A 72,089-nucleotide genomic window follows, 5' to 3' on the forward strand; every position below is an offset into this window, starting at 1 on the left:
GAAAAGTTTTGCTCCTATCTTTCTTGCTCTCTAAATATTTTGAGTAGCACATAATTTTCTTTTACACATAGGGTTTATATGAACCGAACTATTGTGTTTAAGACTACTCACTTCTTCATGAAATTCCTAACATCTTTGGATCTCATAACTTTTTCTTCAGTTTCCTGCTATCTTTTTGAGCATCCTCAAACCTATTAGCAGAAATTTCTTTCTTCTCTCATCCTTTAAAAATTAGCATTCCTCATGCTTCTGTAAAATGTCACTGCTCATCTGACTTTTCAGATATGCTCTCCAAATAATCTCATCCACTTTCAAAATTTTACCAGTCACTTTATGATGATGTCTCCCTTATTTATCTCTAAAATTGGCTTACCTCATGGGTTTTAGACACAAAACCCCAGCAGGCATCTTTATTGCAGTAAGAGAAAGATGAGAATAAGGCTGAATAGAAGGAAGAGTAAAGAAAAATAGCTGAACTTTATTAACATATAAAGTTTTATTTAATGGTTAGTGTAACATGCATTACCATATTTAGTCCTCACAAAACCCTTGATTCAAGTGCATATATATATCAAATCTCACATATGAGGGTACTAAGGCCTAGAGAGGTTAAATAATATTCCCATGGTCTTACAGCCAACAAAGAACAGAGAAAAGGGTGAGAACTCATGTATGTATAACAAAGTTAGTGTTCTAAATTCCGTTTAATAGTTGCTTCTACAAGTATGTTATACTCATCGTGTCCAAATTGTTCCTACCTTCTATTACTGTATTGTCTCTTCCTATGTATGTTGATTAGATTGATGCATTTGATCTACTCAAGCCATAAAACTTGGCATTCTTCCAGATCTATCATGACCAGGCTCTTTCAATCTCCTCTACTTCAGCTCTCACTGCTCCCTAATATGTGCTCCAAGCTGTAATAATGTGAAACAGCTTGTACATCCTCAGCATTGCATGGTATTTTAATTCTCTGTGACCTTGCTCATTTTGTATCCTTTGCTACAATACACTCCACTCCCTTTTTATATAATCCCCAGATATCCCTTATGACTCTGTTCAAGCTTTCTACACTCCACATATATTTTCCTGAAGCCAAAGCCACCATAATTCCGAAAGGTACCATTCACTTGTAGTTAGAGTACATTTGTTGTTAGCAGATGGTCATAAAGTACAATTAAGTTTAAATAAGAAAGATAACTTTTCCCCTAATTTGTAAAAAATCTTACAAATTGGCCTACTTAAACTTTAAAATTTGGGTAAACTTCCCAAATTATGTAAGTCCTCTAACTTATATAAATGATTAGTTGCCAACCCAACTGCAAAGTCTAGCCTCTTTCTTTTTGTCAAAAAAGACCCCAATGTCACTTTCTATGGGCCCTAATACCAAATGTGTACATATGCAGTCTCTTTTGCTACATCTAGGCAATAGGCATGTGACTCAGTATTAGCTATAAGGACCTGAGAGAATGTCTGTTGAGAGTAACTGGAAAAGATTTTACTTCTCAGTAAAAAGAGAAACATAAGAATGCTCACTTTCTCCAAATGCTCTCGTATTAGTTTACTAGTCCTGCTACAACAATATGCAGAGACTTGCTGTCATTTCACATGATTGTCCCTCTGTGCATGGATACTGTCATGTCTGTGTGCCCAAATTCCATCTTTTTCTAAGGAGACCAGTCAGGTTGAATTAGGACCCACTCTAATAATCTCATGCTAATGACCCATCTCTAAAATATAGTCACATTCTAAAGTACTGAAGTTCAGGGCTTCAACATATAAATTTGGATGTGGGGAGACATAATTCAGCCCATAATATTCCTTAACCACTTACTTTCTTGTACCTTACCATGTAATGTGGTATTTTATACAGTGACAGCCATCTGTGGGGAAAGACAAAACTACCCAAGAGAAGACAACCCAGAGGCCTAATATCACTGATCCTCTGTATTAACCAGCCTTGGAAACCTTTGGATTCCAAACTTTTCAGATTAATAAATGCACGTATTTTTAAAAATAATTTCAGTTTTATATATTTCAACTTGAACCTTAAAATATTTAACTGATATATTAATATAGCATATATATAATAATCAATAACATTGATTCTAACTCCAGTACTACTGCATCTGTTATCAACTTTCTGCTACACATCACAATGCCTAATACTTAATAAAAATTTATGGAACTGAATGAACTCTTTGCTCCTACTCCCACATTTGTCCACAAATGCATGTACCCACAATCACACACAAAATTCCTTCTCCTAAACCTTGAATCTCTCTGGGAAAGTCTTCATTGAGCCACTTTTCCCTGTAGCCACTAGAAAAATTCCTTTTATACTTCTTCTCCATCTCTACTGGTATCTCTGTCTTCTACAATTTTACCGGTTTATCTTACTTCACTTTCCTTTGCTACCTAATTATTTGTACCCCCCAACAGTCCTGAATAAATAGTGATTTTATATTTTAAAAAATAATATTTATTAGTTGTGACTTTATTATTTAAAACATATGATACAGTTGATAGTTCTATGTTAACTATATTTTCATTCATTTAAAAGTTTAAAGTTGAACTAAAATACAAGAATTTAAGAGACACAACCTAATACAAATATCATATGTGGACTTTCATGGATCCTGATTCACATAAACAAATGGTATATTTTTTTGACATCAGAAAAATTTGATTATTGATTCAGTATTAGTTCATTTCAAGGAAACACTTGATAATTTTGTTTGAAATAATACTGGTTTTGCTGTTGTATAAGAATATACACTTTTTTTCAGATTCAGTTGTAAAATGATGTGTGGAATTTGTTTAAATGCTTTAGAGGGAAAAAGGTATATATAAATTGCTTATAACAAAATCTTGAAAATTTGGGCTATAAGGGGGTACACTGTAATTACTTAACTGTTTTAAATATATTTTTTAAAATGCATAATAATCTTAAGCATGATGTTTTCAATGACAGAAACAAAATGAAAAAGCTTGTTTGGAGGAAAATAACAAATAGTAATTTAAACATGATTTGACCTAACTTATTCTTCCTCTTCAACTACTTTTTTTGTAATTAAATTAACAGACAATATAATGGAAGTCTGAATAACAAATATGTTATTTGTTGATTAAATACTAGTATTGTACCCAATAATGAAATATTTTTTTCATAAAAATAGTTCAAAGTTGAAAAAAATAATAATTTCTTGAATTCAATAGAAACCTGTAGTGCATTCATCTGTATTCTGACACAGGCTTAGTCTTCATTTAATTAAATTTGATTTGTTCAATAATTTTTATCAGATCAACTGCTATATTCATTCTAATATTAACTTTTATGGCTTTCAAATCTGAGTTAGAGTTGCACTAACTATTGCACATATGTAATACATCATAACTTATGACAATGATCTATAATTTGAACCTTAAATTTTTAAAATAGACTCAATTTTTAAAAAAGGAAATACAGAAATATGGGTAGCTTCATGTAATGAAAACTAATATTCCTTATTCCTTTAGTTTCACAGGAAAAAAAAAATCCTTGAGTTTGACAATATTTCATGCTTCTCTGATTCATTCCTATGGGACCTGAAGCTCCCTGAGTATCCATAGAAGCTCTGAATTGATGTATATTTCTGGTGAAACTATGTCTTTTGCTACTTCCTTTTTGACAGGTGTGGTAATGACTAGTCTCGGTTATCCACAGCCAAAGCGAAACAGAACTAAAGTCGTTCACTGATACTAAACAAAACTGCTTACTCTCACTCTTGCTTTGTCCTATTATTTGAAAACTCCAACTTTTCCAACTCATTTGAGGACTTGGATTAAATGGAAATTAAAAAAAAAATCTGTCAAGATGGCTCCATGTAAAATACAAGGGTCTTATATATATATCTGTTGCTATAGTGAAATAGAACTATCAGCATTAAACTCCTTCATGGGCTACCAATTTGCACATGGTGCTATTTTGGTCAGTTAAAGCACAGGTTCATTATGATCCCTATCTTCTAGAGGTACAAGAACCCAAGATAACAGTAAGAGAGCTATTAAGACTACATGAATAACCAAACAAATAAGGAGCTAGGGGAGTTGTTGCTGGAAAGAAATGAATAACTTTCTTCTAATTAGTCATTATGTTAACTAGGAAATGTGGAAATCAGGGTGTTAAAATCATATTTTCAGAACGTTTTCAATGATTTTTTAAAGAGAGTTCTTAAAATGCTCTTCTGATGATAAGTAATTTTTCTCTAAGGTAATGACGGCTATTCCCAAAAAGTTCTAATATATTTTATAAGTTTCTCCATAGGCCTGTTTTTGGATTCTGTATTACATCGTTGTGTAAATGGACCTGTTCTTTATCATATTTATTTATGGCTTACTGCATATGACTAAGCAGTAGGATCAATTTTTTTAATAAATCAAGGCACATAAAATATCATCCTTAATGTAGGGTTTTTCCAACTTATTTCACTGAATTGAACTCAGAGAGATAATATGTATGATGTTCTCCATGAAAGATTTTATATACTTTTAGTTAGATTCTAAGGCTATATGTGGTTGGCAGACATGCTAAGTAGAAGAAAAAATACTCAGTTTAAAGGTAAGAACTTTGATACAATTTATGTTTACCAACAACTATCTCAAAGAAAAGAAAACGTTTTGGTTCTAAACATAAGAAAGTGAACAATCATTACAATACCTTCCCAAGGAGCTGGGTCCATCTATTTTCAGAAGTCAAGAATAAATAGATGCTGGAGATCACTGCCAGTGGAATCTAGAGGGTGATATATGGTACTGTTGAAAATATGAGACTCTTTGTGGGGTGACATCATAGTTTGTGAAGTATCTCATACAGACTTTAAGATAGTAAAAATACATATAACTTGAAATAAAAATCCAAAAAGGTTATTGTGTTTTGAAAAAATATTTCTCATTTGGGAAAATATTGGTCAGTGTTTGATTCTAGAGGCCATTTATTTCTCAGTTCCTGGCGTCTAGAGGATTGTAAAAATAGCTACTGACCCTACTTATTTGCCTTGACAAAGCAATCTACAGTGTATAGTTAACAGCAGCCTCGTCGTATTTTATAAAAGTATAATAAGTGATTAACAGATATGCAGAATGTGTCATTTAAAACAAGGAGGATGATTCAGGACAGGGAAGATGACTGGCATAACAGTAGCTACATTTGCCATACTGAGCATAAGCAGGAGCAAAATGAAAGGGAAAAAGGAGAGGAAGAAAATGAATTCTTAACTGTCATTTATTGTACATAGTAGTCAATACAGATGATTAAGCAGTCATATGACTGTAAAAGGGAAACGAATAGGTCCTATTTGTAGGGTTTACTAAATCCAAATGCTCTTTTTTCCCCACATGCAACATTTTCCTTCAAGGTCATATCTACCCAGCCCCCTAAAGTATCTTTAATGAAAACCACCCAGGTTTTATGAAATTTTGATACTTCTGAGATTGGTCTTCTTTTTTAAAGGGAAACTAAAAATGTGTTTAATTTTGTTCTTGGGAGACTTTTGAAATATGATAGACATAACACTTAAATGCCTAACAGTTAAACTATATCTCTAAATAAAAAGAAAAACAGGTGCAATTTTTTATCAGACATGCATCTAATAATAATATATACACAATAATAAAAGATACATTCTATGTATACTTTGAATGAAAGGAGACTCACTGATTCTTTTAGGCAGGTAATCATGATGGCTTCCTCCATGAAATATGTGGCTAAACATTAGGATACAATAAAGGTGGGGGGACTAAAATGGTAGAGTAATATGAGGACCCAAGACTTGCTTTATCCCTTGACACAGCTAAATAAATATCAAATCATTCTTAACACTCAAGAAATTGATCTGAGGACTGACAGAGCAAACCCCACAACTAAAGGGAGAGAAGAGGCCACAATATGGAAGGTAGGAGGTGCAGAGATGTGATTTGGGGGACAAAAGGAACACAGATGCTGTGGAGGTGAGGGAGCCCTGATCACAAGAGAGGTAGGGAGGGGGGAGAATGAGAGAGAGAGAGAGAGAGAGAGAGAGAGAGAGAGAGAGGAGCACACAGAGGATAGCACAAGGAAAACACAACACAGTCATTGCTGGGAAAATGAAAAGGGCTAATTATCATGAGTTTTTACAACCTGTGGAGCTAAAAGACTGGAGTTTTAGAGGTCCATGCAGTGCCAGGTGTGGAGCCTGGTGGGCACTGCAATGCTCTTGTAGAGAAGGAGGACAGAAGCTGGGGACAGACAGCATGATTTGAGGGTCCTATAGGATGCACTGATAGAGTCAGTTTTCCCTTCTTAGAGCACATTGGGGAGTGGAGGCATTGCCTCTCTAGAGAAAAAAGAGCCAGTGGGCACCATTATGCTCTTCTGCCCCTAAGCATAGTTGCAGAGACACTGCTAAGGGCAGCTAACCTGGGCACTGGCTTTTTGCTACACTTTACTCCAAGTTCCTGTGCATTGGTGCAACTGTCCCCCTGGGACAAACCTGCACTAGCTCAAGAATGGCAAGACCCTCCCCCAGAGGACAAGTGCAGGTGTGCACCATGCCAGGGCCCTACAGTTTAGAGTTTTAAAACTCAGCCAACCTGCCTGAGATAAAACACAGGTGCACTGCATTGCCAGGTGGGAAGACAGCCAAGACACAGACAGGGTGAAGGCAGGAATCTGAGGGATGCTTGGAACACATGAGGGAAGATTGTTTGCTCTTCTATGAGGGCTTCCCAGACAACAGAAGGTGGGAACTCCCCTCTCCAGGATGAGGGACAGGGCTGATGCCATTTGCCTCCCTCACCCCTCAGCATAAACTAACTTCAGTAAGCAGCACAGTGCCAACAGTGGCAGCATAAACCACTTACACCAAGCCTCCTATCCACCCCCCAGTAGTGCTCTGCAGATGCCTTTTCACCAGGATAAGTGTGCCAGAGAACCAGATCATCAGGTCCCTCCCACAGAAGACCAGCACAACACCCCTGCACACACCTAGTCTATTGATCACAGACTGCTGCAAAACATCAGCTCTAGTGGAGATACCATCAGGTCTCTTATCAGACGGAGCACACCTAGTTAGAACTTGCCATACTCTGGCCAAGGTCCAAACACTCCTCACTGCAGGTAAGGAGAAACTTCACAGAGGACTGATCTGAGGGAAAGAACAACCAAAACACAGTAGCAGAATACACACAGCCTACACAAGAAACATTTCCTGAAGCACCAGGCCTTGGACAGTATATGACCACCTCTTAATAAAGCCATTACTCTCAGGAGCAGGAAAAAAACAGTCTTTCCTAACACAGAGAAGAAGATAGAGACCTGGACAAAATACTGAAATAGAGAAATTTATCCCAAAAGAAAGAACAAGAAAAGGTCATAGTGAGGAATCTAACCAAAACAGGCATAAGTACCAGAATTAGTAAGTACCTGAACCAGAATTTAAAACAATAATCATAAAGATACTAGTTAGGCTTTAGAAAAATATAGAAGACACCAGGAAGTCCCTTATTACAGAGATAAAAGACCTAAAAACTAGTCAGGCTGAAATAAAAAATGGTATAACCAAGAAGCATAATCAACTGGATGTAATGACCTCAAGAATAGAAGAAGTAGATGAATGAATAAGCAGTATAGAGGATAAAATTATGGAAAATAATGAAGCTTAAAATAAAAGGGAAAGAAAAATATTGGCTCATGAAAATAGACTAAGGGAACTCAGCAACCTCATAAAGTGTAATGACATTTGTATCATAGGAGTTCCAAAAGAAGGAGAGAGGGAAGAAGGAGGAGAAGGTTTATCTGAGGAAATTATGGCTGAAAATGTCCCTAATCTGAGGAAGGAAACAGACATACAAATCCAGGAGGCACAGAGAACTCCCATCAAAATCAACAAAAGCAGGCCAATACCAACATATATATCATGGTAAAATTATCAAAATATAGAGATAAGGAAAACATCCCAAAAGCAGCAAGAGGAAAGAAGTCCCTAACTTACAGGGTAAGACAAATGACTTTAGCAGCAGATCTCTTCACAGAAACTTGGACCAGTAGAAAATGTCATGATATATATATGCTAAATGTGAAAAATATGCATCCAAGAATACTGTGTCCCGCAAGTCTATCATTCAGAATAGAAGGAAAGGTAAAGAGTTTCCTAGACAAAAACTGAAGGAGTTCATGACCACTAAACCAGCTCTGCAAGAAATATTAAAGGGGACTCTTTGAGTGGGAAAGAAAGACCGAAAGTGACAAAGACCACAATGTTCATAGCAGCATTGTCCACAATAGCTAAATTGTGGAAGGAACTGAGATGCCCTTCAACAGATGACTGGATTAAGAAGTTGTGGTCCATATATACAATGGAATATTACTCAGCTATCAGAAAGAACAAGTTCCCAACATTTGCTGCAACATGGACGGCACTGGAGGAGATAATGCTAAGTGAAATAAGTCAAGCAGAGAAAGACAATTATCTCTCATCTATGGAACATAAGAACTAGGAGGATCGGTAGGGGAAGAAAGGGATAAAGAAAGGGGGGTAATCAGAAGGGGGAATGAAGCATGAGAGACTATGGACTCTGAGAAACAAACTGAGGGCTTCAGGGGGGGGGTGGGGAATGGGATAGGCTGGTGATGGGTATTAAGGAGGGCATGTATTGCATGGTGCACTGGGTGTTATACGCAACTAATGAATCATGGAACTTTACATAAAAAACCAGGGATGTACTGTATGGTGACTAACATAATATAATAAAAAAACATTAAAAATAAAAAAAAAATTTTTTAAAGTGACGAAGACTAAAAAGGAACAGAGAAAATCTCCAGAAACACTGACACTGACTTTACAGGTAATACAATGGCACTAAATTCATGTCTTCTATCAAATCAACAAGGGAACAATGGGTTTGAGTGACATACCGGATCAGACGGACTTAACAGATATATTCAGAACATTTCATCCTAAAGTAGCACTCTTTTCAAGTGCACATGGAACATTCTCCAGAATAGATCACATACTGGGTCACAAATCAGGTCTCAACGAATACAAGAAGACTGAGATCATACCATGCATATTTTCAGAACACAACACTATGAAACTTGAAGTCAACCACAAGAAAAAATTTGGGAAGACCACACAGACATGGAGGTTAAAGAACATCCTACTAAAGAATGACTGGCCTAATGAAGAAATTAAAAAAAAAATACATGAAATCAAATGAAAATGAAAACATGATGGTCCAAAACCTTTGGGATGCAGCAAAAGTGGTCATAAGAGGGAAGTATATAGCAATGCGGGCCTACCTCAAGAAGCAAGAAAAATCTCAAATACACAACCTAACCTTACACTTAAAGGAGCTGGAAAAAGAACAACATATAAAGCCTAAAGCCAGAAGAATAAGGGAAATAATAAAGATTGGAGCTGAAATAAATGATATAGAAACAACAAACTAAAACACAGTAGAACAGATGAATGAAACTAGGAGCTGGTTCTTTGAAAGAATTAATAATTGATAAACCCCTAGCCTGACTTATCAAAAACAAAAGAGAAAGGACCCAAATAAAAAACACAAATGAGGGAGGAGAGATAATAATCAACACCACAAAAATAGAAATAATTATAAGAGAATATTATGAAAAATTATATGGCAACAAATTGGGCAATCTAGAAGAAATGCATAAATTCCTAGAAATGCATAAACTACCAAAACTGAAACAGGATGAAATCGAAAACTGGAACAAACCCATAACCAGCAAAGAAATTGAATCAGTAATCAAAAATCTTCCAGCAAACAAAAGTCCAGGGACAGATGGCTTCCCAGGGAAATTCTACCAAATATTGATTGATTGATTGATTGATTGATTGATTTAAAGATTTTATTTATTTGAGAGAGAGAGAGAGAGTGAGCATGAGCAGGCAAGAAAGGCAGAGCGAGAGGGAGAAGCAGACTCCCCACTAAGCAGGGAGCCTGATGTGGGACTCAATTCCAGGACCCTGGGATCATGACCTGAGCTGAAGGCAGACACTCACCTGACTGAGCCACCCAGGCTCCCCTCTACCAAACATTTAAAGAAGAGTTAATACCTATTCTTCAGAAACTGTTCCAAAAGATAGAAATGGAAGGAAAACTTCAAAACACATTCTAGGAGGCCAGCATTACCTTGATTCCAAAACCAGACAAAGATCCCACTAAAAAAGAGAATTACAGGCCAATATCCCGGATGAACATAGATGGAAAAATTTTCAACAAGTACTAGCAAATTGAATCCAACAGTACATTAAAAGAATTATTCACCATGATCAAGTGGGATTTATTCCTGGGCTGCAGGGGTCATTCAATATTCACAAATCAACCAACATGATACATCACATTAATAAAAGAAAGGATAAGAACCACACGATCCTCTCGATAGATGCAGAAAAAGCATTTCCCAAAGTACAGCATCTATTCTTGATAAAAACCCTCAACAAAATAAGGATAGAGAGAACATACCTCAACATCATAAAGACAATATATGAGAGACCCACAGCTAATATCCTCAATGGGGAAAAACAGTTTTTCCTCTATGGTCAGGAAGAACACAGGATGTTCACTCTCACCATTGTTATTTAACATATTAGTAGAAGTCCTAGGCTCAGCAGAGAACAAAGAGAAAAGACAACCAAATCCTCAAGGAAGAAGTCAAACTTTCGTGATTTGCAGAAGACATGGTAGATATAGATATAGAAAACCTGAAAGACTCCACTAAAAAATTGCTGGAATTGATACACGAATTCAGTAAAGTCACAAGATACAAGATCAACGTACAGAAATCTGTTGCATTTCTATACACCAATAATGAAGTGGCAAAAGGAGAAATCAAGGAATTGATCCCATTTACAATTGTACCCAAAAGCATAAGCTATCTAAAGAATAAACCTCATCAATGAGGTAAAAGATCTATACTCTGAGAACTATAGAACACTGATGAATTGAGGAAAACACAAAGAAATGGAAAACCATTCCATGCTCATGGATTGGAGAACAAGTATTGTTAAAATGTCTATACTAACCCAAAGCAACCTGCACATTTAATGCAATCTCTATCAAATTACCACCAACATTTTTCATAGAGCTAGAACACACAATCCTAAAATTTGCATGGAACCTCAAATAACATCAATGTATTGAGCATTTCCCAATTTTTATCTGCATCTTAGGCTTCTTATTTCAATTCCAGTCTCATATATCCAAAAGCCTATCCAATATCTCCATTTGGACAACAAATACATTTCAAACTTCACATGGCAAATATCAAAAGCCTACTCCTCCTTCGAAAGTCTTTTTATCTCAGTCTTCCTCAGTTTAGTCAACTAGATTGTATCCTTCCAGGGGCTCAAGCTTCAGTCATTCCTGACTCCTCTTTTCTGCATGCTCTTTGTAAAATCCATCAGAAAAGACTCAATGAACATACTCTTAAAATACTTCTGACAGCTCACATTTTTTTTAAATCACTTACTGCTACTACACTGTACTAATATACCATCAAGCAACCTGCATTATTGCAATAATTTCCCTGCTTCGACTATTGCATCTGTAAAACCTTTTCTCATCAGCAATCAGAATGATTGTTTTATGATGTAATTCAAATCTTGGCATTCTTTGGTTCGACTCGGTCCAGCAGCTTTCTCTTTCACTTAGTAAATGCCAAACTCATACTACTGCATGGAAGCCTACATGATATGGACCTGCTACCTCTCAAATTTCTTTTACTATTCTCCTTATCACTCACTCCATGTTAGCCACACTGGCTAACTTTTTTCTCAAATATGTGAGTCTTGTATATGCTAGCTTTTTCTCGAATACATAGGTCACAATTGAGGCCTTTGTTTTGGCACTTACTCTTAAATAAAAATCTCCTCCATCAATGTTCACATGCCTTGCCTCCTCACTTACTTCATCTCCAGTTGGGCTTCTTTGAACACATTATATAAAATAACACCTCTTCCCCATTTCCAGCACTCGTCATAGTCCTCCATTATACTTACCACCATTTCACATAATCTGTAGCCCTTTCCCCCTTAATTATTTGTCTCCACCACTAGACTGAACATAAGGATTTGAAACTCATTTGTTCACTGTTATCATTAGCACATGGTACAATACTTAAGTAAGTACTTGAGAAAAATGATTGAATGAAGTTGCTGAGTTTGAAATGTTTTTGTTCAGAGGGAACATGTTATTAAATAAGCATGAACTTACAGAAAAGAGAGGTGAAAATTTTGAGAAATCAAATAGAAAGTTCTCAATTGATTGACACTTATCCTCAGAGCTTTGTTTTACCCACATAACACCGTGTTCAAATTCTTAGAACATTTATCTCACACTTAGGTAATTTCACATCCTGGTTTACTGTATTATTCAGTGTTGGTTAATTAACAATAATATGATTATTTTTATATTGTACAGTCCATAGCATATCTAACATGTGTCAGGAATTGTACTGAACATTCCTTACTCACCACTTCAAAATCCTCCCCTCCCAAGGTCTTACTCCAGCCATGGCTGCAGCAGCCGGTTCCAGGCAGGAACTAGTTTTGCCTGGGGTGTCCTTAGAAAATTATATGCATTCATGCATGTATAAAGTGAGGGGAGGGAGTGAACACTGGAGGGAAAGCCTAGGATCAGTAAGGAATTAGAACTGATGGATATCGGATTTCATCATTTTGTCTTCCGGGTAATCAGTTCTAAAATGCATTTAATAAGGCTTTTCAGAATGTACAGGTGCAAGCAAACACCAGTGATCCATAGCAGTAGTCAACTCAGAAATACACTCTTGTTTTGGTGATCTCCCTTGTTTCACATCTCTGTCTTGCATTTCTGCTTCATTCATGCAAGAGTTCATTTCAGTTTCTGCCCTGGAGGGAGCTCATGTTTGGAACTGTATTAAAGAATTTTAAATACTTTAAGTCTATTCCTTTGGAAACTTACAATTAGGTATTATTACAACCTCCATTTTTCAAAAGAAGGAAATGAGGCTCATCTAATTAGCATAGCTTGCAAGGGTAAAAGAGTCAGAATTGAAGTGATTTTTGTCTGACTTCAAATCCATGTTCTCTCTATGGAGTAGAAAGACCTACACTAGTGAGCTAATAGGACTCTGAACTCATGATGCTTTTTAAGTTAAAAAATTAAAATTAAAAAGTAAAATGGATAGGATACAAAGTTTATAATGTGCAAAAGCTAATATTACAGGACAATTCATCAGAAAAAAAGTTCAGATGAAAATATATAGTGGGCCTGTATTTTAATGTGCCATAAAAAAATGTAAGGTCTTACCTGTGTTACCTTGTGAACATGTGATATTTTGTTTGCTTCTCTGCCTTGAAATGTATTTCTGGGAGGTTCATCTTATGAACTAGACAAGCAAACTTTTTGCCCTCTGGTTACAGTTTCAGCTAGTGGGAGGAATTAGCAGAACATATGGTGGGCTAGAGTATGGCCAAGGTATCTACTACCTAGGTTCCTTCACTGCTTCTAGGGAATATCACAACTGTCGTACATAGTTCTCTTTGACTTGTGGGAAGCTCTCCTATTCCTTGCTCATTCAGGATCCCTACCCCTGGGGTACTACACCTCTAATGGTTCTCTTAACTTCACCCAAACTTTATAATTAGCTGCTTTAATAGACTCTTCTTAATTACTCCATTTTTTAGCATGCCATCTGCTTCCTCCTAGGATTCTGGATCAAACAAGAGATAACAAAAAAAATCATAAAAATATAATAATCTTAAGCAGAAGTGGTGGAAAGTAATTAGGGACAGGTTGTCCATCAGGGAGGGGGAAAGGATACAGTAATTATTAAGGGAGATTGGTAGTTAGATATTAAAGAGGAAGAAAGAAAAGATATGCATTTTTAAAAAAGATTTTATTTATTTATTCGACAGAGAGAGAGACAGCCAGTGAGAGAGGGAACACAAGCAGGGGGAGTGGGAGAGGAAGAAGCAGGCTCCCAGCGGAGGAGCCTGATGTGGGGCTAGATCCCAGGACTCTGGGATCATGCCCTGAGCAGAAGGCAGAGGCTTAACGACTGAGCCACCCAGGCGCCCCATGAGATATGCATTATTTATGGGCCAGAGGAGAGTTTTGCAGTATAATGTCAGAAACGGAAAGAATTGTAAACTAATTAACTAACTTACTATAAGCCTTTGTTATGTATATCTTGTAAAATAAATATTTATCCAACTTCCAATAGTGTTGGTTATCAGTTCACAAGAATGTTCACTATAGTGGCTATCATACTCAAGATAATGTCAACCATGACCTGAGATTATATTGATTATATCCTTGATGTAAACTGGCATAGGCAATGACCTCAGAGATGTTTACTGTGAGTTGTATGGTTTAGAATTTGAAATCACTGTTACAGAAAAAGCATTCTTCATACTACATAGAGGTTTGCATTAAATAGATTTCATTCTACATAGACTTCCCATAAAATTGGAATCTAAAGTTAAATTTTATGGATATAAAGCCATGAAATCTAATAAAGAAAATTTCAGGAACTGCTTCAAGACTAGAGATGTATATAGCTGTAGAATAGAAGATTAATGGAGTAGAAAGTCTGAAGTACACTTACTGCAATTCCTTCTCTTTTTAGACTTGGTATTCAGCCTATTATCTGGCAATTTTTTAATATCTCTCTTCAAATTCTTCTCCTACTTATATGATTTCCACTTTAAAAATGGTAACTGTTTTAGCCTTTATTTTTCTTTAGTAATAAATAAGTCTCTCAATAACATTTAAAACTGGTGTAAGTTTCAAACATGAGACTTTCTGATTGTGGTCTCTCCCAATTCTTATTAGGAAGAGCCCTTGCTCACAAGAAGATAGGAAAGTCTCAACTTTGGCATTTTAGACAAGCATTTTTCATATTACTTTATTTTAATATGGGTCCAGCATGTATTCTTGTAAGTATAACCAGAGCAACGCAATAAATTAAACAGTAGGTCTACTGCTCCTGTTATCTGAATTTCCTTAACATTTTATTATTACCTTGATGAGCTCTCTTTTTTTGCACTATGCCGCTCAATTTTTATACTTTGGAAAGAAATTTTAATACAGAATTTTCCTTTAGATATTATAGTTTTAAATGTTTCTATACTGAAAACTATAATATACCTGAAGAAAAATATACAGAATCATTTATCTCAGAGTGAATACCCATATTACTTCCTCTGAGGGTAAGAAATAGAATGTTTCAAGTATCCCCCCCAAACCCTTTATTCCTCCTTCCACTTGCTACTTCCTCTCTCCCTTACTAAAATATAGAGTCATTATGATTTTTGGACCAATCATGCTTTCCTCGCCTTTTAAATTCTACTCCCTAAACTTGCATCACTATTCATATTGTTATGTTTCATCCATCTTTGTTTTGGGAGGAACATATATAGATGGAATCACACAGGATATATTCTCAGTTCATGGCTTTTTTGCTCAATATTATTTTATTAGATTCATGTATGGCACTGAACATAGATATAGTGTGTTCATTTCCACAGCTGTATGACATTTCAAGTCTGAATTTATTTTACTTTTTAGTATATAATGCCAACATTTTCCCCCCCAAATGATGGCTTAAATATTCACCTCTCACCAGCAGTCTAGGAAAGCATCTCCTTCACAGTATGGTCCTGGGGTAGAATTTGTAAATGAGATGAACTTATGTATGCATTAGCAGGTAGAAGTAAAGCAGAAATCACTATTTTTGGAAAATTATGGCAGTTCTTCCAATCATCCAGCATAGCCTTTCAGCCCTTTACTGTCCAGCTCCTCATACATTTGGGTAAGCCATCATTCCTATATTGGCTACCTGAATCATTTTATACAGCTTATTTAGCATTGATTCCAAACCTGAAAAATAAGCTAATATATTCCATGTACTGACAAGGATGGTAGATATGAAAAAGGAAAGAAAAGAGCACTTGTAAAATAGCAACGAGAAAAATGCAGGAGTTGATGGCTAATTAGGCATGATGAACTAAAGAAAGGGAATGTTTGTTACCAGTAATTCTGGGTCATCAGACCTAAGTAACTGAGAATGTGATGCCATAGTAATCATAGAAGTTAAGAGGGAGTGTCTGCTGTGGAGGATAACATATTCAGAATGAACATTTTCAAGAATGTTAAAGGACAGTAGGACATTGGGAGAAAATGAACAATAAACTTTGAAAATATGGAACTGGTTGACATCACAAATGAAGAAGTGAATTTGGGACCACTCTGAAGATTGTAAAACTTCTCACAGTGATCACTACCTCATAGTTAAATCGAAATAGCAAAAAGTAATCCTTTATATCCCGAATACGTACATAGATTTGCATAAACCAACATCAAATATTATAGCTGTTATTATTTTTTGCAATTCTTATATCAGGCAAATTCATAAATGATTTGTTGTACTCTATGACATCAGTACATATCACAGAACTGTGCTGTGTTAAATCTTAGATTGCTAATTTCTTGAATGTGGACATGATAACTTAATATACGGTTAGCTTCCTAACAGTATCTAGGACATAGTTAACATTTCTCAAATATCTGTTCAGTTAAAGAAGCAAACAACAGATGAATAAGTGAGAGGCAGATAAATAAATGTGGTAGCATCATTTTTCTGTGTGTAACTGAATAAACAAATCTTTCCAACTTATATAAAATAAACGTAAATGAGTTGTCAAAGAAGATTGTTGCCCTTTAGAGATTTAGGTCCAAAGTATTGTTTAGGGAGACTGGTCAACTGAAATGTCCTGGGGATCTGGAGATGACAGTCATCAGAGACTGCCAATGTGAGATGGAGCAAATACTGTCACATAAAACCAGACCACATTGTGCAACTCTTTCTTAACCAGGATCTTGTAATACTGCCAAGACAAGAACTTTATTCTTTTTGTCTTCTCCTTAATTTTTTTTTTTTTGCCATCTCCTGTCTCAATCTGAATCTAATCAAATAGTTCTTACAGCTTTTTTCCCCCTTAATTTACCATCAGTCTTGCTATATTAATTCTCAAAGTATGTCATATTCTGGGGCAAATTAACATTATAATAAAAATAGTTACAACTTTCCTTTTTACAGTACATTATAATCACAAATAGTCTTATTGGTGTTATTTTTTTTAAATGTTATTTTTTTTAAAAATTCTATGACCCAGACATTATTATCTGTCTTTGACATATAGGAATTTGAAGAAGACAAAAATAATTGCTGATAAATTACAGAATGGAGACTCAATTGCAGGGCTTAAATTCCAGACATAACACTCTTTCACTAGGTTATGACACTGCTCAAGGATGAAGCTGGGTGTCAGAAACAGAAACAAACACAGACAGGGTCTATTATAGTGCAGGCTGATCATTTTTCCTCACTTTTGTCTGTGGTTTCTTGAATTTTTGCCTCTTTTTTCCTTTCAAAACAGTCTGTTCTGTTCTTCAGTTTAATGATACAACACAACCACCACCAGCTTCTAAACCTTACTTTTATGACAGAGATTCCTACCCACTGATCTAATACTATCTTTTTGCAACTATATTCATAACAGAAGCATGAGTTATAGATGATTACCCTGACTCAAAGAATAAAGACCACATTCCCTAGCCTCCTTTCCTATAGCAGTGGCCAAGAAATATAAGCAGAATCTGTTAGGAAAGAAACCTTAAGTAAGCATTTGAGGTGTTTCTTCATTCCACCTTCCTATTGGCTGAAATACAAATGCAACAGNAGGAATGCTGGCAGCCATCCTGGATGATGACATCAACAGGAAAATGGAAATTAGGCTTAAGGATGACAGACTAGAAACATAGAAGGAACCCAGCTCCCTGGTGATTATGCAGTTGTCAGACCAACAGAGGAATAGTTACTTCTTCGATAGGAAAGATCAATAAGGTTTTACTCACTTAAGTTACCATAATCATTATTTAATTAATAATCAAACTCAACACTGACACTATAAATACCATGTTATAGCCAAATACCCAAAGATTGATCAGCATTTCATGTCCTAATATGCAAAATCTACAGAACATAGGTCAGATTACTGCCATTTTACCAGTCAATTTTATAAAGGGAAGACCTATTTTACAAAATTATTCTTTTGATGCTAATCATATAGCATGGAGATGGCAAAAATTCTCTGAAAATTTGGGGACAAGGCAGGCAGCAGCAGATGACCAAGACAACTTTTCCAAAGTATCTTCTTTCTGTGAGTGACCTTTAATATTGTAAATCTTCAACTCTATTTCCTTGTATTACCTTTTCAAGTGAGTCATGTTAATAAGTAAAAATTGTGTGAGAAATATTGTAGGCCTGTAAACAATAAAATTTATTCAGATTAAGATACAAAGAATTACATCATGTTGTCTGATCTTTTCTATGTGCAGTGTGAAATGAAGTATGGTGGGTTGTTTTAATTTCACTAATAAATATGATACACTGGATTTAAAAACTGTGTATAATATGAATGATAAATATTTATTGAGAAATGACTGGACCTAGATATTATAGTCTAAGTAGAACCATGTGACTCATTAACTTTTCTTTATAAATTCATACAATTGTCTTGACAAGACATCTATTTCTAAATGCAACATACACTTGTTAATAAAATGTTTACAACCATCATTTTGTCATAAAATCAAAGAAAAAGGATATTTCCTTGGCAGATGGTGCAATCAGCATTTCCTTGGTTTATAATACCAAAGTCTTAATTTACATTGTCAACTTTTTTATCACTTTGTGAATAAATTAAAAATTATTTATATGTGAAATTGAAGAATATTTACCCAAAACTGTAGATTAAGCTAATCTAAAATATGTAGGACATATTTCAGTTTCTCCATATGATAGCTCCCTTAAAAGATTACATATTAAGATAGGTAGAGCAAGATTAACATGATTTCTTACACAGTCTGTTTTTTTGTTTTTGTTTTTGACATGGGATCTATTCTATGAACTAGAATTTGTTAGAAAATGTATGCAGAAATGTTCTACTTCATGCCAAGGAAGAAGAGAATCCGTATTCACATCTTGAGAAACAAGATGCTAGGCAGTGTGATATAGAGAGAAGTTCTCAGGGTGAATGTAGAAAAATACATTCTAGTCACATTTCTGTATTCAATAGCTATGACCTTGGGCAAATCACTCAATCTTAGTATATGTCAGTTTTCTCCTGCATAAACAAAAGTTAATTTTATCTGACTTCATATGAATAGTGTGAAGACAAAAGTGTACTAATGGGCAGTACATTAAAGAAATTTAGAAATTTCCAAGGATAGGAATAATCCAATAAGTAGAAAGTAACCACACTTTGTCAAACTTAGCTGTGTAATATTTCAAATATTTTCAGTGCAATTCAGGGAATCTGACACAAGACAAAAAGGATGAATTAATGTTACTGAAGTTTGAGGAATATCTATTTTAAATTTTTATATGCTATTCTACCCAATCAACCCATACTATGGTTAGCGTGGAGTTTTTATTTTGTTTTCCTTTTTAGTTTGAAAATCCTGGAGTAATATTAATGTATATTTCTAATATATACAGGGTTATAGAAATATGCAATACAATTATAATTAGAAATAATTTAAGAACAGATTAAATTAGATATCTATTTGAAACCACAGAAGAAAATATGTATGATTTTTCTATCATCAAATTAAAGACTTCGCTCTTCAAAATACTCTATTAAGGAAATGAAATATTCTTTTAAGGAAAAGCTACAGACTGGGAGAAAATATTTACATATCACATACCTAAAAAAGTATTTGTATCTAAAATACACAAAAAATTCCCAAAACTCTATAATCATAAAACAATACCTCCCCAGTGAGAAAAAAATTGGAATAGCCATTTCACCAAAGAAGATAAATGGATGTCAAGTAAACACATAAAAATATGTTTAACCTCATTGTTTATCAGATAAATGAAATTAAAACCATAATTAGAAATCCCAAAATAAAAGAAAAAATATGACAATACCAAGTGTTGATCAAGATGCAGTGTGAACTCTATAAAGTACTGATGGTAATTTAAAGTGATACGAACATTTTGGAAAATAGTTTAGCAGTTTCTTATAAAGTTAATCATACATTTACCGTATGACCCAGCAATCCCACCCCTATGTATTTCCCATACAGACACCTGAGCATGAATGTTCATAAAAATTTTATTATTTTTTTTTAAGATTTTATTTATTTATTTGACACAGAGAGAGAGAGAGAGCACTAGCGGGGGAGCAGGAGAAGGAGAAGCAGGCTCCCCGCTGAGCAGGGAGCCCAATGAGGAGCTTAATGCCAAGACCCTGGGATCGTGACCTGAGCTGAAGGCAGTTGCTTAACAAACTGAGCCACCCAGATGCCCCTAAAAATTTGATTTTTAATACTCCAACACTAGAAGAACAAAAATATCTTTTAGAAATGAATGACTAAACAGACTCTAGTACACGGGTATAATGATATTCTATCCAGCAATAAGAAGGAGTGATTTACTGAAACACAGAAATACAGATGCATCTCAAATGCATTATTGTTAGTGATAGAAGCCTATTTCTAAAGGATATATATTCTTTGTTTTTATTATACAGCATCCCTCAAAAGGCTAAACTCTAGAGACAGAAAGCAGATTATTGGTCATCAGATACTATAAACTGACTTCTTATGCGTCCCCACAAAGCATGGATTGAAATCTATTCCCCAGTGTGATAGTATTCGGAGCTGGAGCCTTTGGGAAGTGATTAGGTCATGAAGTGAAGCCTTCATGAATGGGGTTAGTGTCCACAAAAGAGATCCCTGATAGCTCCCTTGCTCCTTCCAACATGCAAGGACACAGTGAGTAGATTGCTGTCTATGAACCAAGAAGTGGGCCCTCACTAGACACCAAATACACTGGCTCCCAGTCTCCATACTATGAGAAATAAACTTCTGTTGCTTACAAGCCAGTCTATAGTATTTTTATTACAGCAGCCCAAATATTTTAAGAAACGAGGTATTGTAAATAATTGTAGGTATGGTCTACAAAGGGGAACAAAAGAATTTTGGGAGGGGTGATAGAATTGTTTTATATTTTGACTGTGATGATGGCTATGTGACTGTGAGGTTTTTAAAAACTTGTAGAACTCTACACTGAAACAGATTAATTTTTCTGTATGTGAACTATAGCTTAATATTTTAAATGAAGGAAACAATAAGAGCATTTATTTATATTGATCCAGAAATTTTTATTCCAGATATTTTTCTCTTTCACCTACTGGCTCTAGTTGTACCTTTGGAAATCTTTCAAAATCTAATTCTTATTTCAATTAATAATATTTTAGCTATCTCAAGGTGCCCGCAGTTTTCTTTCTGTTATCTTCTGAAATCTCAATACCCTCATGTCTATTGTTTATTTCATACTTATTTTTATTTCTTTCTCCTTCTTATTTCTCTTACTTCCTAAAACAGATATTCTTATCTTTAGAATCATTAGTGTCATGTCTTTTTCCTTTTGCCTACATTTCTGCAAGTTTTGAGGCAATCTAAGATCACATTATTTTCCTGGCAATCCGATGACACTTTTGGCACAAAACAATATACAGGCAACTAAAGTGTCCAAGGCTGTTATCACATATAATTATTAATAAGTGGATCTTTCCACCCTTTCTTTCTGCAGTTTATTTTTCAAACCCGGGGAAAGGAGCCGTAGGTTGTGTGTGTGTGTGTGTGTGTGTGTGTGTGTGTGTGTGTGTGTGTGTCTAAAATCCTTATTAAATTTCCATTTGATTACTTTCACCACATTGGGTTTTTTGTTTTTTTGTGGGGTTTTTTTGTAATACCGATTTTGTCAATAAGTACACTCTTGAGGTTAATGTGTCCTAAAACTGTCTGAAGCATTCACTTAACTTTCTTGTTCAAGCTCATGCAGAAGTGTATCAAATGTAGGGAGACAAGCAGAGTCTATTCTATTCTACCTCAGGCATCCTAAAGTTCTTGATTGGCTCAGTTTATGTATTAAACTCAATGGAAATAGAAAATATTGTGTCATTTTCTTCTCTCTGCACAAAAACATTTTCAGCTTAGGGAATAAACAGTAAGTTTAGGGAACTTCTTATAAAATCTGCATATCACTTCTGTCAGAATATCCTTCTGCTAATGAGAAACTTTTTGAAAATCTATGTTGCAATATGGGTACATCATGTCTATATTATGTTTCAGATCTATCAGTCTTATATCCTTATCAAGAAATGGGGGTAAAAAGCAGAATTATGTTAGTTATTCTCTCATTGTTTCTCCAGGTCTAGTCTCAACTTCTCTGCACTGTTTCTTGTGCCTCAAGAGACTGTTGTGCAGGAACAGCACCACCTCCAGAGATTCTGCTCTTAACAATTACGTTACATTGCTCATAAGGACAGAAGCAAAAAGCAAAGGACGTAAGTACAACCATTTAAAAGCAATGACCTCGATGAATTCAAGCATCCAGTTATTTTCCACTATCAGTTAACACTTTGGCATTTCCCTGTATTTCAACATAAAAATGAGCCATGATTTAGGTAACTTTGGCATTGTGCCATGATTTTAATATAAATATCAACTGTAAACCTCATGACAGTCTTGGAAGTCCTATGTTACCCAATTCACCTTGCAAATTATGAAGCACAAAGTTGAAATGGACAACAAACTAAGAGCATAGGGCAAGTGAGCGCTGCAGCCCATCCTCAAATCCCACCGTATCTTATTCCAAAATCAATCTTCTTTCAATCTTCTCACTTGGAAATCTCAGCTAGGTTCCTCTATTAAAATCCATTCCTCTAAAATTTGATCACAAAACATTGGAAACTTTGGACACAAACCCAGGGTTATTGTACTTTAAGAAAAATTAAATTAGGGTTTTGATTTCTTAAAGATATTTAATCCAATAATTGCATCCTTTAAACAAAACTATTGATTTTTACAATTCATCAGGAATCTATTTCAACAGGAGACTATATATGGTACAGAGTAATTCTCTGAGATCTCCTCAGGGACCTGAAGTCTTTTTCTCTTGACTATACTCTGCCTTTCCAACTATCTTATGAACTTCAGGAAAGAGAAGGAAAATGCCATTTCCTCCCTTTGTATCCTCTCGAATGTGCCTGCCACAGTATTATTCACACAGTGGGTAACCAATTTATTTTGCTAACTGACTGAAAGAAGATATCATTATATAATAAAATTTTCTTTTCTTCACAGCAATTAAAGCAAAAGAATGCATAAAAATTGTCATGAAGCTTCCAAATAAGACCTGTTTAGTAATGATAATTAGTAATAGAAATCATTAGTTATTACATGATGCAGGGAATACTAATGAAGACACAGCATCTTTTGACTAATCTGCTTTCTGAAATGTTCTTGGTAATAAGTGTTAGAATGGGGTCAAAGTCATTTTCCTTATTTGAAACGGAAAGGTAATTCTAATGTTTCGAAATGAAAGCTCTGCAATCTGCCAGGAATTTTAATTTCTAAGCTGACAATGTTTGAGCACTTACATCTGATAACAGCTGTTATAATGCACATTCCATTCTTCTACCAGTTGCTTGCTCTTCCCACAAGTCAAAAGTGAAATATGGGTAACAGTAATGTGAAAAACACAATGCAACTTTGAACTTTGATCAAATTTCAACATTATCAAATTATGTTAAATTGACATGTTGATGACAGTGTTCCATATTTCCACATCTGATATTGTTCTGCTGAAAAGCTATTTTCTTCTGAAAGGAAAATAGGAAATGAAGTGGTTGAATTTAATTGAAAAACTGATAAAAATAATCAGTGCCTCTCTGGTTTTTGATACCGAAAAAAAGGTGGGAATGCTTTTCTATCTCTAGAGACAGCAGCAAATTAGATTATGGGAATGGAATATGAAATAATTCGTAGATCCCTTTACTCAACTAAAAACCAAGTCACTAAAATTAATCTACTAATAAAACCAGACAAAAACAATGGAACAAAGGTCATAGGAAGAGGAAATGACTACATAAATATTTGAAATCTGTTGGATATATTTGCTTATATTTAATACCACTTGACTAAAACTTTGGCCTGTTTTGAGAATTCAAAAATAGGGAGAAAAAGGAATTAGATATGACAGTGAGGGAGAAACAATGTTCAGTGGTCTGTGGATTAAGATAAAGAGTAAAGGAGTTCAAACAGAAATACCAGAAGGCAATTGCAGTGAGCAGGTATAGGAGATCCCTGATGCTACATGATATTTTTAGGATCATGCAGAAGCACTGGCTGCTCTGCTGCAAAGCTGCAAACTTTTAAATCACAGAAAGCCCTAGAAATAAGGGAGAGAAAAACCGATGAGTTAGAATCCCTGTTCATTTGCCCCTGAAGTACAGAAAGAACCTCCAGGAGTTCTAGTCTTATTAACAGAAGTGAGACATGGGACATCTTAGATAATATGGAGGGAGGCTTGCTCACTCTAAGTTGCAGGTTAAGAATGGCTTTCAATTCTAGGAATTGATACAGGAGAAGACTTTCAAACTCAGAGGTGAATCTGGTTTTGCAATATTGATAATAAGTTGAAATAACCAGTTATTCCAAACTCTTCTATGGTCTAGAAATATCTAAAAGTATCTGACTATTATTTCACCACCTGCATGTACTCCTGAATGTTTACTGTATAAATATAATGCCACTCACCAAACAGTTCTCCAACAAGCTCATGTTTCACTCCTTGTACCTTGAACATATTTTTACCTCTCTGCCTGGCATGCATTATCCCATCATTTGCTAGGAAGATTTATAATTATCTGTTGTCCCTAGATCCAAGAATATCTGTAGTTGGATCAGATATATGTTAGATATTTTGGCAAGGCTATTGAATAAATAGTGACGTCATTTTCCATCATGTGATTAACAATGTCAGGCTGTCTTTCTCAAGAGAGAAAGAAAGAGAGAAAGAGAGAAGAAGGGGCCAAGGGAGAGAGAGAGAATCTCAAGCAGACTTCCTGCTGTGCTGGGAACACAATATAGGGCTTGCAGTCAGGAACCTGAGATCATGACCTGAGCCAAAATCAAGACTCGGATGCTTAACCGACTGAGCCACCCAGGAGCCTCAGTTCTGCAATATTCTTAATCGTTTTCTCCTTTTACCTGGTCTTTCTTCCTTCTCTCAATAATCTCCTTTTAGTACTTAATTGGATGAATTTTGCTTTTTTAAAACTTTACTCTTCTGTATCTCTTAACCTTTTTAATAATGTTTTATTTCTTCATCTCTTTGCTCCATTCTATATCTAAGTGGCTGACCCATCTGTTACATTTTTGAATTTATTTTTCCATTAGTATTTTTATAAATTGTTAATTATGTCCAGTTGTTTTTATAGTTTCTTGCCTCTTCCTCAAATTTTCAATTCTATTTGTATAAATTTATTAAACACATGCATTTTATATTCTTTATGTAATGCATATAAATTCAGCTTTTAAAAAAATTGTTGCTTTTTAAAAAAAATTCTTATTCATGTTGATCTGTGTCTCTATTGTTTAAAAGTGAGTTTATATCCCCTGTAACTATATTATGGAAATTATTTGATGACATATTTTAAAATAATTCATCCAAGAACTTTTCCCTATCCTTTTGCCAGGTGCTGGGGGGAGGGTGCTAAAAATCTTGAAACAGTTAAAATTTTTTAATTGAGTCTCTTTGAACCACATGGGTAGTAATTCATCCTCTCCTCAATGGAAGGCAGGATTGTGGTAAGAATTCTTAGTATGAGTTTTTCATAACTCTCCTCCACCAATGCCATTCTGTCTCAGGTTATGGTAGGCAAGAATCTGACCAAAATAAGTTAGTTTTTTTTTTTAAAAAAAAATAACATCTAAGTGTATTTTATTCTATATTGTTTCCAATAAATGAGCTGCCTTTCATAAATCCCAGCTTCATTATATGGCCTCTTGCAAAGTACATTAAAAAAATGACAAATTCCAAACTACTAGGGAGGAATTTACAGATGTCCTCCGGCCATATCCAAAGTATCTTAGTTCTCAGGATATGCTTTTTCATTGTTTCTAGTTTGTAAGGATTTGTCATCATCTCCTTTTAGCTTAATCATGCATTTTTAAATGTGGGAAATCTATCTTATTTATTTATTTATTTATTTATTTATTTATTTATTTATTTTTTACTTTTGGTGTTCTCCCTACACTAAACCTATAACTTTGTGAGGGAAATAAACAATTTTAATTAATTTACCTGAAAAGTTTATAATTCCAAAAGTCAAATATGTGTTATCATTTTTGCATATAATATAACCAGAGACAGAACGTATTGTTCAGCACCACATTGAGGTACCCTCTATAGAACTAAAATTGTTCTATGTCTCTTAGGCAACATCCCACATTGAAATTGATTAGTTCTATCCATTCAATTGTTTTTTTACTTACATCTTCTTGACATTACCACAAACTTCTGCTTTTATAGACTAATTAATTCATAGCACTAATCAATCTGATTATGCACTTCCAATGAGCAAATGAGGATATTTATCATTGTTACTTTTAATGAATGAGATTAATTTTTCATCTGTTATAAATGTAAACATGCCTTTTGATAAGAAATAATTTTCTAAAAAGCCACCTCTAAATTAAGTTCTAATAAACATGACTGTATTACTGAATAGATTTTTTTTCTCCAATACCCGTGTCTCAATAATGTACAATAACTTTTTACAAAATGAATCTATTTTTCTTCATGTTTCATTGATGGTATGCATCTTGAGATTTAAAGTTCGGTGACATTCATTTTGTCCTATCAGTGATACAAAACTCTAACATGAAATGCTGACCTAATAGATTTTTTTTCCCCTTTAGGTGACCCTATGTCATCTGGAAATAACATATGTTTAACCATATATGGGATAATTGGTTCTAAATGATATCTTTTCCATTCTGGAGCCCATGAACACTTTAAATGGCTCAATAACAGATGTAAAATGCAGAGTGAATGTAAAAATGTTTGATTAATTAAACCATGAAGTATAGTTAAGCTGAGGTTAAAATATTAACTTTCTTTGTATCTGAGGAATACTTCTTATAGTTCAGCCTTCTCTTTTCCAAATACCTCTTTTGTTCATCATCATTATAAAGCACCACAACCAATATCAATTAGAAGAAAAATTGAATAATACTGACTTAATTGATCCGAGTTTTAATGATATAAATCATATTTTCTATAAAACATGAGATTCAGATGTTTATTTGGAACTTTATATAAAAAAAGTGGGACACTTTTTTCTGTCCCCCTGGGTATCTCCCATATTTCTGATGGATTATTATTCTTCAAGCTCAACAAGAAGAAAAAAGGATGTTGATAATAAATTTTGGGATCAGTATTATAAAATATTACAAAATGTCAATCAATGTATTTGCCAAATAAGTTTCAATTTTTATGTCTGTGACAAAGCAGGATTTTGGCCAAACTATGGCCTGTCTATCCATATACCTTTTGCTGTGAAGTGTAATTTTAAAATACAAAATTTAGAGTTAAGTGGATACCTGGGAGAGAACTGGATTGAGATTTATGATCCCTTTTCTACAGTTAATAGTACATTTATTACAATGCCCAGAATGATCATGATTGAGATCAGTGAGCAAGAAGAAACACTTAAAACTTACTGAGCTCATTATTGGGCCCTAACCAATTGTGAACTATACTCTTTGGTGTTCAACATGTGATTGAATCAGAAACCATAGCTTCATTTGGTCTATCACATGGGCTGCTTTCTATATAATAGCAGTGTTTATGAGTGAACTTTATGAAGTGTAACAGTGAGATATACGGCCCATGAGAGTAAATATATATGTATTTATATTTTTAAAATGTTTAATATTTATAAATTTATATTTTATTTATATACTTATATGTTACATATGCTTATATAAATACATATTTATATATAATATTAGTATATTTAGTTATATATGTTATATATATTTACTTTGTGTATATTACTATATATATTTGAACACACATATATGTAATTCATTTTAAATACTGCATTGCTTTCTGTCTTTTCATATTATTTATAATGTTGTAGTAATAAACTTTTTAAAAAATTTTTATTAAATTCTAGTTAGTTAACATATAGTGTAATATTGGTTTCAGGAGTAGAATTTAATGATTAGTCACTTACACATAACACCCAGGGCTCAACAGAAGTACCTCTTCAAAACCCATCACCCATTTAGCCCATCCTCCCACCCACCTCCCCTCCATCAACCCTCAGTTTGTTCTCCATAATTAAGAGTCTCTTATGGTTTTCCAGAGTGGCTATATCTGTATAGTTGATTTCCAGAAATGGAACTATGGAGCTGCTGAATCTAAAAGATAGCTTAATCCAATTTACTTTTCCTTTCTAACATGCGCTTCTTATTTAATATTTTCTTCAACTTATTTAGAAATGGATACATCAAATTCATTTCTGATTTGGAATATAATCTCTGACAAAATTCCTTGATCTATTTTTGTTACATAAAATATGTAAGTTCTACATTGTGATATTTCAGATTTTTTTAAACACATTTCAAATGAAAACAGTTTGGATTTTTGTTTCCAGGAAACACATATTGAATATGACTTGTTTAGCACTCAAAGGAGTGACTCATGCATTATGGTGCTATTTCTACATATAACCATAGAAATATGCAGGTGGCTTCTCAGAAGTAAAAATCATGATAGAGCTCCTCCCGCAGATTTCACAAAAGTGTTTCACAAAAGAATGGCCATTTTTTTGTTGGTTTTCACAAAAGGAGAAAAAACAAACACCTTTTATTCAAATATATTGACAGATCTTACTGAAATTATTCTAGTTTTGAATGGAGATTTATTTCAAATGTGTGTACAGCTTAACCCGCCTTTTGTCCAGATGTCCTGCCTGGAATGCTCATAAATATTATATGAATCATTCAATCTGGGATCCTGATTCCAGATGCTTGACCCATAAGTGTGTCCCTTTGACTACTCATATTTTCCTTGCATACTTGTTTCCCTTGTTTTAGGTGACCTCTCTAAAGGTGACAACATACCTCCCTTTCAGAATCAGAAATCCTATCTGGTCAATTCTCTAGTTGAGAACCTTGTCTGTTCCATCCCTGTAGGGTGATTGACCCTAACATCATTAATCTTAGTTGAATTTGGTTAAAAAAAAAAAAAACTTGTTTTATAGAATGGACATAGAATATTGACATTTTGTATAATTTACAAAACAGGGTAATATTTTCTATTATCTAGTAATTTCTAAGTTTATAGAGCCACCACGGACCAGTGGGAAGCTACTCAACTGAGTGATGAATCCCACATTGCATTCTCTCCTCCTTGTCATAAAAACAGTATAATATTAGGCAAAACAAAAAAAAAATTTTAAAAACTATAATATTAAGCAAGACAAACAAATAAAAAACTGTATAATATTAAGCAAAACAAATTTTAAAAATCTGTGTAATATTGAGCAAGACAAATAAGCTTTCTAGGCTTAGGCCTATAAAATGGTGAACACACATTGACCTGCCTACATTCTAAGGTAAGTATGATGATTAAATAAAAATAATGTATTTTGTATTAGGTAGGTGCTGGTCAAGCACTTTCCTAAACACCTGATGGGTATAGGAAGAATTTAACTTGTTATCCCACTTTTGAGAAATAAGAAAGTAAGACTCAAGGGGGCTGAATGATCATATAAGATATTAAATCAAAACAAGATCCCAGGATTTCTGATTTCTATTATATTTTGGATTTCCTGTACAAAAAGTAGGAAGTGTGACTGGCTCCTTACCCGAGTCCTACAAACATTGCAATTAGGTTATATTTGATAGCAGCCATGATGATAGCTAAATTTTACAGTGTTTCAAAATTTGCTTTAATATTATGAAAGGATTTTAACTTCTCATCTCCATTCATATAAAATTTTATAAGACTAAAACAAATATTGAGGGCTTTTAAAAAATCTTTAAGTAGTAAAAATACTTTAATTCATTTTGAGTTGTCATCTATAAAAATATTTGTCACTGACATCATTCAGTAGGGATGGCAAGCAGCGTTTTAAAAATCATCTTTTAAAGGTGACTGCAGTGATGGAAAGGTGCCATTTGCCCTACCACGTTAAAACCTTCAGTCATTTAACTGTTCATATGGCCAACACTGACCCAGATGCCAAGCTGTGAACCACAGTTCCCCACAGCAACAGCTGGTTCCTTGGCAGCTTCATTAAGTGTCTGCACTGGCCCCTGTAATATTGTCTGTAGGTCTCGCACGTCATTATGCTGCTGATAGCTGCTCCAGGCTCTTGTGTCCTTCTGCTTAACTTGTCCCCTTGACTGATAAGTTTCCACATATTTTGCTAATTTTGCTAATTTATTTTTAGGCAATCATCATTTGCTTCTTATATATATGAAAGGCCATTTGTGGACAAAATAAATCTATAATTACTTTCCATCTTAATGCATTGAGAGGTAAGAGTGACTATTTAAATCTCAACATGGAAAAAGTGTTTTCTTGCTACCCCTTCTCAAACTAAAAAGGAATGTTATTTATATGATTTATATGTACAAATAATGATCAAATCCATTCTTCCCTTGTGAAGGGAACTCATAATCCTTAACCACAGGACAAAAAGTATTACCAAGTTTATCCGTTGGCATTTTCCTTTCTGTTAACTTAATTATGAAAGTGTCTGCAAATTCATAATACTTAGTATAAAAGTGAAAACAGATAAACCTATTAATACATTAATTATATGGCTCTAAACAATCAACTAGAGAAATTGACAAGAGTAGCCTTCCAATGGCTATCTACTTGGTGTAGAGAAGCTTGGAAAGGGAAGTGGCCTGAGTTTAGATCATATATGGAATCATGTGCAGTACTGAATGGATTAGCCTAGGAATAAAAGATCAGAAAATCAAAGGGAAGAGGTTTGGAGCAAAGACATAAGATTGCACATAAGGAAAGATTAGTAATTTGTTCTCACAGAAATAGTATGAGTTTGCCTTTCCTATCCACAGAGCCTTAGCCTGTCCCACTCTCTGCAAGCTTAAAAAGAGTTTGTCCAGTGGGTTGGGATCTCACTTAATATCACATACATCAAGTCCAACCAGGGGAACCCTCATACAGTAAAGGAGGTATGAAGTGAGCCAATGAGCATAGGATACTCTGGTCATTTTACCTAGAACCTGGTGGCCTAGTAGATCATTGCAATAGTCTGTTGGAGATAAAGTGGAAGTATCAGTTCAGATGGGATATCATCCCCCAGGAAACAATTTACACATTGAGCCAAAGAAATTTCTATGGTACTGTATTCTGGTAGGAAAAATACATGGGTTTGGAAACTAGGAGGTAGAAGTAAAAGTGGCCTCACAAATCTGGACTCTGCAGAGTTTGATGTCCTATGCTCCCAAGGAAGAATCCTTCCACCAGGGGATAGGGCAAAGGTCCAATTAAATGAAAAGTATAACTGTTGCCTGTAGACTAAGTAATTTTTTATCTTCTATTCATTTTGGACTGTACATAATAGAAATTTTGGGATCTGGTATTGTTCATTTGTTAATGTTGACTCCTCCCAGCAAATAGTAAAATTGTTGGCTGATCAATCAGATCCTGTGGTGATTTGGTTTTATGCTTTGTGTGTTTGCGTGATGGTGGGTGTTTACTAAATTATATAACTTATTTAGACTTAAATGTCAAGCTATACTGCACTTCATGTTCAACTGCTAAAATCTACTCAATCCTTTTAGCCTTTCATCAAGTCCATTTCTTCTGGGTGCACTGGTGTCTCCCTGACACATGTGCAATTCAGGGTTCAACCAGGGATTTGGGGGCTTCCCCTGCTGGAAGTCCTTCCCAGGATTTCCTTCTTTAATTTCTCCAAACTCTGACACTTCAAGCCAAAGGGCTGTGGCTCCCTCTTTGAGTATTGGCTGACCCATGTTGTTCAGTCTCAGGAATGTTCTCAGGAAAAAGCCATACAGAAATGGATCTTATCTAGTGTGCTTTCTTTTCAAGGGTAAATGCCCTTTAGTTTCTGTCTATTTTGCAGCACTCTGTCATGCCATTATATAGTATTTCTGTTAAATATTTTATCTAGAATGTACAACAGTTATAAGTATTATTGGATAGTACTATTCTTAATTATTGGACTGAAATGTCAATTATTTTTTTATTATTCTATGTGTCTCCTCTGTAAGTCTGAATTCAACTTAGATATAGAAAACAATCCTCCTTGTACTTTTTTAAAGGTAAAATTAATTCAGGATACCTGAACAATTGACTGTCTGAGGCCAAAGAGCAGCGAGTATGGCAAACCAGAATTCACCACACCTAGGTTAGAGATGCAAATATAGGAAGTAGTGCCACTGGAGCAGGGCTAGTGTTATCCAGGAGAAGCTAGGACTGTATCGGGCCACTCTGACAAGGTTTAGAACCATGAAGGAGACTCAGCTGCTTCCAAATATATTGCCTGGGTCAGAGAGAAAGGAAGACAAACCACCGGGCTACTCTTCCTCCTGTTTGTAAACTACTGTTAGTAATTTCCGTTGGCTGAATCCAGCAGCAAGTTGACAGATAAGGGAATCTGAGAAGTGGAAATGGAGTCTATAGATGTCATCTCCCTTATAATACTGAGTAGAACAAGGTATGAGCAAGAAAGAGATTTGAGGTCAAATTATACCAGAAGCCATCTCCATACTTTTTAAAAAAATTATTTTTACGATTATCCAAGAACTTACAATTTGTATGTTTAATTTATATGAGTTTAAAGTTATAAAATAGTTTTTTTCTTTCTCCTAGATAATGCAAGTGATTGGGAACATTTTAACATTATAGACACATTTGTGAAATGTTCTTATGATTTTAATGCTGCCTCATTTATTTTAACCCAACTATGTATCATTATTACAATTAAGCTTTGATGTGGACAGTTTTTGTTTATATTTATCCCCTATGTACAATTTTCTTTCTTCTTCTTTCCTTCTTGCATCTTACAGCCTTAATAGATGTCTCTTTGTATCACAAGTGTGTTCTGTAGAATTTATTTAGGGAAATTCTGCTTGTGGCAAATAATTTTATTCTGAATATAATTTTTGTTTAGCCCTAATTTTTGAAAAGTTCTTTAAAAAAGGATAGGATTCTTTACTTTTGGTAGTTTTCTTTCAGCACAGTAGACATAGCATTCTGCTGTTTTCTGGCTTCTATCGCTAATATTTTTTTTTTTTTTAAGATTTTATTTATTCGACAGAGAGAGAGAGACAGCCAGCAAGAGAGGTAACACAAGCAGGGAGAGTGGGAGAGGAAGAAGCAGGCTCATAGCGGAGGAGCCTGATGTGGGGCTCGATCCCACAACGCCGGGATCACGCCCTGAGCCGAAGGCAGACGCCTAACCGCTGTGCCACCCAGGCGCCCCAGAGAGCTGAGCTGGAGCCCGATGCAGGACTCGATCCCAGGACCCTGGGATCATGACCTGAGCCACAGGTAGACACTTAACCAACTGAGCTACCCAGGTGTCCCTTATCGCTAATATTAACAGGTATGTTGTCAGTCTACCTTTTGTTCCTTTGAAGCAAATAAATATGAAAATATGCCAATAAATATGATTCTCAAGATATAAATAATTTTTTGGTTCCACTCTGGGATCAGCCTGAGAAAATTGGGCTCACCGATTACTTTATTTCAGTCTATATAGAAAGAAAAGTTTCCTGTAAAGCAAGAGATTTATAATTTACACAGCTTTTATTTGAAAGGTAGTCTAATACATGTATTTCTCCCTACTGGGCTTTTCCATTGTTATACTGGTCAAGTAAAATATGAACCAATAAGAGAGCTGTATTATACACTAAAACTAATTTATTTCTCCCTGTGAGTATTTTTATACATTTTATGAGTTTATTCATATAAATGGAGAATGAGCATGATAATGCTTTAATTTGTTGAGAAAACATCAATGCTGGAGACAAAGCTTCTCATTTGCCCATACTTCTATTAAAGGCTTTCCCCGCTTTTCATCTCTATTCATTTTAAGAGCCATTTTACCAAAATACAAAAGAAAGGCATATACAATAATATCAGCTATAATTTTTTAGAACTTGCCTCTAATCACCAGCTCATTTTCATTTATATCAGGATGCTTTTCAGCAGAGTACAGCAGAAAAAAAGCTACTGTAATGTAAATATCCTAAAATACACTGTGTTTAAAAGAAAATAATATTGACATAGGCTATGAGGATATGTTGCCAAATTTTAGGATGTCCAAGAGCATTAATCCAAAAATTACTTGTCAAACAATTAATAAGGAACATCTTCAGTCTTTAATTCTACAGGTAGGTAGGATTCACACTTTCTTACCCATATTAGGATTCTCTATCTAATTAGAATTGTAGGCATGAGCTAATTTTTCACGTAAACAATATAAATGTTTATATATATGCATAGAAGTCATGTATTATGAAGAACATAAATTTAAAAAATACTTTATTCTTAAAATCTGATAAATACTTCTCAAATATTTTATTCTCGTAATCACAAGTGAAAAACTGGATATGGTTTGGCATAATGCAATAGAATTTTATGTGCAATTTGTGAGAGACTGTTCCATACCAAGAGTTCTCTAAAATTACACAACCAGTTTCATTAGTTTTCTAGTTGATAGGCCACAAAAACACTATGAACAAGAGATGTAAAGTAGGTTTCATTTTGCCTTCCTACTCTGAAAGAACGTTCTAAGAATTCCATATTGGGGAGGAATATGGACTAAAATAGATGGAGCCAGTTCTTTAACAAACCATGGGTTAAGCTTACATTTGCTATGAAAATTGGTAATGAATCATTTAAATTTCTTTCAAGTTCTTATATACAGATGAAAATGTAATAATAGTATTTATTCTGTACTTTGTTTTCATTGATATTTTGAAACATTAATTAATCAGTGCAATGGACAGTTTTCTGAAACAATTTTGTTCATTCTTAATATTCAAACCATTATAGATGATTAATTTAAACCAACTGCAGTCATTTTATTCACTTTAGTAGAGCTCAACTTAGAAAAAGTTATGTTACCAAATTCTGGGCAAATGCTAGGCAAAGTAGGGTCTACTAGAATGTTTTTCGAAATGAAATAAGAAGGAGGAAGAGATGATAGATAGATAGATAGATAGATAGATAGATAGATAGATAGATAGATAGATAGATAGATAGATAGATATAGATAGATGATAGATAGATAGATAATAGATAGACAGACACATAGATGGATAGACAGAGAGAAAAACAGATTGAGATTGAAAGTGGCAGTCTCTTTTACCTTTGGATATTATCTGGTAACATGACCTGAAATATCTGGAACCAACTTGAACCAAGAATTGTCCCAAAAATAAAATAAAAACAGAGATAGCAAAGCAGGAAGATTTAAAGAATGTGGATAACTGACTGTCTTTGAGCCACTGAATTTACCAATCCTGGAGCCATCATATTTTCTGATTTTTTTAATGTGAGATTATAAATTTTGTTATTGCTTAAATCACTTTGAGTTTATTTTCCACTAGCTGCAAATGTATGCTAATTCACTCCCCTTACTGAAGAAATGAGGAAGCAATGAACCATAAGGAATGAGGAACTATAAATAAAATGCCCCCAGTTACTCAGGATATATCCAAGTTATAAACCTAAGTATGCCCTCACCTAAAGCCTACCCTCATTTCATTGCACCACAGGAATTAGCTAACATATGTGCATAATAGAGGTTATTTAGGTATATAGAAAATTCAACAACCCTCTCTCTTAACATCCTGGAAAGTTCGATTCCAAGAAAATAGACATACATTGAAGAATGTCTTTCTCTGACTATTTAAAATCAGGTGACAAAATTGGTGTCTCAATCTGTATGGAATAACTCTTAATGTAAACAAAAGTAGAATACATTGAGTCTGGATTGCAATTCTAACTACCACAAAAGAGGAAAAGTTTTCTTATGTGAATTTTTGGTTTGCTGCAAGGATACACAATGTCTCAAATACCAAACAATATTTTCATCATTTGCTTTAAATATTAAGACAAACAAATTAATTGGTTTTTAGTGGGTTGCTTTTTTTTTTTTTTGGAAAGTAGACTCTATTTGTAAAAAAAATTAAAATAGAAAATTCAGTTTGCTTTTAGAAATTTACCAAAGTTTCAGTGAAGCCTCTGTTATAAATTTTTAAACCTTCTCCAAGGCAAAACAATCACCTCATCATAGCATCTTTTCTATTATTTCCCCTCTCATCACTCTTAAATAAAGATTTTGTATATTTAGAGTCAGAGGCTTTTGCACATAATCAATATGATGGTGAGAGTTGCTTTGGTTTGCTGTTTAGTTCTTTTGAACTGGTTGGAAGTAATATGTAAGGATGGCGGTAAAATTATTTAACTAAATGTTTTCACCAAGTAAACTACTTTCATCATTGTTTCCTGCTATAATTTAAACAATTGCCTTCAGTGCATTGCAAAAAAATCTCCTTTTATATTTAAATGTTACCAATAAAATTTTGAGATCAGGATTCAATTACTTTTTAATTATTTACTGGATTGGTCTACTAATTTTCCCTTTGTTTTATTAATATTTTATTTTTTGTTTCCCATCAAAAGTTTGTTATACAAAATAAAATATTTATTATATTCCCTTAATAAGAAGAGTAAAAGTTTTGGGGAAAAAATATTAGCAGAGTAACTAAAGAATTTAGGTGGTATATAAGAAAAATGGTTTTGAGTCTGCAGGGTGGGATCTTTGAATCCTGCACTTCTCACACTAATTCTTCTTAAAGTCAATACAAAAAATCTTTGTGTTTCACAGACTAGTGTCTGTCTCTTGCATTCTGCTAGCTGGTACTACCTACTGGAAGTAAATCTGTCCTGGAAGAGGGTGGGGTTCATTTTTTTTTTGCCTCTGTGAGGTAGCTGGGGATCAACAAAATATTTGGGCTACCTTATCATTCTAAATCTCCCTACTCTTTGATATGGCAAGGATGTCAAGGTCTCTCCAAGAAATCAAAAGATGAACAAATAGCACATTTTAAAATCTGTGTAAAACTAGTTCACTGAACATTTTTAAGCCATCATAAGAATCTTTTCATTATCCATGATTGGAATCGGTTGAGTAATGGCCACCCTAAGCTATCTGCTCCTTGTCACTAGAACCCATAAATATTACCTTGAAAGGAAAGGGGTCTTTGCAGATAATAAGGATCTTGAAACTGGGAGATTATTCTGGATTAGATCTGATAATAAGTGTATCTTTATAAGAGGATGTAGGAAAGGATTTGTCAGAGACAGAAGTCAATATGATCACAGAGGCAGAGATTGGAATGACCTGACCACAAACCAAGGTATGCCAGTAGTCACCAGAGCTGGAAACAAGGAAGGGATTTTCCCCCGAGAGCCTCCAATAGGAGCACAGCCCTGATACCTTGATCATGGCCAAGTGATATTGATATTGGACTTCTGCCTTCCAGAATTGTGAGGAAACGAATTTTTGTAGTTTTAAGTCACTGTTACAGCAGCCAGGAAATTAATAAAATAACTGTCATAAAGAAATATGCTCTGGATTCCTTACAAATTAATACACAGTAGTCCCCCCTTATCCATGGAGTATATATTCCAAGCCTCCCAGTGGATGCCTGAAGCCACAGATAGTATCAAACTGTAAATATATTATATTTTTCCTATAATCTATATCTATGATTAAGTTTAACTTATAGATCAAGCATACTAAGAGATTAAAAATAACTAATAATAATATAGAATATTTTAACAATTACTGTAATAAAAGTTATATGAATGTGGTCTCTCCTTCTCTCAAAATATCTTGTAATGTACTTACCATTGTGATGATGTGAGGTGATAAAATGTCTATGTGATGAGATGAAACGAAGAGAACGACACCAGAATTGTGACATAGCGTTAGGCTACTATTGACTTTCTGATGATTTTTCAGAGGAGAATCATCTGCTTCTGGACCACAGGTGACCCTGGGTAACTGAAACACAGAAATTAAATATGTGAATAAGGGGGTCTGCTCTACCGCACTATATTTGCAGCTGTTTTTAAAAGGCAGCTCTCGGGGTGCCTGGGTGGCACAGCGGTTAAGCGTCTGCCTTCGGCTCAGGGCGTGATCCCAGCGTTATGGGATCGAGCCCCACATCAGGCTCCTCTGCTATGAGCCTGCTTCTTCCTCTCCCACTCCTCCTGCTTGTGTTCCCTCTCTCGCTGGCTGTCTCTGTCGAATAAATAAATAAAATCTTAAAAATAAATAAATAAAAAAAATAAAAGGCAGCTCTCTGTGTCAATCATTCTTGTGTATCCTAAATTTGGAAACCAGAGGCGTTGGCCATATACAATGGTGATGGATATTCCATTCCCATTCCTTGTATTCAAGTACCTCATATAACTTGTGAATCAAATTATAAATTTGATCCTGTTTCTAGGATTACCCTCACTATAATTATCTTACCCTTCACATGCAATTTAGGTAAATTTATTTATTTGGGATTCAAAGATCACTTTTTCTATTGTGATTTTCGTGTCCGTACAAATTCTCTATCTTTAAAGAGCATAAATGTTATATCAAGGAGATCATAAATTTGCACATATCATCCACATGGAAATAGGCTTATATTGACAATGAGCTAGCTGTTTACAACCTTTATTTCAATTCTGATCGACAGGAGAGGTAAAGATTACTTCAATTTAGGGAGCATAAGACTAAATCCTCACAGAGAGAAAGTCTGTTCAAGGTGAAAAGAAAAGTTATCTCTATAAAGAACAAGGATTAGGCTGAGATTTGTACCTTATATATGACCTTCTTAGTTCCAATAGTAAGGTATTTACAAGATTTTCAGTCATTTGTGAACTTGAAATTATTTTCATATTATATCAAAACGTTGCATGAATCTTATATCTTTTTCTTTTCATGGTCATGGATAATATTTGACAGAATAACTACTTCAGAAAGTTTGACTCTCAAAGGACAATCTCCCTTAAATGATTTGAACACAAAGTTTGTTGTTACACTGTGATTTACATTAACTGAATGATTACCAGGGGGTAAAATCCTTAAAAACAAAATGAAGTATTTTTTTAGACATGAGATAGTACAACTACATTTATACATAGAAAGGACTGCAGAAAATAAATCACAAGGCTTCAACCTAAATTATGTAAAAACAAAACTGGAGAAAAATTATGGAATGCAGCCAGACAGCACATGAAAACTATACCTGAAAATTCCACATAAGTACGGACTGCTGTGTACTGTGTACAATTTTTTTTTCTGGTTATCCCATCGCATTCAGGCTTTTGAAAAGCAGTAAAGACTGCTACAGATTTTGTTCTTATTTATTATTTTTTTTTTTTTTTGGCTATCTTCTGAGGAATTGTGAGAGTCCACCAATACCCATCATGTTACATCAAATCAAATCACATTTTCAGTAGATATAATTGGTATGGTCAGGTGCTAGTTTACTCCCTGAAGCCTGAAAGTTTCATTATAGAAAGTTTTTCAAACTAGAAATTCTAAGTATTCTATGGGAAGATCACTAACTTAGGAACAAAACTTGTATGTGTGCCAAATAGAAATCACTTTTGGAAGTCTAACTAAAATGAGAGTTACAGAAAGCTGCCAGGATTATGTGTTAGAAGATTGAAGAGTCTGGCTGCAAATTTCAGAGAATCTAATTCTGTTTGACACTAAGGAAAGAAATGTAAATTCCTTTATGTATTCTTCATTGGCTAATTCAGATGTCTCACAAAAAGAATCCACTTGGAATAAGAGAGAAATTTAAATTCAATCACATTAATACTTGATATTCTTACAGTATGAATTCATCTCTGGCATATAATGATTTATTAAATGGAGAGTTTTCAAATGGACAATGACATTTTACTTCAAGTATAATTTATGAGAGTTAATGCTATTTTTGAAAGCCCTATAAGTTTGAAAGTCTATAAGTTTAGATAACAATTATTATGTGTTTCTTATATTTTTATCAGCTATTTTATAATGTTGTGGTTGTCACTGAAAGGTAAGGTTATATATTCATAACTTATAAGTTATAAACAAGTGTTAATTGCCTTCAAACCTAGCAATGCAGCTGTACAAAATGTTTTTAAGCTACAGTGTTAAAGAAGATTCAAGCATCTGTAGCTTTGAAATTTCCTTTGAAAAATTCAAGTATCACTAGAGAAAATTTTCCATAAAAACCTATACTGGAAAAAAAACTATAAATAATTTACTTTACAGTAAAAAACTGGAATATATACTAAGAACATAGCAGGAGAATGTTTTATTAAAAAAAAAACCATAAGCTTAAACTTGCAACATGCTTTAGAAAAAAAGAAATGGAAAAAATTACACCATTTTGTTCAATGCTCTAGATACACCAAGCATTTTGCAGGTCTTGGACAAATTCTCCAAGAACTTTATACACTGTTCTTCTTTTGCTTGGATAACTATTCTCTCTAATCTTTACCTGGCCAGGTCCTACTTTTCCTTTGGATAGCAGCCTGCATGTCACTTTCTCTTCAAGACCGCGTCAGACCGCTACCTCACCACCCAAGATGCAATCAGGTGGTCAGTCTGAGTTCTCACTGTATCCTTCACTTATGTTATTAAAATACAGCACTTGTCACAATTATCAATGCTATTTATACTGTCTTCTCACAAGACCATGAGCACTCTAAGTTCAGAGGCTGAATCTGTCCTGATCACCTCGGCCTAAATAAGTCATCAACAAGTAAGAGGTCTCAATAACTACTGTCATCTTATCAAGTGGATGAATTAAAAAAGAAGTGTGTGAATAGAAAAGACACTTGGATTGAATGCATGTGTTCTTTGCTTTTCAGATAAAAAAATATAATATTCTATCATATTTACACACTGCAAGCAGATGCTATAGCCCCCAATGAATAGAAAATCAGAATTCTCTCCTGTTTACTAAATCATCATTGAAGAAAATGAACTTTACACTGGGTAACAAATAATTCAAATGCTGAGTTTTAGAGATTATCTCAATTATCTGACAAAGACCCCACTTTGTAAATCTAAGTTTAATGTAGCCACTAATTCTTCTATAGCATTTACAGGCATACAAATTGCTTCAAACTTTTGGCATAGAACTTGTTCATACACACCAAATGTAAAACCCACATATGCTTTGACCAGCAATTCTAAAACCATGCAAAAAATATATGTAAAACAATATTCAATTGTGCATATTAGTGAATAATTATAGACAACCCCCAAACCCCATCTTTTGGAGATTGGCTTAAATACATTATGGTACAATTAGATACCATGGATCTATTTAAATTGATGAAGATAGTTTAACTATATTGATATGAAAAAAGATTCCAAATGTATTGTTTGATGATAACAAGCACATTACAGAACAATGTATAGGCTGTGATTATATTTTTCTATGTATACTCACACACATACAGATCCATATATATTCATTTATAATTCAATAAACATTCCTTGAGGAATCACAATGTGCTAAGAAGCGCTCTGTGCAGAGAATATAAAATGGCATATAAATTAAACAAGGTCCCAAGGCACCTGGGTGGCTTAGTCGGATAAGCACTCAACTCTTGGTTTGGGCTCAGGTCACGATCTCAGGGTCCTGGGACTGAGGTCCACATCGGGCTCTGCACTGGTCATACAGCCTCCTTAAGATTCTCTCTTTCTCCTTCTCCCTTGGCCCCTTCCCCTCCTTTATCTGTCAAAAATAAAAGTTTAAAATAAACAAGGCCCTTAGTTTCTTTATTATACATTATAATGGAAAATAATGCAAGGTTTATAAGTGAATATGAGATGCTGTGGAAAAGGCACACCAAAGTTTTAAACAATGCATATGTAGTCCAAGACTGAGATGGGTAATCAAAGAAAAAGGTAAGAAGAGCTTTTATACTTTGCTCTTTACATTTTTGAATAAAGTGTTTACATTTGCTAACAGTCAGCATACATTCATTTTGTACTGAAAAGAAAGAATTAAAAATTTTCCTTGAAAACTTTAGGTAGCCCATACAACTTAATTCTTCCCAAAGTTTCCTGAATATCATAAGAATTCCAATTTGGAAGTTAAACAAATTTTTGTTTTGTTTTGCTTTTAATTAGACTTTTTTTGAAGAGCATTTTTAGGTTTACCGCAAAATTGAGCAGAAGGTGCAGGGATATCCCATATAACTTCTGCCCCCTTGTATGCATAGCCTCCCTCATTATCAACATCCCCCACAAAGTGTTACATTTGTTACAACTGATAAACCTGTATTGATACATTATCACCCAGAGTTCATAGTTTACATTAGAGTTCATTCTTGGTGTTGTATTTTCTATGGGTTTGGACAAATGTATGATGACATGTATCCAACATATGGTATCATAGAAGTTTCACATTCTAAAAATCCTCTATGCTCCCTTAATTCATCCCTCCTTCCCCAACCTTAGCAACCACTATTTTTTTGGTTTGTTTTGGGTTTTGGGGGTTTTTTTTGTTTGTTTGTTTGTTTTGTTTTTACTGTCTCCATAGTTTTGCCTTTTCCAGAATGTATATAGTTGGAATTATACATTATGTAGCCCTTTCAGGCTACTTTCACCTAGTAATATGCATTTAAGTTTCTTCTATGTCTTTTCATGGCTTAATAGCTCATTTATTTTTAGTGCTGAAGAATGTTCCACTGTCTAGATGTACCACAGTTTATTTATCCATTCCCTTACTGAAGGAGATCCTGGTTGCTTCCAGGTTTTAGCAATTTTGAAGAAAGCTGCTATAAACGTCCACGTGCAGGTTTTTGTGAGTACGTAATTCTTCAACTTCTTTGGACAAATACCAAGGAGAGCAATTGCTGAATCTTATGCACTAGTATGTTTAGTTTTTAAAGAAATCATCAAACTGTCTTCCAAAGTGGTTGTTTCATTTTGCATTCTCGACAGCAATAAATGTGGGTTCCTCTTGCTCCACATCCTTGTCAGAATTTGGTGTTGTCAGTGTTCTGGATTTTGGCCATTCTGAAAGGCATGTAGTAGAAACTCATTGTTATTTTAATTTGTATTTTCCTGATGGCACATGATTTGGAGCAAATTTTCGTACGCTTATGTGTCAACTGTATGTCCTACTTGGTGAAATATCCAGAATTTTGGCCCACTTTTTAATTGGATTGTTTGTTTCCTTATTGCTAAATTTTAATAGTTTAATGTATATTTGGTATAATAATCCTTTATCAGGCTTATCTCTTGCAAATATTTTGTTCTAGGCTATGGCCTTTCTTTTTATTGTGTTGGTAGTGTCTTTTGCAGAGCACAAATTTTTAATTTTAATGGAGTCCGGTTTGTCAGTTCTTTCTTTCATGGATAGTACCTTTGGTATTATATCTAAATGTCATCAAAAAACCCAGATTGTATACACTTTCTCCTATGTTATCTTCTAGGATTTTTAAGGTTTTGCATTTTACCTTTAGGTCTATGATCCATTTTTGAGTTAATTTTTGTGAAGCCTATAATATTTGTGTCTTGATTCACCTTTTTGCATGTGGATGCTCAGTTGTTCTAGCAGCATTTGCTGAAAAGACTATCTTTGCTCAATTGTATACCTTTGCTCCTTTGTCAAAGATCAGTTGACTCTATTTCTGTGGGTCTATTTTTGGACTCTCTACTCTGTTTACTCTGTTCTAATGACCAACTGATCTACTCTTTCACCAATATCTCACTGTCTTGGTTATGACAGCTTCATAATAAGACTTGAATTCAGGTAGCGTCAGTCCTCCAATTTCATTCTCCTTCAATATTAAGTTGGCTACTCTGTGTCTTTTGTCTCTTTATATAAGCTTTAGAATCAATTTGCTGATAATCACTAAATAATTTAGTGAGATTTTGATTGGGATTACATTCAATCTGTAGATCAGGTTGAAGATATTGAGTCTTCCTATTCATAAACAAAGACTATTTCACCACTTATTTAGTTTTTTAAATATCTGTCACGATAATTTTATAGGTTTCCTTGTACAGATCTTGACATATTTTGTTAGGTTTATACCTAAGTATTTTATTTTGGAGAGGGGGATGTTAATGTGAAGTATTATGTTTTTAAATTCAAATTCTACTTGTTCGTTGCTGGTATATAACAAAACAATTGACTTTTGTATCTTAACCTTGTATCCTGCAACCTTGCTATAATCACTATTAGTACCAGGAGTTTTTTGTCTTATTTTTATACTTAGCTCATACCAAACATTTCTTACACACATGTGATCTACTAATTTGTAATATTTTTGTATCATTTTCTCTCTCCAACTAGATTGTACTTTTGTTGAAGGCAGAATTTTATCTTATTCACCTTTTGTGCTTAGAACATCAACGATAGTGCTCTAGGTAGAAGAGGGGCTTTCTAAAAAGTTTGAAAATAAATATGCTAGTGGCTTTGGAGATCATAGTCTCATTCTAAAAATTTTCTTTATTCCAGATAATGTAGATAATTTTATTTTTTAAAAGTCGCAAAGCAATATACTGTTACTAATCTCTTCTACTCAAATTGCCTAGAACTTAAAGTATTTTTAAAGTATTTCTTGAAACATGAAAGATAAAAACCATTCCTAGTGTCCAGTAAAACTCTCCATCCTTATAAAGTGACCTCAAAAATATCTATATTGTGTGATCTCAACCAATACATTAAACTGGATCACTTACTTGATTAAAAATGACAGATGTTAAATATTTTTTTTGCCAAGCACTTTTACAAATTTGGCCATATGTGAAAAATCATTTAGGTATCAACAGAATTGATTTCTGTTTAATAACCTTTAAATTTCTTTTTTAAATAGCTTTAATATGAAAGGGTAAAATCCATTTAATGCATAATCTAAAAGTCTGTTAGGTTTGATAGAAATCAGAGAAGGGATTTATGTCTTAATATCCAGGCCTTGTCAAGAAATACTGGGATTAAAGGGCTATTAAGCATCAAAAATCAAATAAAAAGCAGGATTTTCCAAAATTTCATTAATTTAAATGTGAGAGAGAAATGGGTTGTTAAAGAGGCTTAGTAGAAACACAAATTTGATTAACTGGGAAACAGGTTAAAAATGCTATAGAAACCCAAAAAGCAAATATCCCTACTCATCCGAAATGAGTTCATGAGAGTAACCCAGTACTGAATAAGAAAAAACTGAATTGGAATATAGAACATGTTATTGATCATTCTTTTAATGAATAAATTTGGTACATTAAATGTGGTAGGTATTAGGGTCCAATCAGGAATTAGAAACCACATAATTTAATAGTTTAATATAAGGAATTATTTGGGGCACCTGGGTGGTTCAGTTGGTTAAGTGGCTGACTCTTGATTTCAGCTCGGGTCATGATCTCAGGGTCCTGGGACCAAGCCCTGTGTGGAGCTCTGTGCTCACAGGGGAGTCTGCTTGGGGATTCTCTCTACCTCTCCCTCTGCCATTCCCCCCACTCATACACTCTGTCTCTCTAAAGTAAATAAATAAATTTTAAAAAGAGAGAATTATTTAACTGTGACAAGAGTGTAGCTATAAGAGGGAAACTCTATACTGTATCCTAGATCTAATGGAGAGTGTCTAAGGCAGGAGAAATTGTTAAAAGGGGTCCCTCCTCAAGGCTGAAGTTCAAACCTCCTTGAAGAAGGTATAGTTCAGCCTACTAAATAGCAGAGAAGTTGACTGGTTTGCCCAGGACAAGACTGTGCCATGGTTATTGGACCAGCAGGAAGCAAACTCTAGAGTGCAGATGGGTAACAGGAGGTCAGCAACAGCATGAGCTGCATGCCCTGGGAGCTTTGCTACAGGTGAGTGGGACCAGGGCCAAGGCTACAATGTCATAGAGGGGTCACACATCCTATGAGCATGACTCAGGCAGAGTTTCACAAGATTTCTTTATTCCCATTGTGTTCACCCAGTTACAGCAGCCAAAAACTGCAGAAGAGACCCTTCTATCTGTTATGTCCCTTCAGGGCTCTCTACTGAGAAAATCTAACATGCTCCTATTAAAGCAGAAATTCTTATAGGGATTCCGTTTATTATGGGAGAGTATATATTCAAGGGCAAATTTGTAGCTAAGAAGAAATTGATAATTGGCACAATAACACATAGCCTTTGCCTTGATGGAACATAATTTGAAATATGTATTATCTGTGATCAGATTAAATAAAAATCAGTTTAACAGAGGACCATCAAGGGAGGAAGCCCTTTGTAGATGGATAGAAAACTGGAAAATATAGGCCCAAGTTTATATTTGATTACAAAAATAGAGAGTCAACAAGAAGGATGTAACTCTTTAGATAGCAGACTCCAGTTTGGAGCAGATATAAAGGAATAATTTACTCATTGTCTTTATTCCTTCATATTTGCAGTTTGCAATAGTCTCATTAAGACCTTTGCAACCATAACTTAGTTTCATGGCATACTACTTATATTTCCTGTACTAACTGTGGTCCTTAGGAGTTTTCAATTTCCTATTCCTGGGTAATGTGGATAGATGCACACTTGATAAGGAGTATTTATGGGTCATCCATCTTTCTCAAAGGGGACTTTAAAATGAGTAGGTATAATATGATCACTTATTAAAGAATTCAGATTTTCAATAAGTAACAAACCTTAATATACTCACTTATTTTTATAATTGTTTTTGGAGTACTTAGAGTTAATCATAAAGTCCTGGATATGAGCATTCAGTGGCTGGGAGCATATGAAATATAAATCATTAGTTTAAATAGGCAAGATGACTCATGGTATAAGTTAGTCATAAAATGCTTTTTCCAGACATATTATTTTTTATCTTCTTTGATGTCTTTTTATTAACCATAATTATTACTTTGTCTCAAAAATAAGAGTGAATTGAATAATATTGTAAAATATTATTTAATGTATTTTCACTCCATGGAAAGACTTTTGTCAGTGCAATATATTTAAAGGTCTTATGCTAGACAAATATAATAAAAGCTCAGGGATCTTTATCAGGTGAATAGTATACAAAGAACAGAGACATTATAAAGATTGTGTGCTCAACAAAATTATGGGTTGACAACGCCTTGTGTAAAAAAGCTATCTTGAGGTTAAGCATGAGGAATAAGATTTAGTAAACGCATATGAAGATCCAAGTATTTCCTAAAAAGTCAATGAATTTTAATGAGATTTGACCATGGAACTCATCAATGGCAATAACTACTGTATTTTCTATAGTCATTCTGAGCAAGGAGATGATCAATTGTTTATTCAAAATATAGTTATTAAGCACCTACTGCATGACAGGCAACATTATAAGAATTGGGGATATAGAGTTGACTGGGTGGCTCAGTTGGTTAAACATCTGCTTTCCGCTCAGGTCATGATCTCGGAATCCCTAGATCAAGTGCATATCGGGCTCCCTGCACAGCGGGCAGTCTGTTTTTCCGTCTCTGTGCTCCTCCCCCCATTCATGCTCTCTCTCTCTCTCGTTCACTCTCCCTCTCAAATAAATAAATACTAAAAAAAATGAATTAGGGATTTAATAGTGAACAAGTCAGGCTAGGTCTGTGTTCCATGGGGCTTGTACATTATTGAAAAGAGGCAGGTAGGGAAAGAAGAAAGGAAAGAATGAAGGAATGAAAGGAGGATAATCAGGTAGTTAGTAGTAAATGCAATAGATTTGAGCAGTGATATTGGAAATGGGAAAAAAAGGAAATTTAAGATATATTTAAGATAAAAGCCAATGAGACTCACTAATATAATCAACGAATATATGGAGAAAACTAGATGAGGACTACATTTGGTTATTAATTATGCGTGTGTATGTGTGTGTGCCTGTGTATGCACTAGTGCATGAAACTCCTGATTGATTAGTTGCAGCAGCCCTGGGAGAGATGAAGATTGGTATGTACTTATAGGCGAAACACAAAATGTAAAAGATTGGTAAAGAATGGAGTAAGTAGCTTCTGGGATAAAGTCATGAATTGATAAGATTTTGCAGTCTTAAGCTTGTAAATGGTACTGAAAAACATTGAACACAATAAAGTAGAATGAGAATTGATTATTGCTTTTGCCACAGTTAAAATCATTGGCAACATTTATAAAAATGGCTTCAGTCAGAAGATAGGAATGAAACTTGGAGTTGAAAAAAAACCTATTTCATGATAAAAAAAAAAAAGAGACATCTAGATTAAATAAATTTCTCAAGGATTCTTGCCATAAATGAAAGAGAAGTGGAATGGTATCTAAAGAGCAATTAGGAACTACAAGAGGTTTTTTTTTTATTTATAACAGGGGATATTGTAGCATGTTTGTTGCTGATTGGGATGGTACAACGGAGTGAAGGTAAGGCATGAAAGATGATTAAACAGTGTCATTGAATAAGTAAGAAGGGATGAGATCCATCTCATACTGGCAGGTTTGGGCTTGGATATGAGTAAAGAGAGCCCACCCATGGTAGGAAAAAGGCAGACTATGAGTACGGAAACAAATACAGTGAAAGTTTTTGTTGTGGGAAGATGATGTAGTTTACTTACCATTGCTTCTGGTTTCTCAGAGAAATAAGAAGAAAAGCCATAAAATAAGGGAAATGGAAAGACATGTTGGGTGTTCATGGAGAGAAGAGAAAGAATGAAATAGATGGCAGAGTAGGGAGGGAATTTTGTACAGAAATGTGTGGTAGGTTTGTGGTTATGGTGACTTCATTGCTACTACAGATAGGAAGGCTTCTTTGAGAGGGAGGCATTTAACCAAAGCACTAAACAAAAAGGAGTCAGCCATGAAAATATCAGGAGAAAGATTATTCCAGGAAGAAGGAATAGCAAACAAAACATTTTAAGGCAAGAAAAATCTTCTGTTAAAGGCTCTGAAATAAAGCCAGGGCTGTTCAGACATGGGTGGGAGGAAGAGGGTGCTGTAAGATGTAGTAGGAGAATTAGGCAAAAGCCAAATACTGAGAAGCTCTATAAACAATATAAAGAGACTAGATTCATTATACACATAGTTCCCCTTTAAGGAAATGATTTGTTTTGTTTTGTCCTTGCTTTATCTGTTACCTAATGAGAACAACAGGAGAACAACAGTAGGTAAGTACATGAGATCCCAAATGATGTGCTTGACGAATAAGAATGTTGCCAAGGGAGGGGATCAAAGCCTATTTTGTAACTCTCCCCTTATCACCGACCTCTAGAGCAAGTCAAAGCTGTGGAAGAATTCATCGAGAGACTGATCAATGACTGATAGCTTATCAGAGTATCTGTTTCCCTGCATTCATTTACCTACCTCCCCTACCATGCCTTTTGGCTTCAACATGGTAGGAGAGGTGGGTGATAGGGCATCACCAGAGAGGTATGCCTATCAGGGTGATGTGATGCAATCAGAATGAATCCACATGGGATATAATGTCAAGAGAGAAGAGCTGAGAGGTGAATCATGTAAGTGGCCAAAGGCTGGGATATGGTCCATATCAGAAAAAGACATAGTGGGAAGTCTTAACAGAGTGATGGATTCCAAAACAAAACAAATCAAAACAAATAAACAAAAACCAAACACACAAAGATGCCTTTAGGCTTCTGTTCACAGAAGGATACAACAGCGGATACGATAGCATGAGTCACATAAGACTGCCGTTTATTCTAAATCCTCCTTTCTTCTATACCAGATTCTAGAGGAGCCAAGAATAGAAACTATTGAGTCAGGGAGTAAACAGAGGAAAGGAGAAGAAATAAAGCATGTTTCTCCTTTCTGCTATAGTCTTAAAATTCTAGATCAGGCCTGAGCTATGGAGGGAAAAGATTAAAATTGCATGATGTTGAAATATTTTGATATTTCACTGGTCTGGTGTTTCTAATACCAGAAAAAAATGATCACTAATCAATACATGAATGTAACAAGAAAAATCTATGGAATTAGCTCAAGAAAACATCCAGAAATGGAAAGGAAAATCTCAATGAATTTCTTTCATCTCTGATTTTGAGAAACCGACTCTCAAATGTATAAACTCTCTCTGCCAATTCATCTGGCAAAGTTGTAATAGGCATTACTCCCTTTTCTGAGCAACAATAGCAAATCCAATCTGACACTGTTCTTTTCACTTTTCTTGAGTGACCAGGAAACTGCTAATAAAAAGCTCTACAGGATGAATTTGGAAAACCATACCTACAATCACATATGCTATTTCTGTTTTCGGTCCACAGAACACCAGTTTTCTATAAAAGATATGTTTTACCATTGAAGTAAATGCTAAGAAAGACAATGGGAATTTATATCATGTTATTCAGCTTATAACACCCCCAAACAAGTTTGTGTTTTAAAATCTTAGCTATTTCTAATACTTAATTTTGCTCATTTTTGGAATGAATTAAAATGAGCTTTTCCAATTCATGAAGAATTAAGTCCATGAGAGCCATGGTTAATACCATTAAGAGGCTGGAGATGCAGGAACTTAAGTCCAATTGAAAGAAAGCCAGTAATCAAGGGGTCAGGTTGCAGTGTACATTTCCAGGAGTTCCATATATGAACTAGTATGTGGACCGTATGTCCTAGAGCAGTTAAGTGGTAGACTCAGTGTTTCACTATCAGGGCAAGAGCTTATAACAAGGAATATTTTTGGCTGAACATCCACAAGAAAATCTGAGTGTATTATTGGCTTGATTACAGTCCCTCAGAAGATGACTTACTCCACAATAACCCATAATTACACCTCGTTTCCTCTAAGGTGGAAACTCCTTCTATTCCCCTAACCAGTTAGGTGCTAATAAAACATGTCATACTTGATAAATGAGAGAAGTCTATTGTACTTGTCCCACTAGAAGGAACTTTAAATATCCAAGCTACTAACTTGGCTTATGCATGTATGCACAGATTCAGGGGCAGATTTCAGCATTTCTATTTTATAGCTCCATTGTAAAGAAGCCAAAGTGAACATTATGAAAATAGGCATCCTCATGGGATATTCTACTTTAAAAGGTCATAGTCTGGCAGAGGAAATGAGTATGTTTTTTTCCTGGAATCTAGAAGATTTGGAAGAAAAACAATTTAAAAACTGAGAAATGGAAACAGATATCTCCTGATACAATAAATATTTGTCTGCTACTCATTAAATTGAGTGAATCAATCAGCTTCTATTTATCCTATGCACTGGAAATTTTCATTCCCTCTATCTTTCCTCCTGGATGTCATTCATTGCTCAAAACTGGGAGAACATGCCAGTGTCATGACTAATTGGCCTCATAATACCATATGTACCCTATATACTATATATGTAGTCATTTTAATCTCTATTTTTGTTGAAAATCATGGTTTTTTTCTTTATCCCTTATTCTATAAGTCTCATCTCATTGCCCAGGGCTGGACTCAGACAGTTAAGAGTTTTTAAGTCATGGTGGGAACCACAAATATAATAGTCACAGGTTTCAAGTTATCCTGTATTTATTGGTTCTCACGGTTTCCCACTGACTTCTGTGATTGGTCATGGGATACTAAGATCTTCCCAAGTAAATCTTCATATTTCTAGACATAGCCTTTATATTAGTTTCCCACTGGGAAAAGTGTAACTAATTATCACAAACTCAATGACTTAGAACAACACATATTTATTATAGTTCTGGAGGTCAGATGTCTAAAAATGGGTTCACAGGATTGCATTCCTTCTGTAAGCTCCAAGGGAGAATCTGTTTTCTTAGCCTTTCCAGCTTCTAGAAGCTATTACATTATTTGGCTCATCTTCCTTTTCTTTCCTTTCAAAGTCAGCAGTGTAGCACCCTCAGATCTGTCCCTTTTGTCCCTGTTTCAGCCGTCTGTCTTTGAAAATCCTTGCAATTACATCATTTGGCCCAATTAGATAATTCAAGATAATCTTCCTGTCTCAATATCCTTAATTTAATCAAATCTATAAAATTCCTTTTGCCATATAACATAACATAGCTCACACATTCCAGGGAATAGGAAGATCTTTGGGGCACCATTACTTATCCTACTACAGTCCTCCTTTTTTTCACTGTGTAGCAGCAGTCCCTTTTTTTTTTTTTTTTTTTGCAATTTGAATTAAACATCCCAGACAGTAGAGCAAACCTCTTTTATTGCCTATTGATTCATTAGTATGAAGAGTCAAAAATTATTCTTCAAAGTACAGTCTTGTTTTCTAGTTTAATATTGTCTTGGGCACTAGGACCTCCAAATCTGTTGAGCCCAGAGCTGTGGGCAAGGGAAGAAAATATTCCATGAGTGGATTATTAAGTGTAATATGAATGAAGTCTCCTCCACTTATACCCCTCAGTTTTTTGAACTCATATTTTGTCAGTGGAGGAAGTGACTATATATCAGTCTCTGTTTTAAGGAATAAAGGATGTCCTATAGAACAATAACCCAATATTACAAAGTGTGGCCATCAGATGGAGCTCTGATTAAATCTATCGAAAGCTGTTTCGGCATGACTAGGCCTGTGATAATGTGAGGAAATTCCATGGGTGACAGCCCATTGCTGGACATCTTTTGCCTTCAAGTGAGTTCTTTGTCTAGCAGAAATACTACATATATAATTGTGTAACATGTTGATGAATAGTGCAGTGGTGTCCTAGACTGATCATACTGGCTCATGAAAACAATTGTTTAATTTTCAGGAATTTTGTGAACTGATTAAGCACAGCCATTATTAAAAATTAAATTATTTAAACTTACTGTGGGAATATAAAATTTCCTGAGTTTCTTAGTGCTACTGTAAAAATCCCTAGCTTCCTAAGACCATTCTCATATCTTGAGAACTGTATTTGTAGCCATCTGTTTAGTTAATGTCTCTGATCCAGAAAGGTTATAAAACTTGTCTAAGAGAGTCAAATACAGCCCAAACAAGGTCCTTAGGTTAAGCTCCCAAAGTACCAGGAATACTGGGGTGTTTCCTCCCTAGGTTTGAAACAAAGACTTTGGAGAACTCTCTAGGTTATAAAAGACAGTCACCTCAGATTTATCTGGCTCTTGGAAAGATGTATATGCATTCCAATAAGTTACTGTAAGAACCCAGGACATAAGAATACAGGATCCTTTCCATCTGCTTCAAAGGAACAACAACAACAAAAAATCATTTTGTTTTGATTTGTTTCCATTTGCTCTCTCTTCTTTGGGGAAGAAGAGACATGACTGTCTTTCTCCTATAAGAAAATGGAGAAAATTGTTCTCCATCCTTTGCCTATGGAGTATCCAGCTACTAGTAGGATAGTTGACCTGGCCTTTCATTACATCACCCTAGGGGTAAAGCCTGAGGCAAAGAAAAGGGCATCTGATGAGCTTTTTTATTTACTCTAACATAATAAGATATATGTCTCTGATCTAGAATATTTTGTGTGTGAGCATTAAGGTAAAATTAATAAAGATGAATATCAAAAATCCAATACTAACAAATAAAATGTACTAAGAAAAAGGCAATACATACAAAAATCTCACCACTTCCTAATTATCGTTCTATATTTTGCAATTTTCTATGGACTTGAATTACATCCATCTATTTTATCTATATAGTAGAAGTACTATATAACTGTCCTACTGAGTATCTTTTTCCAAGTTCAAGTTTAGTGGATGTCACATTGGCCATTGTGGAAGTATTTATTGGCAAACACTACAAATCATAACTTTATTTATTGTTTTGTTGATTGTCTAGACTTGAGGTAGTGGTAAAAATGGATATCGAACTTGAAAGTGTGTCGTGTTTGTAGTTGTTACATTGTGAATAGTGAAAAAAGAAAGCAAATACCATTCCAGTATTTAAAAACTACTTTCCAATTTAACAAAGAGGAAATTCCATAGATGCTATCAGAAGCAATGTCAGGTATATCAGAAGCAATGAGCGAAAGTACTACATATATCTTTGTTATTTCACTTTTGACTTATCAATGTGAAGGAAAATGGCAAGCGCCATTCATGTTTGAGTATCATTCATTCGTTAGCTGCATCTACAGGTCGGCTATGAATAGAAGAGTTCAGCATAAGTCATCAAACTCATTCTGTGAGAATCAATTAGCTCCATAGAATTTACAAAAAAGAGTTTTATATATTATATTATTTGCATAATATATCTTACATATCCTTTATATCAATATAATTTATAATATGTATAAATATATATGCATACTTTTTTTCATTTTGGTTTTAGTGCTTTGTGTTTTATATTTTTGTTTTTCCCAAAAATCTGTTGTTAAATATTTACCAGCACAGAACTGATAAAGTCATTCTGAATGTCTGCTAATAAATACTGGAAGAAAACGTGTGAGTATGAAGGGAAACCCATGGGCAAATTACAGGTGTAGTCCAGTGTCCCTTTTGTGATGGAAGAGGTCAAATGGAATTAATGTGAGCACCCAGGAAATGATCCTACATGGGGGGTCTCACCATTGGCTTTTATTGTTGGCAGGAGGATATATCAATACAGCTTAACACTGTAGTAACTTTGGTGAGAAGAAATCCATATTTTTGAGTTCATGCATAACTTCTGTCCATCCCTTCCACCTAAATGGCTCATCTGCCAGAATTCAGGGCACAAAAAACTAGGTCCCTAATCATTTAAAGATTGCCTATTTTCTCAAACAGTTGAAAAAAAAGTGCCTACTTTTAAAGATATTCAAAATTGGGGGCGCCTGGGTGGCACAGTGGTTAAGCGTCTGCCTTCGGCTCAGGGCGTAATCCCGGCGTTACGGGATCGAGCCCCACATCAGGCTCCTCCACTAGGAGCCTGCTTCTTCCTCTCCTACTCCCCCTGCTTGTGTTCCCTCTCTCGCTGGCTGTCTCTATCTCTGTCGAATAAATAAATAAAATATAAAAAAAAAAAAGATATTCAAAATTGAAGAATCATCTACCTTGCAACGTTAACCAACACTGTAATTAAGACATTAATCCAGGGATTTTCTTGCATATTTCACACTGAGTAGGATTAGACATTATAAGAAAAATGAATACAATTTAAAAAATTTAAGTTGGAAATTGACTGTCATTATCTTAGCCTGTGGCATTATCATCTAATATAAAGAACTGAAATGATAATTTGCTGAGTGACTGTTGAAAATGTGTGGTTATGTTTTAAGAAGAGAATTATTTTTATCTGGAATGATGATTTTCTTAGCTAAAGCAAAGATGCACAATGCACTGATGAACTCCCTCAATGTCTCTATTTATGGACCTGCAAATTTTTCAGGTTTGTCAGAGTTATATTAGAATTTTAAGTTCTCTGTTAATGCCATGGCTGTTAAGGAAGCAAGCATATTATTAAAGCTTATCTTTATTTCATAAAAGCTGCCTTAAAAATCAATTAAGGAGGGCACATATTGCATGGTGCACTGGGTGTTATACGCAAATAATGAATCATGGAACATTACATCAAAAGCTAAGGATATACTGTATGGTGACTAAGACAACATAATAAAAAATTATTATTAAAATAAATAAATAAATAACAAATAAAAATCAATTAGTATATGGCATTTATTCAAGGAGAGACATCTCGAGTTAATTACTTCAATTAGAGAAACTAGTTGCAAATCAAAATTCAGCTCTTAATTTTAACATATTTTCACTTCCCCTCTCCCTGTTTTATTTATATAACCCCTTACTGCAGTATTCATTTTCTGTTAAGGAACTCTATTCATCTAACACCTCTCAGCTTCTCTCATATATATGTGAATATCGTGCATAGGAATAAACAACTGTGTAAAGCTTATCATAAGAGAAGATCAGTACTTAGTAGTATTTTTCAAATGTTATTATTACTTTTGAGAGTTTTTAGTTTGAACTTTATTAAGTAGCCATTTTTTGTAGATCAAATACAGAGTAATAATGGCAATTTCTTGTGGAAATGTCTATGGTTCAACCTCATAGTTCATGCTCACTTTAGCATAAGAATTATATTATGTAATTAAGAACCAATGTGGTTTGATCTATGGAAAATGCAGTGGTGAGCTAAATTAATGCTCTCAATAATTTAAGTATCAAGCAAAGGTGGAAAATGACAATGAAAAGAGAGGTGGAATGTGTACAATAAGTCCAAAAAATACAGAAATTTTACTATTACTCACATCCAATCAATGTAACCTCACACACATTTTTAAAAAATAGACTTAAGAAGGATTTAGTAAGTCACCAAAAGTGATGCAGCTTACTATGAAGTACTTAGCACAATGTTGAAGCGGTATCTTTCTTCAAGGAAGAGGAAGAGATTATTAAATACCTCTTAGATAGCCTGACTCTGTGTTGAACACTTTGAGACATTTGATTTTTAATAAACTTGGTGATATCTTGTCCTGATTTTTCAGAAAAGAAAAGTGAAGTGCACACAATAAATTGCTTAGAGACATAGCTGATAAATAGCAGCCCTGGGATTTGAACCCAGTCTCACTGAATTCAGAGCCCCTGCTATTTTTTTCATTCCTAGATTTAATCCAAATCAATTCAATAAGAATAAAATATAATCACATAGAGAAATCCAGTGACCAGTGATACAGAAAAAAAAAGAGCAGAAATGATAAAAAAAAAAAAAAAGAATTTTTAAGGCAGTAGAAAATGGATTACATCACTGCAAGCTTGTCATTGGATCAGAGAGAGTATTTGTATGGATGCTGTAAGCATGTTTTTCTCCATAATCAGAACTTTAAAATTCCCACAACTATAAAATTATTCTAAATGGGAGCTCAATGACCTGTAAAATATCATTTGAAAATGAAAGTTGTGAGATAGAAAGCCCAAGCACCAAGAAGTACCCTCATAATTCTCCTCCTTTTCTCATTTGGAATGCAATCAGCTCAAATACTCAAGTGGCTTCTTCACAGATTTCTCTCACACATGACTGTGGTCTTTAAAAGGCAAGTTTCATCTCAAGAATTACTATTACTGTTTGATTTCCAAATTTTTCAAGATGACAGAAAAGAAAAAGACTGTAAAGAGCAACATATTTTAACCTTATAAAGTAGTCCCAAAGTCACCCATAATGCATTGGTATAATCATTTGCATTGTGGTATTAAACAAAATTGACGTAATAAAAATACAGCACTAGTAGGGAGTAAAAATAAGCTATTCATTTTTGTAAATATGCACTATGTCAAATACTACATATAACATTTATATTTTCTGATATGAAAATAATTTCATTTTCTAAATAAAATTAAAAATGTATGGTTAAAGTTATACTTTGCAGCTTATTAGTGTATAATTCTACACAAGTGCAATTGATATAAAATTTGCTTGTTATATTGAACTATGTCAGTTCACCTACTCTGAACATGACAAATATATAAAGAGATGAAACTTATAAATTGTTATTTATTTAGAGGATGATCAGCAAAGCCAGTCAGTATCAGAAACCATAAGAATAACTAACATGTGGTACAAGTTTAATCCTGCTTCTTACATTTCAGCTATTTCAAGCTGTCAGATGTTCTCTATGGTTTCAAAGCACTCTGAGTTTTTGTAAACACTTAACTACACTTCAGATAATCCTACCTTAATCTGGGCATGTTAGCATCTTACTCATTCATCAAGGTCCTAACCATGAAACCTTTCAGCTAAAAGTAATACCCCAAATGTCAAATACCAATATATTTCATTACTATGGTCCTCATCACCTTTTGCCTTCTATTGTAGCTATTTGTGAATAAATCTTTTCTTCTCCATAATTTTTTAAATCCTTGAAGGTGGGGATATTTCCTATTGCATCTTTATATCTACACATATAAAATATATGAGTTTTCCATCATTGTTTTTTTTAATACATTAAACACTTCAAATATGTTGTTTTAATTGGCATACCACCCTGACACTTATTTATAAAAATGGATTCAATCCAGGTTGAGTTATTTATTTGTATTTTTCCCTAATTGAAATTCTACTTTATAAAACCAGTTGCTTTGCTTTTCACTAATATGAAGAGTCTTAACCTTTTCATCCTGGGAGTGGGAGTATGGAGGAAGAGCATCACTTCTTCCTTAAAAAGTAGGAAATCACATCTTCATGGGTAGCATAACACTTTACTTGACCATGCTTAAAAGAAAGTATTTTAGAAGTTTAATCAATTGTACATAGCACCAACACACATTAGAACTGATTATCAATGCAGCTAGATAAATCATTTATGTACATTCCTGGTATACCCCAAAACACCCACTATCTTAAAATATCGCTGTTCCTAGGCCCACGATATTTCTTACATTCATGTCTACAACAGGATTCTCTAAATTACTGATGAGCATGAAAACATATTCTTATTCATAATAGTCATTTCAGTTGTCCCTTTGATTAATTGCTTAGAATAAAGACGTTGTCAGATACGCAAGCATTATAAAAATTAAGCCCAATGCACACCGTCTTAGTATACTACTAGGGGACTGACTAACCAAAAAAATGAGTGAATAAATAAATGAAATCATAACAGCAGGATCTTATGAGGGTGGCAAAGGAGGTGCTCAGCATGTTGCTAAAGTAAGAGGCAAGCCAGTAAGTGGGCAGCCGAGCTAGAAACCAATCTGGAAAAGGGGACTGAAAGAAACACAGGTGTATATGTGACCTGACGTACTTCAGTACTACAGAGAGTTTTGTACCTCTGGGAGTAAATTAATGAGAGCTTCATAGGGAGGAAAAAGAGCTAATGAAAAGATAACAATTTATTTCAAAATTGAAAAAGACATCAATAAGTGGGAAGATATTCTATGCTAATGGATTGGAAGAATCAAGATTGTTTAAATGTCCACATTACCCAAAGCAATCTAAAGGTTCATTACAATTCCTTAAAAATTCCAATGGCATTTTTCACAAAAACAGAACAGTCCTAAAATATGTGGAACCACAAAAGATGCCAAATTAGCCAAAGCAATCCTGAGAAAGAAAAACAAATCTGGAGGCATTTGTTTTCTGATTTCAAAGCTATATTACAAAGTTGTAGCGATCAAAATAGTACGGTATTGATTTAAAAACAGACACAGAGTTCAATAGAACAGAATAAAGAGCCAAGAAATAAATCCACAGATACATGGTCAATGAATTTACGACAAAGGAGCCTAGAATATGCAATGAAGAAAGGACAGTCTCATTACTAATCATTAAGAAAATCAAAACCATGCTGATATGTCACCTCAGACCTATTAGGATGGCAGACAAGGTATAACAGGTGTTGGCAAGGATGTGGAGAACAGGAAACACTTGCGCACTGTTGGTGGGAATATAAATTAGTGCAACCACTATGGAAAACAGCATGCAGGTTCTTCAAAAAACTAAAAAGTAGTATTACCATATGCTCTAGTAATTGCACTTCCAGGTATTTACCTGAATAAGATGAAAACACTAATTGAAAAAGATATATGCACACCCATGTTTATTTTAGTATCATTTACAGTGGTCAAGATATGTTAACAACCTAAATGTCCATCACTGGATGAATGAATAAATTGTGGTATATATACACAACAAAATATTACCCAGTCATAAAAAAAATGAAATGCTGTCATTTGTGACAGTATGGGTCGACTTTGAGTGCATATGATAAGTGAAATAAGCAGAGAAAGAAAATGTTGTATATTCTCACTTATATGTGGAATCTTAAAACAAAAAACAAAAAACACACAAAAAACAACAGGCTCATAGAAGTCGGGGACTGAGGGTGGGCAAAATGGGTGAAGGGAGTCAAAATGTACAAACTTCCAGTTATAAAATAAGTAAGTCACAGGGATGTAATAAACTGCATTGCAACTATAGTTAATAATACTGTGTCATGTATTTGAAAGTTGCTTGGAGAACAGATCTTAAAAGTACTTACCATACACAAAAAATTCTGTAATTATGGATGGTGAGAGATGTTAACTAGAATAGTTGTGGTGATCATTTTGCAAAATAAATATATAGATATTAAATCATTATGCATATACTTGAAACTAACATCATGTCAATTATACATCGAATGAATGAATGAAGAAATTTACTTCAGTAGCAAAAGAGCTATACTCTGATTACAAATAAAATCAATGCAGCTCAAATGCAAATAGCATAGACCCAAAATAATCAAAACTCTAAGATTGATTTAAAAATGTTTTCACTATATTATGAGGCTGAGGCTAGAAACAATGCATTTTTTTCCATACATGAACAAATGCTCATGAAGAGAAAGGCAAACAAAAAACCAAAAATCTCTTCTTACATAGCAATAAGACAAAGCCTAATCTATGAAGTGGAGAATAAATAAATAAATATACTACTTATTTATATTCTTTATAAAAGTAAATAACAAAAGAAACAACTAAAGGCTTGAAAGTGATTATCTCTGAGGGTAAAGATGATAAACCACTGTTTTACTCTAGTATTTTGTGATTTTTTTTAAAATTGTGAGTACATGTGCAGTGGTTTATCTGAGAACATTTTATGATCCTTGGTGTAAAGGCACAATACTCCATAGAGGATTCGCGATTGTTCAAGGTGCTCCTAACTCGGGATCTCTTCAAATTAATTTCCCAGGTTGGACGTTTTTTATATCACTTATGTACTGGGAATTTAAACTCCAGTCTTCACAAAGGCAGCTTATAGTTAAGAATTCTCAGGAGTGACTTCATCCTAAAAACAAGTGCCAAAACTGTGGCAAATTTGCTGAACATCTCCCTTTACAGAACAGATTATTTTTAGTTTCTGTGACACTGAGATTGCAGACCCCCACACATCTTTGTGTGGGGTTATTATTCTGATTCTCTACCTCGCACAGCACTAGGTCTCAGTTCTTTTCCACACCACAACCATTACAAGTTCTTGAGGCAGGTGCCCTTAGGGCAGCCATGGATTCAACATACTTTTACTAAACTGGATTCATGCTTCTGGCTCATTCTTGTCCTCAGAGGAGCTTGCTTACTTTCTCAATTCAGCTCTGTATTTTAAAAAGATGTTTTCAAACATTTCATCTAGGATTTTAAAAAGTATAACAGCTTTATTGAGATACAATTTACATATCATCCAGCATTTTAAATTGTTTTGTAACAGGAGCACTTGCAGGATATTCAATCCTACATATTGTTGGATATGGGAGACTTTAGCATGTGTTTGATTATTTTCTTCTACCCATTGTCTCTCTTCTCTTTATTTTTTTTAGTCTGGATTTGTCAGACACACAACTGCTTAGATTGATCCTCGAAATTCTTGTCTTTTTCAGCTTTTTGTCTTTTTAAGCTTTTTGGAATTCTTCATCTTTTTCCCAATTCTCTACTTTTCTTCTTCTGTTCTCATATTTTTCATTCCAAGAACTTTCTTGTTTTCTGAGTGTTCCCTTCTATATCATTTTATTTTTACTCATAAAAACAGTATCTTCTCTTATATCTCTGAAGATATTATAATTTTTGGAAGTTTCATTTTCTTTCTTGATTTTCCTAGCTTGCTATGTTCTTTTCCTTTGATATTAAAAACTGTCTGAAATATCTTTCAGGTCCATAGCTATTCATTTATATTTAAAAAGTGAAAAACTTGAGGGCGCCTGGGTGGCTCAGTCAGTTATGAGTCCAACTCTTGATTTCAGCTCAGGTCATGATCTCAAGGTCATGAGATAGAGCCCTGCTTTGGGCTCTGCACTGGGCATTGAGTCTGCTTAAGATTCTTTCCCTCTCCCTCTGCCCCCCCCCCAAAATAAAAAAATAAAAGTGAAAATCTTGAGTGAATGGTTTGGTTTCACTAAGTTGGAGTGGTAGTGTGTGTGCTTCAACACAGAATGACAGGACAATGTGCCTTGCCAGGTTTTTGGGGGGAAACAACTAATTCCATTACCCAAATACTTTGGACTGTTTAATTTTCCACAGAGGATTCGTTCACTCTTTTGCCTACAGACTTAACTCTAGTTGATAGATTCTAGATGATATATAGGAGAAGGGGGTCCACAGTCTTGTTATTTACCATGGATGTAAACATTTATTTAATTCCTCTATTTTCAGTGAGGTTCCTCATCCAATTGCCCTTGGTTATGCCTGGTTTTTAAGTACAGAATCTCCTTTTTAATCTTCCCAGAATATAAACCTTCCTTGTTTCCTCATGGTGAGAGAACAGTAGCCACTTGGCTATTTGCGATGGAGGAGGCAATCTAGAAATTTCAGCAAATCCTTCAATATTTTAAGCCCCACCTCTTACAAGAACCCACTTCCCAGAAGTACACAGGGCCTGGAATCCTGATCAATGTAGATGGGAGAAGTAATGAATCTTTCTCTTTGTTGGCTTCTCCCTCTGCCACATTTAGATTTTAGCATTCTAGACTTTCAGTCAGGACCAGATTTCTATTTACTTTTATCTTCCAAAATTATGTTGACGTCTTTCATCCAGTGTTGTCTTTTCCCTCAATTCTCTTTGTTGTTATGCATGCATAGCATTGTTACTCATTAAGGATTATTTTAGTACACATTTAGGAGGGAATGAAAGGCAAATATTTTAATCAACCAAAAATGTTTAACTGGAAGTCTACATACAAATGTTTGTTTCTCTGGTGGTTACATCTAGCTATTTAAGACCAATATTTATTATTTTTTCTGCTAAAATTGTACTCTTATTTTTACCTAATTTGTCTACCAGACCATAGGAATGGTGGCCACCTATCACTTTCCTCTGGTTTTCTACTCCCCACCCCACCCCACCCCCAATACACACACATATTCCTATCATTCTAGAGTTTTCTTTCTGGCTTTTTACCATTTATGTAGTTTGGGGAATGAGTCGAGGAGGAGAGATGGTCATTTCATAGGTGAAAAGAGTAAGATTTGCTAAGTTACTAAATTGCTTTTCCTTGCATTAACTAGCTATGTTCTCCTATATTTATTTCTTTTTTTGTTTGAGTATTTCTTTAATAAATATTTCAAGGTTTTTGGGTGTGTGTGTGTGTGTGTGTGTGTGTGTGTGTGTGTGTGTGATAAAACATCTATGGTTTACCCTTGAACAATGTGGGGTTATGGGCACAAACCGCTATTTGAAAATCTACATGTAACTTTTGGAGTCCCCCAAAACTTAACACTAACAACGTTCTGTTGACTGGAAGCCTTGCTGTTAACATAAATAGTCAATTAACACCTATTTTGTATATTATATGTATTATATACTGTATTCTTAAAATGAATAAGCTACAGAAAAGAAAATGTTATTAAGAAAATCCTAAGGAAGAGAAAATACATTTACAGTACTGTATGTATATTTATTGAAAAAATCCAAATATAAGTAGACTAATGCTATTCAAACCTGTGTTGTTCAAGCATCAACTGTACTTTTATAAATGAGGATTTTATTTCAGTCTTGCCTCTACATTTTTTTCAGTCTTGCATTAAATGATATTCTAGGAATATACATAAAATTGCAAGTTTGAAACTTTTCTTTTAAATCTTTGAAAAGATTACCCTGTTTCCTTCCTGAATTCAGTGATACTATTGGGAAATCTAAGTCAATGTGATATGTGTGTGTGTGTGTGTGTGTGTGTGTGTACACATATATATGGGAACTTTCTTGGGACTTTTATTATAATTCTTTAGATTTGAAGTTTATAAGTGATTGATTTAGGTGTGACTATTTTGATTTGTTTAACATAAGTTTTGTTTAAAATTCTCTCATCTATTTCATTAATTGGGGAAATTTTAAATAACTGTTTCATCTAATGTTTCCTCCCTTCTATGTATTTTTCCCTGTTTAGCTTGTTGACACTCATATCTTTAACTTCTAATGGGTTTTTTTTTTAGCTTTTATTTTATTTATTTTATATTTTCTATTTGGTTATTTCCTCCTAATGCCCTCTTCAAGAGTTCCTCAATCTGATTTTTTACTCACTAATTCACTTTCCTGTTGATCATTACCCATTTGTTGGCTTATTTCAGGATTTTGTATGCAATATTGGAAGTTGGTTATTGTAATGACTACTTACTCCTGCTTTATCTTTCCATTATCCTTTATATGCCTTTAAAGATATTTATTCTGCTTATTTAGAATTCTTATTTTTCTGAGATCCATTAATTTTGCTTCATTTCTTATAAATTTATGGAGGAAAAGGTAAACCTCAGGGCAGAGTCTCTGGTGTTAACTATAGGCTGGCCTTCCTCTATTTCCACCCTCTTTTGCCAGGGGACATTCTTGTTTGTAATTGACCTCAAACTCTTTTTTTTTTTTCCCCCTGGGTCTGCTTCTAATAGTTGCCTTTCTGGATTTTACTCATGTAATCTTTTTAGTGAAGTAGCGAGAAGGAGGGAATACTCAGCCACTGACCCCTCTGGAAGATACTAAGTTGTTGATGTTTACCTACAAAACTGGGACCGTCACAGAGTTTGTACTGTAGAAGTGAGCAAAAGAGCAAAAGCAAGGTATTCTTCCCTAGCCTCTTGCTCTTCCTAAGAATCCAGCTCTTTTCATCTCCTTCTGCTGTAATCAATGTCTTTGGCCTCTACAAATTTATCTCCATTCAGTTTTTATGCTAGGCTTCCGGATCTATCAAATTCATTCATATTTCTGTAATATCTTCGGTATTGTATTCAGAGGAGGGAGACAGCAACAGCTCATGTTAATTGACTGTCCATAATAAAAATGCAAATTAACATCACAGTGGCTCTAAGTGCCAAATGATTATTTGAGATAAAGAATGTTATAGCATTAAGAGTTTGAAAAATGTAGCATTAGTATATAACCGAAACAACTCCTAATATTTCAAAGTCATATTCAAAGAAGCTAAAGAAATAAATATCCAGGGCAAAATCAGATCATGGGGTATGCATTTATGAAATTTCAAGATACTATGGTAAATTAAGCAGATTTCTTCTTCTAAAATAATTACATCAAAATATTTTACATATTCTCACAATGTGAGGCCTAGGCAAGTTAATATCTGCTACCAATTGAAAGCAGCACAAGACTGAAAACATCCATAGCAGAGTTTGCCAGTTTTAAAGTGCTTCACGTGTTACAGATAGAGTGCATTCAGATTAGTTCATGCCATTTGGGGTTTATTTAGATGGTCAGAAAATGCCTTGCACTTTGAACAGAGTCTAAAAGCCTATGCCACTTAATAAGCAAAAAACATGTAGGAAGAGATGTGGTCTGCAAGAAGCGACACCTGTGTGGGTCTAAAGTTTGTTCAAACATTCATAGTGCCAGTGCCAGATGTTGTAGATGGGGAATTGTGCACAGTGATGAGAGCCTGAATTATAAGTCTGCAATAAAAGAATCATGTATATAAGTGATTATAAGTCACTTGAAATACCACCATGGTTCCTTTCCTTTCATTCCATTTACAATAGAAAAAACTATCCTATACACACATATTTTAATTGTTCTTTCATTATTAAATACTCAGCTTTAAAAAACACATTATTATTGTTATGATGAGTTTCATTCTGAACAACTAAATAAGAATACTTCATATTTAGGGAAAGAGAGAGAGAAAATGCTTACTAAAAAAACTGCGATTTTGTTGTCACTAAAAAGCCATTGATAGGTTAGCTTCATCAGTAGTTCTGAGAAATACGTGTTGTTATACTTGAAAATCTCATTACCAAAAGTTAAATGTTATCTTTTCATCTCATCTCTGATATTCCTATGTCAAATAGTATTCACATCACTTTTTTTCCCTTTTTGCTTTTTGTTTTTCTTCATTATACTCTTCAGCATACTGTTTCCCTCCCACTAGATCATAATTTTCAAGATAATGGAAAGATAATCAGTTTTGTATACTAATAAACCTCAGCAACTAGAACAACATCTGTTCTGGTTGGTGCTTAATTAGTAAAACTAATGGGTAAAGAAAATTAGAACTCAGGAATTCAGAGAGCCCTTTATCCAAAATATTGGCCTAATGCATTACTCAAATACTAGGACACTTGTATTTGAGTAATGCATGATACATATGGTAACAGTGGATTTGAAATCCAGTCTCCACTGTGGATATGCACAACTATGGGACATCAATGCAATGACAAACTTTCCATCTGTTGATAGTCACATCATACTATTTATGCGGCTGACGCAGTTAGTTCAAAACAATATATCTAGGTACTACTAAAATGGGTTTTGCCATAGAAGGACAGTCTGATGGGAATGACAATAAGAATCAAATTATGATCCAAAAGGGAGGAACACAAATCCAACAACTGGATAAGTTTCCTAAAGTTGAAATGGTTCATGCCAAGGTTAGAAGCAGATTACGTTCTCATCTTCCTTATACTTTAAAGGAAAGGAAAACATGTTAACTCCTAGAGGCTTCCTGTTTTACTTTGCATTTTTTGTTTAACATTGTTTCTCCCATCTCCACTTCCCATCCGCTCACCCCTCTGGCTAGTTGTTCAATGTGGGATTAAATGAACAAGTTAGAGTGGCAAGATCTTTAACCAAGAAGAGTAAAGATGTATTCATGTGAATTTTGGAGAATCCTCTCAAGGGAGAAATCAGAAAGTGTACTAAGTTTTCTAGTAAAGTATGGGCAGGAAAATACTCTAGAATATTCAGTTCTATAAAATGATGAATATAAACATCCTTACTCTGGACAACTGGCATGTGGACAAGTGCTATCTAAAAAACAAGGCTGCCTAAAATCAGGACTATATACCTTATCTGGAGTCTTATAGGGAGTTTCTAGGGCAGGTGGAATCAATCAATCTGGGAACCAAAGACTATGTAAGCCAGCAGAGGATAAATATAAGAAAGATGATTAGAAGTTCTAAAAATAAGATTGCCTCAACTCTCTTTCAAGTTATCCCAAATAGCATATGTTTGGATGGTTTCCTAATGTGGTTTTTCAGAACTTCATCATCAATTCCTTACTTAATTTGAAGCCTAGACCTCAAGATCTACTTCAGTCTCAAAATATGTCTATTACCTACCAGGAGCAGGAATTATGGAGTCTATTTTTCAAATACTTGTTTCTCCAAAAGAGTTGGGGATCCATGTCTAGAAAAGTGGATTTTCATGGTATAGTCTTAAGTGGTCCAGGTAGAGGGGGAAGCTGAAAGCACCATGCTTTAGTAGTGGTGTTATTATGTTATTTGATAATCAGTAAAAATTACTATTCCCCTGGGGTAAGTGCTAACTTGCAATGGGACACAGGAGTCTAAATTCTCTTTACTGGCACTTAATGACATTGTGAACTGTTGAGAACATTGGACATTGTTTAACTCGACAGAAAGACAGTGTGGTTTTTCATGGGCAGAACTTGCTTAGGGGACAGACAAGTAAGAAGATATAAGAAACTGGCCTTGACTTTTGAAACAAAAGATTCTGATAATATGAGGTTATTTTTAATTGGATATCTACGACTATAAATTAGGTATGGTCCTGGTGCAAATGTAAGTATCCATATAAACTTTCCTGTAGTACTTTTATAAGTGTTGCTCCTAGTTCTGTATCTGGCATAGGCTTTATACTTGTAAGAGCTTATGATAAGGTTTTAGACTATTTTTAAATATACACTGCCATAGTTTAGTTAATCTGTTATTCAAAATCTGCTCACATCCTACTCTTTAGAAGTAGATTAGAAGTATAGGACTTGCTGTCTATTGAATTTTGCTGATCAGTTTAAGTACCTCACCTGTGAAATGGGTTTGTCAGTCACTGGCAGTTGAAAAGGCAATCCACAATGAGGAATAAAATTATTTAAATTTTTCATTATGATGCAATTGAATTCATTTTTTGATAGAGTTGATTAATGTAAAAATAAGCACACAATTTGTAGATGGCATTCATATCAATTTCCTCTTAATACACAGTCAAAAAAATTAAATTTGTCATATTCTCTCTTTTCTCCCCTATAAACATAAAAGGGAAAAATATTCTGAGGAACTACTAAGAAACCATCCAGAGCTTATTACAAATATTCTGTTATGTGAAATTAAATTTTCTTTTTTTATTATCATTTTTGTTTAAATTTTACTTTCAAATTTTTATTTAAATTCTAGTTAGTTAGCACATAGTGTAATATGGTTTCAGGAGTAGAATTTAGTGATTCACACTTACATATAACACCCAGTGTTCATCACAACAAGTGCCATTTTTGTTTAAACTCTAGAATGTCTTCCTAAAACTATTTCACATCTTGTAGGGGGAGTTTTGGAAATAGTATATTTAGTTTTAATAAAAAATAGTCACAAAGGAGGATAAAAGAAGACTCAGAATGAACCACATTTTTTTTAAGTCAGAGTAATTTTCTTTAAAAGTATTGTTAAAATATCTCAAATTATGTTTATAGTTTATAAATCTAGATGTGGCCTCCTAATGTAATATCAACATAGTATAACATCTTAAAAAGAGGAGAAATTTTAATACCTCCCCAAAGGCATATTAGAGAAATAAAAAGGTAAAATATCTAATATAAAAACCTGACTTCATACAGTTAATAGAAAATAGCAATACAAGGAATGACATCTTTGAAATTTTGCTTAGAACTCTTACTTAACTCTAATTTAATGTGATGTGTTGAACACCAAAAATTTAAGCATATTTAAGTTAATGCAGTTATTATTTATTTACTGGCTAACATTTGGCTTTGGTTTTGACATTTATCTAAGTGGATCCAGTAATCTATTTCTAACAGAATAGGTTTTATAGGGGTGGCCTTTGCCCATGAAACACTCAGAGATTTAACTATTTTAAATTGTTGCTGATGATAAAAGATGTTTTAATTGTTCATGTCCAATTAATACCAGTGTTCAACCTGAAATGTGAGGCTCCCCCACTTATATCCTTGTAGTCCCACCCCTGAGCCCTTCTGCTATGTTCAGGAAAGGTTACTTATTTCCTCAAGGGAAGAGACCAAGATACTTTGTTTCCACCTTCATGATGCCTCTGGGAAGAACTAATTGCTTCCTTCTAAAGTTCTTCATTTTGTTCAGTTTCACATATGAGCTCCTATTTCCTCTTATTTCCCCTTAGTCAATAAGAAGCAAGGAAATTCAACTTTTCCTTCACCAGAACTGACTTTAAATCTGACACTCATCGCCTATTTTAACTCCCCTGAATCCAAGCTTTGCACAGGGATGCTACAGGGACATTAGCCTGTTGGAGGTTTTGGCAAATTGTTGCTTCTTCCCACCAGACCCTAACCTGTGCATGCACCAGATACCTCTTTCTTTCCTAGAGTCCTGATTCAGGATATTTTGCTACATTGTTAACTGACTTTGCTAATAGACTTTTCCATTGTTTAAAATGGTTCATTAGTAGTCTCTCCCTGCTTTCATTTTTCCTATACACAAACATACCTTTCATTAAAGAAAAGAAATTTGACCAACCCACCTACTTTCCCCACTCAAAATCCTCAATTTTTCCCCCCATTCCATGACTTGGCAAGTGGGCAAGGCCCAAGAACGCACTCACATTTTCTTCATATTACAGCTTGGGAAGACCTATGCCAAAACACCATCAGTCCTGAGAGAGGAAAAAATCAGTTATTAAACATTTGAATTGCATACTTCCCTGTATTTTAATCGTGAGTTGTTAAGTTTTTACATACATGTAATCAAAACATTCACCTGTGCTTACTTTGTTGCCAGGACAGGAAAACATATTTATCTTAAAACAAGAGAAACTGCTTTTTTATACAATATCAACAGAAGCTTCAAGTCTTAATTAAGTACTTTTGATTTTCAACCTGGAGGCCATCCAGTCCAAGTAAATAATCATTCTTAGTTTCTGTCTCTAAACATTTTTTTTTCTTTGAATCCAATTATTTTCTTCTTTGAACACAGATTTTCATGGCCAGAGCTCAATAAAGGAGAAAGATTTAGAACACTCTCTAAAATAGTATCCTACAGTAAATGTGAGAAAAAGGAACTAATGTGGCCATTAAATTGTAATTTTTCTCATAATTACTTTTCTTTTAGCATCTTTATATTAAAATTATGCATTATTTCTTTAACATTTGAGTGTAGAGAAACTGAATTATTTTATTAATTTTTTTAGCAACATTGCTGGTGCATAGGACAAATCTATTAGTAGTAGTATTTAAATGCCTTTTTAAATTAATAAGCTATGATCCTTTCGGTCATTTATCTCAACCTTTACTCTGATACAATTTGGTCTAACGAAATGGCTATGTCACTGGAGTGTGCCACCTAACCTCTGCGTGCCCTGGTTCTGCATTTGCAAAAATAGTCACAGGCCAGACCCAAAGACTAAAGAAGTTAATATGTGTAGATGACCTTGAACACTGCCTGATACAAAAGGAAAAAAAAAGAAAAACAAGACAAAAATACACAAAAAACTAAAAACCAACTATTACCATTATTAGTATTGGGAGAGTCCACATGTCCCCTTCTGTCTAAACTATTTTTGACATGAATGTATGAATTTTTTTAAGTTTTTGTGTTAGAACTGCTTAATTTTAAATCTATGCCTATTGTTTCAGCCCTTGCATATTGTTTATTTATACACTGCTTTCCTTCTGGTTTCTGTTCACCAGCTTGATGATTTTTATGAAAGGAGGAAATATTACAGACAATGTAATTTTTGCTCTCACCATTTTATAAAAGCCAGGGGTGAATTTTAGAAGTTTTGATCAGACATTTCCCCTTCTTGTTTTCCAGAGAAGGATTTCAAACTTGTTTAAAAAAAAAAAAAAAGTACATGAGTTCATGATAGGGGTTTGGAAAGGGTCACAGTGCTTCCTAAGAGGCTTCCTAAGGAGACAAATTTATCATGCTGTGTTAGTATTATCACACTTCTCAACTCTCATTCCCTTTTGGTGGACACCTTTTATTTCCTGAAATATGATAAAATAAAATTTTAAAAATTGGTATGTCTAGGAGAACTAAAGAAAGAAAGCTGCCAAGGTGACTGTTTTTTTGCAAGGAAAGAGATCTCTTTACCTGATTTATATTTTGATGGTTTTCCCCAAAAGACTTACGTGCATAAAGAGTAGCTATTATTATTTATTTTACTATCGCTATTCGATCATTATTAGTTCTTTGTCCACCGACTAAATTTATTGATACTCCCAAAATAGTTTTTTTTCCCTAAATTAATATAGGAACAGAGCTAATAAAGAAAAAAGCATAATTTCAACAAGTTATTTTATCAAATACATAAATATTGATCCTTAAAAGGATCTTTAAGTGCTTTCACCATTTTTAAATATAGGCAACAAACAATTATAACAGGCTATAAAAATGTTAATATCAACTTTTAAATTTCTTTATTTTTTCCATATTTTTCTTCATTTTTTTCACCTATTGATAAAATTTGGTTCATTAAAGATTAGAGCAATGCTTGCTTTCTTTCCCATTCCATTCCACATATAAGCCTCAGGATTTAATTTATTCAATTCCTCCTACCTAATTGTAATTTTTACTCATTTTCTAAATAGGTTTTAAAGCTAAAAGTTTTAGCTTTCTGTTTAAAAGCCAGAATGAGGAGGACTCTGTCCATTATACTTTGTGTTTTAAATCAGTCCAGTTATAAAGTGAACTGACAATTTCTACTTCCACAGCCTTTAAAAGATTAACTGTTTTATCTAAGTCAAATTACCCAGTTAAAAGCATTTTAGATTGGAAGTAACTTACCCTAAAGAAATGTCAGTTATCCTACTTGTAACTATCCCGTTTACAATTATGCTGAACTCTGGTTACTGACATTTCTTACTATGATTCAAGCTTCCAATACGAATTTTCTTACAGGTTCCATCAGGAGTTATTAGAAGAAGTGTAATGATGTAGGTAGTGATGTGAAATTATTTTTTTCACAGTAAGAACTAAATCAGGAACTTCATCCTACCACACCAATCTGAGGGTCTTTCTACTGAAACATTATTTTACTGAGATATAATTTATATACAATAACATATTAAGTATGCAATTTGATCAATTTTGACACATACATTTATTTAATTACCACAGTGTGGATATAGAATGTATCTATTTCGCTAATAATATTTCTTCTCCAAAACCCCCTTCCACACTTGTAGATCTAAGTTTTCATCAAATGACATTTCCTTTCAGTCTGAAAATGTTTCTTTATTCTCTAGCATTTCTTATAATGGCAATCTAGAGACAAAACAAAAATTCCTGGGGTGCCTGGGTGGCTCAGTTGGTTGACTGACTCTTGGTTTCGGCTTGGTTCATGAACTTGTGGTCATGG

Source organism: Ursus maritimus, unplaced genomic scaffold (genome assembly GCF_017311325.1).
Source record: "Ursus maritimus isolate PB19 unplaced genomic scaffold, ASM1731132v1 scaffold_9, whole genome shotgun sequence".
NCBI lineage: Eukaryota > Metazoa > Chordata > Mammalia > Carnivora > Ursidae > Ursus > Ursus maritimus.